We start from the raw sequence: 69,612 nt of genomic DNA, 5'->3' as shown, positions 1-69,612 counted from the left end.
ATTTCATCTCCCGCGTCCCCCTTTATCTCCAAGGCCTGTCATTCCGGCATAGCAGGAAATTAAATTGGCCTGACCTATTATGCTCTCCACAGAGCCAGATTGGTTGCCATCCTGGGCCTCCTGCACTTGGAGGGGATTGCAAATTGATCGTTGGATGATTTGTTACGGTATCTTCTCAAGTATCTACCTTAAGCCCACGGGTCCATCATTCCCCACCCGGGGAATTTGGGGGGGGTTCTAAAAAAGGAACCACCCCCCGCCCCCCCCGGGGCCCGGAGCGGGGGGTTTCCCGGGGCCCGGGTTTGCGTCTTCTGGTCAAGAACGGCTCCGTCAAACGGCCGATCGATAAATGGTATTAGAAACCCAGCCTGCTTTCAGAATAATCTGTTCTCTCTTCCTTCAGACCCTCCCGATCCCAGCCTCCCGGTCTTTAAAGCCCTCCTGAGACTCCACCTCCTCCAGGAAGGCTTCCTCGATCATTCCCACGTCTCGAATGTTACTTCGGTAGCTGCCTTAGCTCCGTTTTTTTCACAGACACCCTTACGCTCCGTGTATACTTCCTATTAATATTATTATTAGTGAATTAGGAGAAAGCTTTGCGACAGGAGGGATTCCGATTGGGCTATGTTTTTACACACAGGGCTCTTCTCAGAATGAGCGCATATAGAGTCAACCTTAGCGCTTCGGTATCATCTCAAACTCCAACCTCGACTTATTTATTCGCGTTCGTTTTTCCATAATGTTCCGATTTCTTTTTCTTCTCCTCCCACTCCTCTCTGTAAAAGTTCTGTCTGCCCGTTTCCCCTTTCAGATCGGAAGCCCATCGAGGGCAGGGACCGTAGCTTAAATTGCAGTCATTCCCTCCCAAGCGCTCAGCGCAGCGCTCTGCACGCAGTAGGCACCCAGAACAGTGCCCGGCATGCAGTCGGTGCCCCAGACAGTCCTCGACATACATTAGCCGCCCAGTGCAACACTCCTCCCCCGATTAACATCGTTCTGGACCCCATGGGTGCTCTATACAGTGCTCTGGGATGCTCAGGACAGTGCTCTGTACCCACAGTAGGTGGGCAATACATAGTGTGGCTCAGTGGCAAGAGCCCGGGCTTGGGAGCCCGAGGTCATGGGGTCGAATCCCAGCTGGGCCACTCGTCAGCCGTGTGACTGTGGGCGAGTCACTTCACTTCTCTGTGCCTCAGTGACCTCATCTGGAAAATGGGGATTAAGACTGTGAGCCTCCAAGTGGGACAACCTGATGACCCTGTATCCACCCCAGCGCTTGGAAGAGTGCTCTGCACGTAGTAAGCGCTTAACAAATACCAACATCATTATTATTATTATAGTCCTGACTAATCAGTTACTCCAGGTTGACTCTCCCCCTCCCTGTCCTTGATCTCCACCCTCAACAGAGCTGATCACAATTGACCATTTTTTTTTTTCCTCTAAAGAGGGAAGTTGGAAAAAAAAAAAATCCCAACCTTTAAATGTTTTGCCCTTTTAGTTTCCTCTCTGGGGAGCTGTTCCTCTGCCTCTATTCACGGAACGTTGTCTTCAAGAGCCCTTCTCTTTTGTTGGTTTTAATTAAAAAATGCTTTAGCATCTCGCCTTGCACATCTCCCGCACCTGCAGCCCCTCTGTTGCTTTGACTTTCCTGATTTTGACCCTAGAAAGTCGGGCCATTCCGCTGCGAGATGAACCAGACTTGGAGTTTGCAAGGGAGAGGTTTAGGGTCTTGAAATCACCTGCCCGGAGGTGGTGACTAAGAGCCACGCTGCTCTCCAGGAGAGATTCATTCATCGAATCGTATTTATTGAGCGCTTACTGTGTGCGAAGCGCTGTACCCAGTGTTCCAACACTACGCTAAGCTCTGTACCGAGAGAGAGAGAGCGCTCTATAAGCCAGACCGCCGCTCTCCCCACCTTCAAAGCCTGAATGATTGTGGTATTTGTTAAGCGCTTACTATGTGCTAAGCACCTGGGTAGGGAATAATAATAATGTCGGTATCTGTTAAGCGCTTACTATGTGCCGAGCACTGTTCTAAGCGCTGGGGTAGATACAAGGTCATCAGGTTGTCCCACGTGGGGCTCACAGTCTTCATCTGTTGCCCAGTTGTATACTTCAAGCGCTTAGTACAGTGCTCTGCACATAGTAAGCGCTCAATAAATATTATTGAATGAATCCCCATTTTTCAGGTGAGGTCACTGAGGCTCAGAGAAGTTAAGTGGCTTGACCAAGGTCCCACAGCGGACAATGGCAGAGGGGGAATTAGAACCCAAGACCTCTGATTCTCAAGCCCGGGCTCTTGCCACTAATGATGATGGAATTTGTTAAGCGCTTATTATGTGCCAAGCACTGCTCTAAGCGCTGGGGTAGATAGAAGGTCATCAGGTTGTCCCAAGTGGGGCTCCGAGTCTTCATCCCCATTTTCCAGATGAGGTCACCGAGGCCCAGAGAAGTGACTCACCCGAGGTCACACTGCTTCTCAGGTACAACAGGTCCCACATGGGGCTCACAGTCTAAGTAGGAGGGAGAACAGGCATTGGATCCCTAATTCGCAGATGAAGAAACTGAGGCCCACTGAAGGGAAGTGACTTGCCCAGGGTCACACGCCAGACAGATGCCTTGGTGGCTAGAGCCCGGGCCTGGGAGTCAGAAGGACCTGGGTTCTAATCCCCACTCTTCATTCATTCTTCATTCATTCCGTCGTATTTATTGAGCACTTACTGTGTGGAGAGCATCGTATGAAGCACTTGGGAGAGGGTGATACGGCAATATAATGATAATGTTGGTATTTGTTAAGCGCCTACTATGTGCCGAGCACCGTTCTAAGCGCTGGGGGAGATACAGGGTCATCAGATTGTCCCACGTGAGACTCACAGTTAATCCCCATTTTACAGATGAGGTAACTGAGGCACAGAGAAGCTAAGTGACGTGCCCACGGTCACGCAGCTGGCAGGTGGTAGAGCCGGGATTCGAACCCATGACCTCTGGACACGTTCCCTGCCCACTGCAGTCTAGAGGGGGAGGCGGACATGACTAGAAATAAATAAATGACACATGTGGACGGAAGTGGTGTGGGGCTGAGAGGGGAGACGAATAAAGGGAGCAAGTCAGGGCGACGCAGAAGGGATTGGGAGAAGAGGAAAGGAGGGGCTTCATTAGGGAAGGCCTCTTGGAGGAGGCGTGCCTTCAATAAGGCACAGGATTAATAAGTGCTTAATAAATGCATACCTAGCCCACAGCACATATGTAGACATCTGTCACCGATTTGTCCATTCCAAGCGCTTAGTACAGTGCCCTGCACATAGTGAGTGCTCCATAAATACTATTGAATGAATCTGTGTCTCTATCTGTTGCCAACTGTCCATTCCAAGCGCTTAGTACAGTGCTCTGCACATAGTAAGCGCTCAATAAATACTATTGAACGAATAAATTATCTATTAATATGTGTTTATCAATGTCTGTCTCCCCCTCTAGACCCTGAGCTCATGGTGGGCAGGGACTGCGTCTGTTTACTTCTGTCCCCGAGGGCTCCGAACAGCGCTTTGCACACCGTAAGCGCTCAATAAATTCGACTGAAGGAAAGAGGGAATGGATAATCTCATTACCATCCCGGACAGCTGGGTCCTCTCTCTCGCTCTCTCCGTCTCTCCCCTCTTCTCTCTTTCTGTGTCTCCCCCGCCCCCCCGACTACTGTTCATCCTCAGCCCTGGCACAGACTGGCAGATGGGGTTACCGGAGTTCCCCAGCCCGCCGCCTCGCTCGCTTTCTGAATTTTTAAGGAAGGTTTCTGCTTGGTTTTCATCAAAGATTCATCAGGCCCAGGGACAGCGGCTGCCTGCAGCCTAAGGGGACAACGGAGCCTGCCCCAGGCAACGGGGACGTGGAGGAGGAGGAAGAGGCAGGAGAGGACAAGGAGAAGAAGGAGGAGGAGGAAGAGGCAGGAGAGGACAAGGAGAAGAAGGAGGAGGAGGAGGGAGAAGGCGGTGCAGAGCGGGCGACGGCCGCAACATCTGTCCGCGTGGCTTAGTGGACGGGGCCCGGGCCTGGGAGTCAGAAGCTCGTGGGTTTCAATCCTGCCTCTGCCACTTGTCTGCTGTGTGACCTTGGATGAGTCACTTCGCTTCTGTGGGCCTCAGTTCCCTCATCTGCAAAATGGGGATTGAGACCGTGAGCCCCACGTGGGACAGGGACCGTATCCACATCGTAAGCGCTCAATAAATACTGTTGAGTGAATGAATCCAACCTGATTTGCTTGTGCCCACCCCAGCGCTTAGTCCGGTCCCTGGCACTTAACAAATATAATAATAATCATTTATTATGCATCTGGGGACCTGGGTTTGGGGCTGTAGGTATTCCAGTTCTCTTGGCTGTGCACGTATTCGGCATGGCCGGTAGAAGCGGCGTGGTCTAGTGGTTAGAGTCCGGGTCCGGGAGTCAGAAAGACCTGGGTTCCAACCCGGGCTCCGCCACCTGTCTGCTGTGTGACCTCGGGCAAGTCGCTCCGCTCCTCCGGGCCTCGGTCACCTCGTCTGGAAAATGGGGGATTAAACGCGCGAGCCGTAGGTGAGACGGGGACCGTGACCGACCCCGTTAGCTTGCATCTGCCGTGGCGCTTGGTACGGAGTCTGGCACATTGTCAGCGCTTAACAGATACCTTTAAAAAAAACCACAACCCAAAATAAAAAAGGAGTGACAGGGTGGAAGAGACAGTGGTGACTGGGGAAGCCTCAGTGAAGAGATTGAGGTCCGCGATTGATTAATTCATTCTTATGTATTGAACATCCTACTGGGTGCAAAGCATTCCACTAAGCGCTGGAAAAGCGTTTGGATGAGAGTTAGACCGGATCCTCAAGGAGTAGGGGAATGGGTTGCAGGTGTCTCTAATTAAGGGCGTTTTTTCCAGATCCTCTTAACGATGGGCACCTGCCAATGCCCTGCTCCTTAATAGCCTTCTGCTGCTTCCTTCTCTAACCCTACAGTCTTTCCGCTAAGTGCCCTCCAATGGGGCAAGTGGCACTGCCCCTTTAAAGCCCAGAGGCGTCTGGGCTTTTTGCTCGCCCATTTAAGGCCTACGTGGGCAGTAGTTCTTGTAACCCGTGGAGAGGAGACAGAACGTACCCCTCTGGGGGTGGGTGAGTAAGGGTTGCCATGCCCTCTGGTTGTTTTTTTTTTATTATTATTTTGTTTAATTGCAGAAGTTGATGCTTTTTTAATTGGGGGGGGAGTTGATGAATGTGGGGGGTGTGGGAATTATTTTTGGCTTGTGTGATTTGCGTTGTTGCTTTTGAAGGGCAATTTAAGACTGGGCTAATTGATGTTGACTAAATGGGTGATAACAGGGCTTGAGGTGGAGCGGTTTTATAGGGGTGGCTCAGAAATGTTTGATGAGCCTGGTTTATTGGTGGCGAGGGGGTCTAGGTTGGGGTTACTTGTTAAATTCATTGATTAGGGGGAGAGAAGGGGTGGAGGAATGGACCGGTCTCAAGGACTTAAAATTGAGGGTGGGATGGGCAAATACTGGGATAATTGAATTAGGGGTGGTGGGACTTTGGAGATTGTTCTCACCCAAGCACTTCCAGTGCTCAAATACAGTTTTAAAAACGAATACTGATTTGGGTCGATGATTGATATATGATTGGGATAAGTGGGATTTACTGCATTCACTTCTGTGGGTGGGGTTGGGAATGTGGGGGGCACAAGGGCTGGGCAGTACAATGTCAACTGCATTAATATCGTGTGGGTTGTGGAGTTAAAAAGGGTTCTGGGAGAGGGTTGAGGGGGGGTCGGGGGGGACAATGTGTGATACATTGATGTGTCCGTACTGCTTATTTGATGAAGGTATTAGTGCTTACTATGTGATAAGCATTACGCCAAGTGTTGGGACAGGTAGAAGATAAAGAGGCTGGACACTGTGTGGGTTTAAGGAGCTTTGTGTCCCCGCTTCTGATGCGGCTAAAATACTTTGCCCCCAGAGGTGCAAGGCACGGGTTTGGCTGGCCGGAGAGGTTTGGTGTCCGGGCCGAGAAGTGTCCGACTGGGACAAGAAAGCATCTTTGGAGAGGAGGCGGCCGAGGGCTTGTGCTGCTGTGAAATCGGTCTTGGGTTCATTCAATTGCATTTACTGAGCGCTTACTGTGTGCAGAGCACTGTACTAAGCACTTGTGGGGGGTTGACTAGGGATCTGGGTCTAAAAATGAGGGTTGACAAGGGATGGGAAACGACGGGATGCATGGGGGTGCATGCTGTGTGTCTCTGTGTGTCTCTGTGTGTCTCTGTGTGTCTCTGTGTGTCTCTGTGTGTCTCTGTGTGTCTCTGTGTGTCTCTGTGTGTCTCTGTGTGTCTCTGTGATGGCTCTTTCTTCCTTCTCTTCCTGCCATCCCCCCCCTTTAGCTTGTATTTCCATTCAACCACAAAGGCACCGAGGCCGGTGCCCTTTGGCCATCTCAACGTGCCACCCTGCACCCCCCAAAGGCCGAGAGGTTGAGGCTCCCCCCCCACCCCCATCTCTGCAGAGGGGGTGCACATCCAGTCCCCCCCCGGCCACTGGAAACCTCCATCATCACGCGTCCAGCATCCTCCTCGGCTTCAGCGACGACGTGGGGATGGGAACGTCAGATTGTAAGTCCCCAGGGGGCAGGAACCGAGACCCGCCGACGGGAGGGGTGGGGGGCGGCACCGTCACGTGCCCCTCGAGGCCTCTTCAACTGGAAGCCCTTCGAGGGCAGGATGGTGTCTGGGGCCTCCCCGATTCCTCTACCTCCCCCAAGAGCCCAGCAGTGAGTTGGAGTTCAATAGAGACGCCGGTGTGCCGTGGACTGTAAACCTGTCGGAGTCGGGGAATGCGTCTGTTTTCTGTCTTCCCCCGAGCGCTTGCTACAGTGCTCTGCACATAGTAAGCACTGAGTAAATATAACTAAATGAAGTAGGGATCTTTTAGCAATTCATCTCTCTCCTTCCGGTCTGCTTAGTTCAATAAGTTCGAATAGCGTGCAGTGAACACTATTATTGGCTTAAAAGCGATACCACCACCCTCTGCTCTTCCGTGGACTAATTTATTCCGTTATTTTTTATCTACGCCTACTGCCGGTTCAAGTTTACCGGGGGTTCAGCGTGCGCCATTTCACGTACCGACTATCTGCCGTTCCGCCTGTGTGTACCTCGATCTGTAAGTTTCTTAAGAGCGGGGACCGTATGTGCTGTATAGTGTTGAACTCTGTTCCAAAGTCAATGCTTCCCGCTCTAGACAGCAAGCGTGCTGCGGCAAGGCAAGGTGCCTGTTAAAGGGTTATACTGTACTCTCCCACGCGCTTAGTACGGTGTTCTGCGCAAGGTAAACATACAATAAATAGGACTGACGTAGATTGTAAGCTCCCAGGGGGCAGGGGCTGTGTCTCTTAAACCCAATTTGCCAAAAAGGGTGCTGAATAGGGTGTGGTCTTGCTCAAGTCGGACCAAATTTGGGGTCACCTTCCCCCTTAGGCTCTATGGGGGTCGGGGGGTGGCAGGGGAGAAAGACCAGACTGGCACTGGGTAAGTGGGCAGGGACTTGGCTTCATAAGGAGCCAAGCTTCTTTCTGCCCCCCCCGGAGAAGCCTTCCAGATGATCCTGCGCTGAGGTGAGACCCTGAGGAATCGGGTGGGAGGGAGGGGGACTGCAGGTGTTAAGACACGGTGGGGGAAACCCAGATTTGGCGGGGTGACCCAGCCAGGACCTCCCCTGCAGGGCCTGCGAGTGGCGGCCGCTCTGTCCTTTCTCTGCCTATCTCTGCCTCGGAGGGGTCTCCCCTCTCTCTTCCTTGTGTGAGTGAGCCTGCAGGGGACAGTCCAGCTGAGGGGTGGGCGGAGGGGTGGCCAGAGCGAGATTGCCCCGACACCTGACCGGGTCTATCTCCTAGGGCCGCGGAAGGAGCCTGAGGCCCAGATGCAGCGGGGGAGACCCGGCCCCCTCGTCCATCTCGGTCTAGTGGAGGACACCTTGGAGCGGACAGGACGGAGAGTGGTGAGTGTGGGGCTCTCTTTCTCGGGCAAGTGGGAGGAATCATGGAATCAGTGGTATGTATTGAGCACTATATTGAGAGAATATAGTCAAGGGCTCCTTATCCCCCGTAAACACAAAATCTACCTCGTCCTTAGAGCCCACAGAGCAGTGAGTGAGACCCACCGAATCAGTAGTGACCCCCGACCGGGCTCCTTACCCACCTTCCAACTTCCTGCTCCCTGGGTGGAGGACTGGGTTCCCCACGCGACAGCCATCTGAGCCCCCTCTCCCCGTGGCGGGTCGGGACGCCCCCCCATCGGCCAACCAATGGTCACCTCTGTCCCCAGGAAGCCGCGGCGCGGACCCGGACAGGACCAGCAGGCCCCGCGGACGGTGGAGGATCGACTAACCGACCGCCCCCTCACTGCGTGCCACGGGCACTGCGCCGGCCCCACGGCGAGGGAGCCGGTTGGCACCGGTCTCCTGCCACCTGGCCGCCCCCTAAATGTATCCCCTCCCCACCGGACAATGCCATTTCCTTTGGGGGACAAGGGTCAAACCCCGCATCGTGGGTGCCACAAAAGTCTAGCAACTCCAGGAGGTGATGGAGGTTGTGTGTGTGTGGTGTGAGATCGAGGGCCGGGGCCAGAGCAGGGGTGAGAGGCAGCGGGTGGAGGGGTCGCCCCTCTTTGAGCGGGGAGACGGGTCCTCGAAACGGGGGCCCGGAGCTCTGGACGGGCGTTCGACACACGGACCTTTCGGCGGGCGTGAGCGACGGCTGGGGCCCTTAATTCTATAGACAGTGCGTCCCGCCTCGCCGTCTGGTCCGTTGAGTTCCCTGCCCATCTCCTGGCTTCAAGAGTAGAGACCCTTTCCTGCCCAAGGGGGGGGTGCCCCTGGGGGAGCGGGGTTTAGAGACAGGAGAAGTCAGGGGTGTGCTTGTGTGCGTGTCTCCCGTGTGTTATCCAGCCCTCCTGGAGGAGCAGAATGAGGGGTGGGGAAGCCGAGTAGCAAATCCTCCAGTGGGAAGATGCAAAGGGATCCCACCCCCTACCAAAGGAAGTGGCGCAGTCCGATTCCTGTCCCTCCCTGGGCTCTGTAAGGCCAAATGTATCAATCTGGAATAAAACGTAGACTTTTTTTTCATCACTATCAAGTCTCCTCGAGCTGCCGGCCCCACACTAAGGCTGAGTCGGGGGCACCGGCTTCTGTAGTCAAAGCGGGAGCGATGCCAGCGGTTTCTGACCGGTAGATTGACCACCTAACACTCTCACTCCTCCCTCCCACCCCGCCGATCTCATTCCAGCAGTCTTCTTCAGCCCCCTTAACCTGCCTCGGTTCTTGAGAGTTTAAACAAGACGGGGGAGTGATGTGGCACTCTTCTCCTCCCCTCTCCTCCCCTCCCTACCCAGCTTGAAGGTGCCTAGAAGAAGGGTCTAGAATAGCCTGGCTCCCAGTGTCCGTAGAGCCAGGCAGTGCCCTGGCCCAAGGCTGGCAGGCTGGGCTAGGGCCAGGAGACGAGGAGGGAGCAGCACAGGTTGGAGGCGGGCAAGGGGTCAGGGTAGGGGTGGGCATGGATTTAGGCTGAGGATTGCTACGGGTTCCATTATTCAATCATTGAGTCAGTCATAGTTGAGTGACTTAATGGTATTAAGCGCTTACTCCGTGCCAAGCACTGGGGTGGATACAAGATCATCAGGTTGGACACGGTTATGTCCCATACGGGGCTCACGATCTCAATGCCCATTTTACAGATTTAAGTACTTAGACGTAGGAACATCCCTCAATCTCTCTGGATCTCTGCTTTCCCCTCTTCCTCCCCGCTTTTCTACCAACTGTGGTATTAAGTACTTAGTGCCAGGTACTGTACTAAGCACTGGGGCAGATACAAGCCAGTCACATTGAACACGGTCCACGTCCCCGCACGGGGCTCACGGTCTTAATCCCCATTTTACGGATGAGGGAACTGAGGCGTAGAGGAGGGACGGGACTTGCCCAAGCTCACACGACAGACGAGTGGCAGAGCCAAGATTAGAACCCGGCTCCTCTGGACCTCCCAGCCCACGCTCTATCCACCAGCCAAGACTGCTTCTTAGTTGCCCATCCCCTTCACAGGGGGAGGAGAAGGGAGAGGAGGCTGGGAGTTAATTCCCCGTGGTCAGAACATCACGGTACATTCTTGGAGTTGTCGGGGGGGGGGGGGGGGGGGGGAGTGAAAGTATGTGTGGGAGAAAGCAGGTTAAATAAAATGCTGGTATTAAGTGCTCACCATCTGCTACGTGCAGCGGTACTAATGACTGTGAGTTTTGTTAAATACTGTGTTCTAAACACTGGGGTAGATATAAGATGACCAGGTCCCACAGGGGGCTCACGGGCTAGGAGGGAAAACAGATTTTTTTTATCCCCACTTTTGTAGAGGAGGGAACCGAAGCTCAGAAAATAATGATGGCATTTGTGAAGCACTTACTATGTGCAAAGCACTGTTCTAAGCACTGGGAGGGATACAAGGTGATCAGGTTGTCCCATGCGGGGTTGGCGGTCTTAATCCCCATTTCACAGATGAGGTAACTGAGGCACAGTGAAGTGAATTGCCCACAGTCACACAGCTGACAAGCGGCAGAGCTGGGATTAGAACCCGTGACCTCAGAGTCCCAAGCCCTTGCTCTTTCCACTGAGCCATACTGCTTCTCCATTCCAGAAAAGTGAATTGCCCCACCTCACGGGGCAGGCATGTGGCAGAACACGGGTTAGAACCCGGGTCCTCTGCCTCCCAAACGTCTAGTCTTTTTTGCAAAGACTACTATCAAGGCCAGAAATAAACCCTGGGCTCTAGTCCTGGCTCTCCCACTTGTCTGCTGTGTGAGCTTGGGCAAGTCCTTTCACTTTGGGCCTCAGTTACCTCATCTGTAAAGTGGGGATTAAGACTGAGTCCCAGGTGGGATAAGGACTGTGCCCACCCCGATTAGCTTGTATCATCTCCCCCCCCGCAGGACTTAGTACAGGGCTTGACCCAGAGTAGGTGCTTAATAAATACCATTCTACTCTCCCAAGCAGTCAATACAGTGCTTTACACACTAAGCGCTCAAATTAGACTGAATAAAATCAGCACACCCGCCCCCTCCAAGGACAATAATGAGGGTAAAACCGTAGCTTCAGTAAGGAGGCCCGGAGCAAAGGACTTGGAGACAAGCAAGCACCCCTTCCCTTCTAGACTGTGGGCAGGGAATGTCTTTATTGGACTCTGCCCGCATTAAGCGCTCAATAAATATCGATTTCTAATCCCATCTCTGCCGCGTGCTTATATTGTGACTTGGAGCAAGTAACTTCCCTCCCCCAGAATAGGAATTCGAGGCTACTTCTTCCTCCCCTTTAAACTGAGATCGGGATCGGGTCCAATTTGCTAATCTTGTATCTAGCCCGGTGCTTGGCCCAGAGTTAGTGGGGTGTTTTTTTTTCCTAATCTGCCAATTAGAACAAGTGGGGTGGCGGCGGCGGCAGCAGCAGGAGGGATTCTAGGCAGACACAAAGGGAGCTGGGTCCTGCAGAGCTGCAGGCAAGCCAGTGTATGCCACAGGATGCCTGGTAAATATTTGGAGACTTGTTTTCAAATGTAGTTTTAAAAAAAGTAGAGTGAGTAATATTTGCAGAAGCTTTGTGGGAAAGTGTTTGGGAATGCGTCCAGCTAATTAAAAACCTTCCAACTCTCACTCCTACTCACTGCGAGGGGGGAGAGAGTCTCTTCCCTCCCCCCCCCTCCTTTTTTTACTCTTTTTATGGTTTTGGTTAAGCACTTACTCTGTGTCAAGCACTGGGCTCGTACTAAGAAAGTTGGACATCGTGTCCCAAACGGGGCTCACGGTCTGAGGGAGGATAGGTATCCCCATTTTACAGGTGAGGAAAGTGAGGCTCAAACATTGTGATTTGCCCAAATTCACCCAGCAAGCTGTGGGCAGAGTTGGGATTAGAACCCAGGTCCCTCTGATTGCCAGCCCTGTGTTCTTTTTCTATTCAGTCATGCTGCTTTTCTCCTCTTCTCCCCCACCCTCCATCCTTTTCCTTTTTCCTCTTGCCTTTCTCCTTCCATGTGAACGGGTAGGGCTACTGGGGCCCCTAAAAGTTAATCATTTTGGAAGGAAAGAGCAGGCACTGTGTGTAAAACACTGTGCTAGCCCCTTGGCCAACTATCCCAGTCCCACAGGCTTCCCTACCCTTTAGGAATTTAGCAGCTATCGAACAAATGATTTACAGAGAGTGGGAGCCGGAAAAAGGAGTCACAGCTGTGTTGAATGTTGGGGCTGAGCCCTGATGAAAAACCCCTGGGGGAGGAAGGAGCCAGTGTAACAGCCTTCAGCGGGACCTAGGGGAAGGCGCACGTGTCTGGCAGTCAGAGGCTGTGGGTTCTAATCCCGGCTCTGGTGGGTGACCTTGGACCAGTCACTTCACTCCTCTGGCCCTTAGTTCCCTCATCTGTAAAATGGGGATTAAGACTGAGCCCCATGTAGGACAGAGACTAGGTCCAACATAAATAAAAAAAAAATAAATGTCGGTATTTAACTGCTTACTGTGGGTCGAGCACTGTTCTAAGCACTGGGTTAGATACAAGGTAGGATGTCTCAGGTAAGGCTCACAGTCTTCATCCCCATTTTACAGATGAGGGAACTGAAGCCTAGGGAAGGGAAGTGACTTGCCCAAGGTCACACAGCTGACAAGTGGCGGAGAGGGGATTAGAACCCACGACCTCTGACTCCCAAGCCCGAGCTCATGCCACTGAGCCCCGCTGCTTCTCTACATCTTTACCTTATATCTACGCCCATGCTTAGGACAGTGCTTCACCAATCCCCCGCCTCGTTATTATTATTAGCGGCTGATGTCCTGGGAGGGCTGAGGACCGATAGAAAGACACCTGGCAGTCGGTCAGGTGGATGGCGTGAGCGCTTTGGGCAGAGCACTGTACGAAGCACCGCGGAGAGTACGACGGAACAAGGAACAGACACGTTACCTGTCCCCAGTCTTGAGGGGGAGGCAGCTATTAATGTAAATAAACAACAGCGCCGGGGACTCAGCAAAACCGGGGGGTAATCGTGGAGGGCTGCGGGGAGGAGGTGACCCCTCAGAAGGTGTTGCGCTTCTGGAACCGGTAACCGCTCTGGGTGCAAAACATGCCACCTCTAGGGAGTAGGGCCCAGAATGGGGCGTGGGGGGAAAGGTACCCATCTGGCCTCTGCGAGCTACTCCCCCCATTCATTCAGTCATTTACTGAGCGCCTACTGTCTGCAAAGCACTGTACTGAACAGGTGGGAGAGTACAGTAGAACAGACACATTCCCTGCCCACAGTGAGCTCCCAGTCTAGCGGGAGAGAGAGCTGTCGATATAAATAAATTACATATGTCTGTACGTATGGGCCGGGGGGATGAGAGGGAGGATGAATGAAAGAGTGGCGCAGCCGGGAGTGGGAGAAAAGGAGAGGAGGGCCTAGGGCCTTCCAGAAAGGTTTGGAAAGGGGGGAGAGCAGCTCTTCCCGTCCAATCCTCGGACAACGGACCAAGATGAGGCTGGGGGCGTCCCCCATAACACCCCCCCAAAAGCTGGACTCTGTGCCTGGCGGGGCAAGTAGTTTCCCAGTTTCCCTGGAGAGCAGGCCTTGGCCTTCGCGGTGACCCTGGTCCGCCCACGTGCACGCGTCCATCCCCATCCTACCCCTTCCCACGTCGGGCCTGCCCACGCCCCCGCGCTCTCCGGACCTCGCCCCCGGGCAGCGGGAGATTGAGCTGATCCCTCCCTGTCAAGCTCCGTGTCTTCCTCCTGCAGAGTGAGGGAGCTTCTGGGCAATAATAATAATAATGACTCTGGCATTCGTTAAGCACTTCCTACGTGCCAGGCACTGGCACAGATAACATTTGTCCAGCGCTGGCGAAGCGCCAAGCACCGTCCTCAGCACGGGGGCGGATACCGGGTGCTCAGGTTGGGCACAGTCGCTGTCCCGCGGGGGGCTCCCGGTCTAAACCCAACGTTTTACAGAGGAGGGAACCGAGGCTCGGAGAGGTGACTCATCCGAGGTCCTACGTCGGACCGGTAGCGGGACTGGGATTAGTACCCGGGTCCTTCCGACTCCCAGGCCGGGGCTCTACCCCTTGGGCCACGCTGCTTCTCTTCAGAAGGCAGTGAGGATCAGGCCGGGCGGACCCCGTGATCCGGCTCCCCCCGCGGGGGTCTCCGGTGCTCCGGATCTCCTGCACGTGTCTTTTGTCCCCGGCTGCCGCCGGGCCACGACTCCGCCAGGCCGGGCTCCAGAAATGAATCACTTCTGGCTAAGCCCGGCCCCGGACATTCCCATTAAACGGTGGATTTTTGACCTCGGTTGCGTCATTTTACATTAGAATAACGTCATCCGTCTTCCCCGGGCGCCCGCGAGGAAATTGTCCCCGTGCCCATCCGGGGCACGAGCCCCATGGACCCGCCCTCCCCACCCCGATGGGCGCCGCTCACTACCGAGGATCTTAAAATTAATATTTGCGGTATTTGTGCTTACTCTGTGCCCAGCACTGAAGTAGATAAAAGATCATAATTATGGTATTTAAGTGCTTACTGTGTAGCAGGCACCGTTCTAAGCGCCGGGGTGGCTACAGGTCCGTCGGGTTGGACGCAGTCCCTGTCCCTTGTGGGACCCACCGTCTCAATCCCCATTTCACAGATGGGTTCTAATGCCGGCTCTGCCGCTTGTCGGCTGGGTGACCTTAGGCAAGTCACTTGACTTCCCTGTGCCTCGGTGACCTCCTCTGTAAAATGGGAATTAAGACGGCCAGCCCTACGTGGGACAACCCGATGACCTGGCATCTCCCCCAGTGCTTAGAACAGTGCTCGGCACATAGTAAGCGCTCAACAAATACCGACGTTATTATTATTAGTGACCGAGTTGCCCCGTGCCCCGTCCCCGGCGACGTGAACTCGATTCGATCCCTTTCGGACGTTGGCAGCCGATTAGACCGTGAGCCCGTCAAACGGCAGGGACCGTCTCTATCTGTCGCCGACCTGTTCGTTCCGAGCGCTCAGTACGGTGCTCTGCACATAGTAAGCGCTCAATAAATACTATTGATCGAATGAATGAATGAATATGGGGGATTGGGGGTAGAGGGTCGGCGGGACGAGGTGGCCGTCCCCGAACCCTTTGAGGAGACGTCTTCACCTCAACCCACCGCCACGTTGGCTAACGACGGCTACGTGGAGCAAGGAATAACAACTCGGGTCGCTCATTACCATTTAGCCGCAAGGGCTGGTGGCCGAGAGAACTCTCTCTCCTCCCCCTCCCCGTGTGTCTTCTCCCCCTCCCCATCTCTCGCTCCCCTCCCACTGTCTCCGGCTCTCCTGCGCATGCGACTCACTGCAGTTTCGGCCAAAAAGACGAGCCCGGCAATTAATGCCACCTTAAGCGCGCCCCCGAAGGTGGCCGGTGGCCAACCCCCGGGGACGGAGGCGAGGCTGGCCACCCGGGAGTCCCCAGTTCAGATCCTCCCGGTTCTCAGTACCGAGCGCCGGGGGACCCTCGGCTGGGGAGGCGGCTGGAGGAGGAGGGGACGCGGTTCGGGGGGGGGACAGGGGAGGGAGTGGATTTAGGGGTCACAGGGCAGGGCTGCCCACCCCTCTGTGGCCAGGTGGTAATGGAGCGACTTTCCTGTATCGGGGATCCCTTTAAGATGGGGGGAAAATGTGGATTTTCCTCGGCTACCCTTTAGCCTCTTCCTTACCCTTGGCTTCCTCTAGCCGACGGCTCCGTTGCCCCTGTGGCTCTAAGGGAAGTCCAGTGCTCTGCACACAGTAAGCACCCGATAAATACAACTGAATGAAGGAGCCAAGTCCATAAATCAACCCTTCGGCCACCCACTCTCCTCCTTATTCCTTCTACCGTATTTATGGAGCGCTTACCGGGCGCCAAGCCGCGTACTAAGCACTTGGGAGAGCGCAGCGTGCTCTGTCGGCTAGAGCGGGGGCCCGGGAGTCAGAAGGTCGTGGGTTCAAATGCCGGCACATTTCTCCGCTGCGTGACCTTGGGCGAGTCACGTCACTTCTCTGGGCCTCAGTTCCCTCATCTGTAGAATGGGGATTAAGACTGTGAGCCCTGTGTGGAACAGGGACTGCGTCCAACCCAATTTTCCTCTCTCTCTTCCCCGCCCAGAGTTTAGTACAGTGCCTGGCACATAGTAATCATCTAACAAAAACCGCTGAAGAAAAAAAAGGTCAGGGTCACTACATTCTCTGGAGTCTATAAGCTCGTTGTGGGAAGGGAATGTGTCTGTTGATTGTCGCGTTGTCCTCTCCCAAGCGCTTAGCACAGTGCTCTGCACACAGTAAGCGTGGTGGGCTGGGAATGTGTGTTTATTGTTCCACTGGACTCTCCCAAGCGCTCAGTACAGTCAGCACTCGATAAGAACGACTGGCCGACTTGGGGGGCATAAAAGTGCTCCCTGCAGGAGATGCCCCCTGCCCCATCCCCACCTTCTGGATGTTACTTTGGGGTGACCGTTCCGGAATGTGATAGCAGGAGGACGGAGCGAGGCAGGATTCATTCCGTCCTATTTATTGAACGCTTGTGGGAGCACTGTACTAGTCGCTTGGGAGAGTACAATATACCAGACCCCACTTTTCCTCATCGCCCACTCCCTTCTGCATCACCCTGACTGCCTCTTTTTGCTCTTCCCCCCTCCCCGGCCCCCACCACTTATGTCCCTAACTGTCATCGTCTTTGATGTCTGTCTTCCCCCCCCCCCCCCAGACTGTAAGCTCGTTGTGGGCAGGGACTGTCACTGTTGCGTTGAACTTTCCCAAGCGCTTAGTACAGTGCTGTGTACCCAGTAAGCGCTCAATGAATACGACCGAAGGAACGAACCAACGATCAACAGACCCAATCCCGATCAACAGGGCTAGAGGGAGAGACAGACGGGAAGAGAAATAAGTTAGAGATGTGGACGTGTTGAGAGCTCACCTCCTCCAAGAGGCCTTCCCAGACCGAGCTTCCCCTTTTCCCTCTGCTCCCTCTCCGCTCCCCCTTCACCTCCCCTCAGCTAAGCCCCCTTTCCCTCCCCTCAGCACTGTGCTCATTTATCTATATTTTTATTACCCTATTTATTTTGTTAATGAGGTGTCCACCCCCTTGATTCTATTTATCATGATTAAGTTGTCTTGTTTTTGTCCATCTGTCTCCCCCGATTAGACCGTAAGCCCGTCGGTGGGCAGGGATGGTCTCTATCTGTTGCCGAATTGTCCATTCCAAGCGCTTAGTACAGTGCTCTGCCCATAGTAAGCGCTCAATAAATACTCTTGAATGAATGAATGAATGACACGGGGGCTTAATCAGGGAAGGCCTCTGGGAGGAGATGGGCCTGCGATGTGGCTTTGAAGGGCGGGGGAGAGTCATGGTCCGTCGGATCGGAGGAGGGAGGGCTTCCAGGCCAGGGGCAGGACGGGAGGTTGGCAGCGAGAAACAGAATGGGTTCAGCCCGGGCCTGGGAGGCAGAAGATCCTGGGTTCTAATCCTGACTCCCCCACTTGTCTGCTGGGTGGCCTTGGACAAGTCACTTCGCTTCGAAGAGCAGCGTGGCTTAGTGGAAAGAGCCCGGGCTTCACTTCTCGGTGCCTCATCTGTAAAATGGGATGAAGGCTGTGAGCCCCACGTGGGACAACCTGATGACCCTGGATCTGCCACAGTGCTTAGAACGGGGCTCGGCACATAGCGCTTAACAGCTACCAACATTAAGATCGTGGGTTCTAATTCTGCCTCTGTCACTTGTCTGCTGTGTGGCCTTGGACAAGTCACTTCTAAGAGAGAAGCAGCGTGGCTCAGTGGAGAGAGCCCGGGCTTAGGAGTCAGAGGTCGTGGGTTCTAATCCCGCTTCTGCCACTTGTCAGCTGTGTGACTTTGGGCGAGTCACCTCACTTCTCTAGGCCTCAGTTCCCTCATCGGGAAAATGGGGATGAAGACCGGGAGCCCCACGTGGGACAACCTGATGACCTTGTATCTACCCCAACACTTGGCACGTAGTAAGCGCTTAACAAATACCAACATTATTATTATTATTATTATCCTCTGGGCCTCAGTTCCCTCATCTATTAATGGAGACTGTGAGGCCCACGTGGGACAGGGCCCTGTGTCCAACCCGATTGGCTCGTCCGCCCCAGCGCTCAGTACAGTGCCTGACCCATAGTAAGCGCTTAACAAATACTGGACCTTATGAGTATTTCCTCCTGCCTCCCCCAGCATCCCCTGCTGTGCTGGACGCCCCCACCCCCAGTCCGGGGGACGACGACAGTGTTTAGATTATGAGCCCGATGTTGGGCGGGGATGGTCTCTGTTGTTGAATTGGCCATTCCAAGGGTTTAGCACGGTGTTCTGCACATAGTAAGCCCTCAATAAAAAAAAAAAAAAAACACGAATGAATGAATGAATGAATGAATGAATGAATGAATGAATGAATGAATGAATGAATGAGGGGCGCCCTCCCCTCCCCCCACCGCGGCAGCCCCGCCGAGACGCCGCCGCGGCGCCTCCGCCAGGCGCATGCGCGCTACCCCAGCCCGGCGGGGGGGGGGGGAAGGGGGGAATGCGGCCTCAGGCCGGCGGGGGGAGGGGTGTGCGCATGCGTGTTGGGGGGCGAGCGCGCGAGAGAGCGCGCGCGCGCGCCGGGGGCCACGCGGGGAGGGAGCTGCGCGCGCGCCGAGGGCGAGGGCCGCGCGCCGGCGCCACGTGACCCAAAGGGGCGGGAAGGGGCGGGAAGGGGCGGCCCCGCTGCCAGTGGGCGCCCAGACGCCCGCCCCGCCGGCCGCAGCCCCTGCGAGTCCCGCACCCCGGGCGCTTTTTATTCCCTTTTTCCTTTGCTTCCTCCTTCTCTGCTTGTCCTCCCACCCGGGGCCGACGACCCCCCCCCTCCCTCCCCCCACCCCCATTTTTTCCTCGCGCCTCCCCCGGCCAAGCGGAGGGAGCTCCCGACCCATCGCACCCCGCTGGAAAAGTTCAAGGATCGTGCCTTTTCCCGGAAGGCAGCCTCCCTCTTTGCAGAAGGGGGGAAGAAGAAGAAGAAACCCACCTCCCCCCATCTACAAAAACAAAAAAGAAAGGGGAAAAAAAGGCAGAAAAAGCATCGAGAAAGCCCGGCGCGGGGGGGCGAGGGGGCCTCCTTGGCACCCGGCTGCAGCCGGTCCTGCGGGGAAGCCCAGTGGTTAGGCCCCGAACCGAAGTCCTGCCAAGGCGCGGAGGACGAGAAGGAAAAGGAAGGAGCCGGGAGACGGAGCCCCCCCCCCGGGACTCCCCAAAAAAGCCTTTTCTACCTCCCATTCCCCACCCCTTCCTCGCCCGCCCCCTGCCCCCAGCCGGGGTGGGAGGCCGGAGCCGGACGCCCCCCTTTCCTCCTCCTCCGACGACAAACTTTTCCTTCTCTCCGGACGGATTAAAGTTGCCTTGCTGGTTGCTTTTGATTTGCTTTTTCTCTTTTTGGGGGGGCGGGCAGGAGCCGGGCCGGGCCGGGGGGGGCTCTTTGGAGCCCGAGAGGCCGCTGGAGCCGGCCGAGCCCTCGGGGGATTTTGCCGTGGCCATCGCTGAATTCGCATCATTTTTGAAGCGGGGGAGGGGGCCGCTGCTGTGGGCTTTTTCCCCCCGCTCCCACCCTCGGAGGAACGTGCGTCTTGCAAGCAGCCGCCCCCCGAATTGGGGGTCGCGGGGGGGGGGGGCTTTGCAGGTGCGGACCCCTGGACTTGCACGTGCCTCGCTGACCTCCCCCCCCCCCATCCCGGGGGAAGCCGCTACCGTTTGGACTCGGGGGAGCACGGGGGAGCCCCCCGCCCAGCTTTCCTCGCCACGACCCGGAGCCCCCCCCCCCACTCCTCGAGGGCGTAGTAGACGTCTTGGCTGGTCCCGGGCGGCTCTCCATCTGCAGCCCCCCACCCCCATCTCTCACACACATACACACACACACACACACACACACACACCCGCTCACAGGCTTTCCAGTTGGCCGGCAGGGCGGGGTAGGGGGCGACTGAGGGTCCAGCAGAGGCGGGGCATCTCAGGACAGCCCCCCGCCCCCACCCTCCCGGAGGAGTTATAAGGGGGTCGCCCCCCGCCCGCCCCCCGCCCGCCCCGGACGAGCAGAGGACGAGGGATGGGGACGGGCCCGGGCCGGGCCTGACCCCCGGGACCCCCCCCTCCGCCCTCCCCATCCCCCCCCCCAGGACCCTCCCCGGGCCCGGGTCGCCCCCCGACCATGGCCCCCCGGACGCCGGGAAGCCGGTCCTTCTCTCTGCTGTGCTGCTGCGCTCTGGCCACGCTGCTCGCCCACGGTGAGTGCTCGCCCACCCCCCCCCCCCGGGGACCCCCACACACCCCACGGGGACCCCTCCTGCAGCAGCAGGCACAGACCACCACCCACCCATCCCTCCATCCCTCCCTCCCTCCATCCCTCCCTCCATCCTTCCATCCATCCACTCCCTGACCCCGTTTGGGGCGGGGGGCTTTGGGGACCCTCCCTCCCCGCTCCCCCTCCCTGGGTCCCCTTCCCCGGAGGCTGGGGCAGGGAGGGGCCGCCTTCCATCCCTCGGGGGTGTCCCCGGGGTGGGGGTGCGAAAGAGGGGGGTCTCCCTGCCTCCCCCTGCGTCCTACAGTCCGGGAGAAAGGGGGAAAAAAATGAGGAATGAGAGGGAGGCGGTGGCGCTGCTGTTGATGGAGGAGGAGGAAGAGGACCAGGACCGGTCCATCCTCAGCTGCGTTCAAATCCTGGCCGGGCGGGGGTCCCGGACCGTCGCCAGGAGCCCCCCAGACCCCGAGGGGCAGGCCGGCGGATGGTTAGCGTCCAGTCCCGGGGTCCCTCCCTCCCTCCCTCCCTCCCTCCCGACCCCCCTCCCGTCCCCTCTCGGGGGTGGCGGGGGCGGCGGAGAGTGGCACGGCCCCCTCCCACCCCCAGCTCGGGGCCGGACGGGTGGGGAGGGGGGCTTTTTGCAGCCCTCGCCCTGGACCGGGGTTCAGAGGCTTCTTTGGGGGGGGAGGTGAAGGCCAGCTGGGAGTGGGGAACTCCCCAGCCCCTCTTCCCCCAGCAGAGAGAGCCCCCCGACCCTCCCTCTGGCCCCTTCCCCAGTGGGGCCCGTGCGCTAGCGGGTCACCGACCCCAGGACGGGAGCCCCATCCGATCCTCCTCCTTCCCTTTGCCCTCTGACCCTCCCGCTCGGGAGCCCTCCACGGCGAGGAGCCGGGGGTCCGGGCCCGACGAGGAGGGGGCCGGGCCCGGTCGGTTCCCACCGGCTGCCGCGGGGTCTCCGACCACAGCTGCGACAGTTGCATCTCCTCCCCCGGCCCGAGGGACCCCCGGGTTTCGACCCCGTGGGTGGTGGGGGACGGGTTGCGGACCCCGGCCCGGTCCTCCACGGTGGGAGCGGGGCAGGGTCGACCGGTGGAGAGAGAGACCCCCGACCCCGGGCACGCCCCAACCCTCGACGCGCCGTGGGGATCGGCCCTCGTCCCCTCTGTGTGCCTCGGTTTCCCCGTCCGCGGGGCGCGGGTGAGACCGGCGGGTTGCGAGAGCCGGTGAGGAAAGGGCTCGGCACGAGGCCCGCGGCCCAGCCCTCTCCTGGCACCCGGGCGCTGCCCGGCGGTCAGCCGGCACCAGGGGCTGGCGGGGAGGGCAGCTTTCTGCTGGATCCTTCTCCCTCTGCTCCGCCCTCCTCTTTTTTCGAAGTGGCATTCGTTAAGCGCTCGCTACGTGCCAGGCGCCGTGCTGATGGCCGGGGTGGGTACGAGCCAACGGGCTCGGCCGCGGTCCCTTCCCCGCGTGGGGCTCGCGAGGGTCTTGACCCCCGTTTTACGGATGAGGGGACCCGGGGCCGGAGAAGTGACTTGCCCAAGGTCACCCAGAGCCGGGATCGAGTCCGCCGGCTGTAGCGTACTCCTCCGAGCGCTCAGTGCGGCGCTCTGCGGACACCGAGCGTTCGACCGGCACCGCTGGTTGAGAAGCAGGGAGGCGAGGGGGGAATCTGGACTGCGAGCTCCTCGCGGGCGGGCGGGCGGCCTGTCCACCGACTCTCTTATGTTGTCCTGTTGTTCTCTCCCAAGCGTTTAGCACGGTGCTGTGCGCACAGTACGCGCTCAGTAAATACTATCGATTGGAGGGGCGGTGGAAAGAGTAGGCGACGGGACCCCAGGAGACCGGGATTCGAGTCCCGGCTCTGCCGCTGACCGGCTGTGTGACCTTGGGTGGATCGCTTCTCCTCTCTGGGCCTCATCTGTAAATATCTGTAGTTGTAATTATTTATACTGATGCTGTTGAGGCCCGTCTACTTGTTTTATTTTGTCGTCTGCCTCCCGCCTTCTAGACTGAGCCCGTTGCGGGGAAGGGATGGTCTCTATCTTGGCCCAGTTGGACTTTCCAAGCGCTCGGTACAGTGCTCTGCACCTAGTAAGCGCTCAGTAAATACTATTGAATGACTGAATGAACGATGAGGTACCCCTTCTCTCTCCCTGCTAGACTGTCAACCCCAAGTGCCTTGTTTGACTTCACCAGTGATATGGTGAGTGTGTTGCACGGAGTAGATACCGTCGCTGTCATTATTATGAGAGGGAAGGGGCCCCCGGGTTAGTCGGAGATTAACGTACGTTTCCCGGTTTATTTTAATGGCGTTTAAGCGCTTACTACGTGCCAGGCACTGTACTAAGCACTAGGGTAGATGGGAGCCAATCAGGTTGGAAGCGGTCCCTGTCCCACATGGGGCTCACATTCTTCACCCCCATTTTACAGATGAGGCAGTTGGAGCACAGAGAGGTGAAGCGACTTGCCCAAGGCGACACAGCGGAAGAGCGGCGGTCCTGGGATTAGAACCCGGGTCCTTCTGACTCCCAGGCCCGGGCTCTAGCCACTAGGCCACCTGCTTCTCCGATTCCCACCCTCTGCCCCTTTCGCCTGCCCCATCCGGGGTGAGGCCGGGGGCCGGGGTTCAGAGATGCCAGGGCTCCCATCTTGTGACAGTACAGAGAAGCAGAGTGGCCTAGTGGCTAGAGGCCGGGCCTGGGAGTCAGAGGACCTGGGTTCTAATCCCGCCTCCCCCGCTTGTCTCCTGTGTGACCTTGGGTGAGTCACTTCACTTCTCTGGGCCTCAGTTCCTCATCTGTAAAATGGGGATGAAGCCCGAGAGCCCCAGGCGGGACAGGGACTGGGTCCAACCTGACTAGCTTGAATCTACCCCAGCGCTCGGAACAGTGCTTGGCCCGTAGTAAGCGCCTAGCAAGTACCACGATTATTATTATTCTCTTCCCATTCTATCGCGGTATGATTATTACGGTATTTGTTAAGCGCTCACCATGTGCCAGGCACCGTACTAAGCGCAGGGGTGGAGACAAGCGAAGCTCCCAAGCGCTTAGGACAGTGCTCCGTACCCAGTAGGCGCTCAGTAGGTAGCGCGCAAAGGGGCCGACTGCTTGTTATCTTGTAATCTCCCCCAGGCCTGGGCACAGTGCTTACCACATAGGAAGCCCTTGAAGTGATGATAACGATGACGAGGATGATGATGATGACGATAATTGCGGTGTTGGTTCGGAGACGGGGGACGGTTAAGGCTCGCCCCCCACCCCCCTAAATCGAGAGGAGATAAACAGGGTGTAGATAGGGAAACGTACTTCTCGTTCTTTTTATAGAAACGGAAACTCGGGGTAGATTTGGGGACTGAGATAAGCGCTCAAGGGAGGGCCGAACCCGTAAGGGCATTTACGAGCCGCTTTTCCGCTCCCTCCGCCGAGCCCCGCGTGGCTTCAGAGACGCCGTGGTTCTGGTTCTCCCCGCCGGTTACGGGAGGAGAGTTATGATTGGAATTACCGAGGGTATCCGATAAGCTCTCGCTACGTACTGGGCGCCGGGGTAGACCGGACGCGGTCCCTAGCCCACGTGGGGCCTGCGGTCGAAGCGGGAGGGAGAGCAGGTATTTACTCGTCCTCAACCGTCGTGGGGCAGGGATTGTCTCAATCTGTTGCCGAATTGTACTTGCATTCATTCGTTCAACCGGTCGTATTTATTGAGCGCTGACTGCGTGCAGATCGCTGTGCTAAGCGCTTGGGAGAGTCCAGTGGGGCAGTGAACAGACACGTCCCCCGCCCACAGCGAGCTTACGGCCCAGAGGAGGGGTATTGGATCCCCGCGTCACGGATGGGGACGCCGTAGGCCCGGAGAGGTTAAGCGACTCGCTCGAGGTCACACGGTAGGTCACTGGTGGAGGTGAGACTAGAACCCAGGTGTCCTGACACCTGGTCTCCTGCTCTTTCCATCAGGCTCTGGTAGCAGTGGGATTTATCGAAGGCCGGGGCGCAACGCGCTGCCCTAAGCGCTTGGGAGAGTTCCCTGCCCACAAGAAGTACTCTAAGGCGGAAAGAGAGAGAGCACGGCCCTGGGGGGGGGGGGGGGGCAGAAGACCCGGGTTCTAATCCCGCCTCCGCCGCCTGCCTGCTGAGTCACCGTGACCAACCGCTTCCCTTTTCGGTGCCGCTGTTTCCTCGACTGTAAAATGGGGTTTCCGATTCCCGCCCTCGCCGTTCCCCCCTCGGACCGGTGGGCCGGGGGCCGGGTCTAGTTCTCATCCTCGGGTAGGATACCCAGCCCTGCCCCGTTCTGGACCCACTAAAAATATCAACTGTGGGAGTTTGCGAACCGCTTTGTTCTCAGCACCGTTCGAAGCACAGAGATAAATACAAGGTAATCAGGTTGCCCGGCCGGGGCTCGCGGTCTTAGTCCCCATTTTACAGACGAGGTGACCGAGGCCCAGCGAAGTGACTCGCCCGAGGTCACGCGGCAGACAGGTGGCGGGGCCGGGATCAGGACGGGTTCCGACCTCCGACGCCCAGGCCCGCGCCGCTTCCCCGGGCGGGCCGGGGGGTGGGTGCGTCCCCCGGGACCGGAGAGGGTCGGGCTGGCGGCTGGACAAGCTGGGGGTGCCCACCCCGCCTCCCCAGCGCCGTGGTCCGGGGCCGAGGCAGATCTGCCAGCCGGGTGCCCGGGCCGGGGCCGGAGCGTGGGAACCTGGAGGGATCGGGCAGGAGAAGGGCCCGGGCGCTTGGGGCAGGACGTTTCGCCCACGTCCTGGGGCGTGAAGGCGGCAGGCTTGGGACGTGGGGACCGGCCGGGGTGTGGGAGGGTCCGTGCCGGGTCACCGGGGAGAGTCAGGCATCCGTTGGTTCATTCAGTGGTATCGACTGAGCGCTTACTGTGGGCGGAGCACTGTACTAAGCGCTTGGAAAGCACACTATAGCAATCGAGAGAGATAGTCCCTGCCCACAGCGGGTTCAAAGCGTGGAGGAGAGAGTGAGGAGTGCGGGCCGGCCCGTGGCGGGTCACCGGAGGAAGAGCGAGGGCCGTTGGCCGGTCCACCCTGACCCCGCGGGGGTCCAGGAGGGCATCCAGCCCACGGTTGATGCCAACGTCGCCACGGCGGCGCCGGGATCGGAGTCTCGCGCGGGTTCTTCGGGCCGGGAGCTCCTTCAGCTCCCGGCTTCTCCTGGCACCGGTCGCCGCCAGATCTGTCGCGACGGGGGGAGGGGGTTGAGGGGACCCTCCGGGCCGGTGGGCACGGATCCGGCCGGGGGGTGCCGGGCGGCGGCCGCCCCCTCCTCCCGGAAATCGGTCTCCCGGGGTCTTCTCTGCGGCCAGCGCCCCAGCGGGGAGGAGGGGCGGACAAGGATCCGTCCTGGCCGCCGGGTCACCTTGGGCAAACCCCTGCCTTCCTGGTAACGATAATGATGGTGGTATTTGTTAAGCGCTTACTATGTGCCAGGCACGGTACTGAGCACCGGGGCGGTTACCAGCTAAGCGGGTTGGACACAGTCCCCTGTCCCGCGTGGGGCTCACGTTTGACAGATGAGGGAACTGAGGCCCAGAGAAGTGAAGTGACTTGGCCAGGGTCACACACAGCAGGCAAGTGGGGGAGCCGGGATTGGAATCCAACCTCTGGTTTCGATTCTTCTCCCGGGCCCCTCCGGGAGATCACAGGGAGGGTGAGGGGGCACGAGACAGGTGGGCGTAGCCCCACGCCGAGGGGTCGGCGGCCGCGGGGCTGCCCTTTGACCCCGCCCTCACGCCCAGCCCCGGTCCCGTCTCAGGACGCCCCCCACGGCCCCCCTCCAGCCCGGGTGCCGGGGCGAAGAGGGCGAGAGGACGCCGGGGGGGGGGGGCAGGGGCTCCCTCCCCGGGACCCCTCGACCCCAGGCTGCTCCCCTGAGGTTGGGTGGGGAGGGCCCAGCCCCTCACACCCGCAATTGGTGCATTTCTATTCTCCTCTGCCTCCCCTCGAGACCTTAAACTCGTTGTGGGCGGGGAGCGTGTCCGTTTATCGTTGTTTTCTGTACTCTCTGAGGCGCTCAGTACAGTGCTCTGCCCGTAGGAAGCACGACCGACCGACCGGATGACCCGCGCCGGCTCCACGCCCAGCCCGGAAGCTCGGTGGCCGGGTTCATTTGGGCTGCAGAGTTTTGGGGGGTTGGTGGGGAGGGGTCTGCCTTCATGGGGCGGGGGGGGGGGGGTCCGAGCTGGGGACCTGGTCGCGCTCACACTCACACCCCCATTCTTTCTGCCTCCCTACCTGTCTGTTTCCTGTTTATCTTGGTCTGTTTTATCTGTCTTTCTCTTTATCTCTTTCTCTATCTGTCTCTCTGCGTCCATTTGTCTGTCTCTGTGTCTCTCTGTCCCCGTCTGCCTCTGCCTGTCTGTCTCCCTCTTTCTCCATCTCTGTCTCTCTCTGTCTTTGTTCCTCTGACTGTCTCTGTCTTTTCGTCTTTTTTTCTTCTTCTCTCTCAGCCCGTCTCCCTCTTTTTCCGTCTCTGTTTCCCTATGTCTCTCTGTTTCTCCGCCTCCGTGATAATAATGATGATGATGGTATTTAAGCGCTTTCTCCGCGCCGAGCACCGTTCTAAATTCCGGGGTTGATAAAAGGTCAGCAGGTTGTCCCCCGTGGGGCTCCCGGTCTTCACCCCCGTTTTCCAGCTGAGGTCACCGAGGCCCCGAGAAGTGAAGCGACCGGCCCAAAGTCACACAGCTGCCGAGCGGCGGAGCCGGGATTAGAACCCACGACTCCCGAGCCCGGGCTCTTTCCGCTGAGCCACGCTGCTTCTCTGCATCTCGCTTTCTCCACTTCCATCTCTGTTCTTCCATCTCTAGCTCTGTTTCTCCATCTCCCTCGCTCTGTTTCTCCGTCTCTCTCTTTCTCCGCCTCTCTCCGTAGGCCTCAGTTTCTCTCTCTCTAGGTCACTCTTCCCAAGTGCTGGCAAGCAGGGCCGGAGTGAGAGCCCCCCGCCCCCGTTGACCCCCTTCCCCGGGGGGAGTTTAGGGGGAGAGGTAGACCCCCCCCCTCCCGCCACCGGTGCCCCAGCTGGCTCCCGGGGAAAGGAGGAGTGGGGGTATGTCCGGGGGACGGGGGTGGTCGTCCGGGGCCCCTGTCAATCACTGATATATACTGAGCGCTCCTTACTCTGTTCAGTACATTGCACTGAACAGCGGACTCAGGACCGAGCAGCTCCCTGGAAGGAGAGAGACAGAGATTAGGATCCAGGCCTTTCCCTTTTAATAATAAGTAATAATCATTGTGGTATTTGTTAAGCGCTTACTATGTTCCAGGCAGCGTTCTGGGCGCCGGGGTGGATACAGGCAAATCGGGTTGGACGTCCCACGTGGGGCTCACCGCCTCCATCCCCATTTGCCGGATGAGGGAACCGAGGCCCGGAGAAGCGAAGTGACCTGCCCGAGGTCACCCAGAAGAGCCGGGATTAGAACCCACGACCTTCTGACTCCCAGACCCGTGCTCTTTCCAGGACGCCGTGCCGCTTTTCCCTTTTCTTTCCTCTTTTCCCTTCCCTTCCCTCTCCTCGGGTTTAATTGGGACTCAATTAGGTGGATAATTGTTAGAAATGTGCGCTTCCGTTCGTTCGCCGGCCTCGGCCGAAGGGGGTGGTCGAGTCCCGCGTCGCAGACGGGGGAGCCCGGCTCTCCTCTCCCCTCCCGCGCCCGCGAGGCTCGAACCCAAGGCCCGGGTGACCAGTCCGCGGCCCCCATGCCAACCGCCTGTCCCGCGTTCTGCTCACCTCCTTCCTTGGGTCGGGGGGGGGGGGGGGGGGCCCGGCATCCCGTGGCCCGGTGGGAAAAGCCCGGACTTGGGAACCACGGGACCTGAGTTCTAATCCCAGCTCTGCCTCTTGCCTCCTGTTTATTTGGGTCTTTTTTTTTAAATGGCCTTTGAGCGCTTACTACGCGCCGGGCACTGTACTGAGCACTGGGGCGGATACGAGCTAATCAAGTTGGCCACAGTCCCCGCCCCGTAGAGGACACGCAGACTCTTCATTCCCATTTTACGGTTGAGGAGACCGAGGCCCGGAGGTGTGAAGTGACTTGTCCAAGGTCACGCAGAGCAGGCAAGCGATAGAGCCGGGATTAGAGCCCATCTGACTCCGGGCCCGGTCTCTACTCACTGGGCCACGCTGCTTCTCAGTCGGTCTAAATCATTCAGGTCAGATCATCGCTTTCAAGTAGCGAGCACCGCCAGGGTGCGGAGAGCCGTGCCGGGCGTCTGCTGGGTGTAGAGCAGGGTGCTGAGCGTCCGCAGGGTGCGGAGCGCTGTGCTGGACGTCTGCTGGGTGCAGAGAACCGAACAGGGCGTCTGCGGGGTTATGGACCGCTGTGCTAGGTGTCTGCCGGGTGCGGAGCGCTACGCTGGGCATCCCCCGGTTGCGGAGCGCCGTGCTGAGCACCTGCAGGGTATGGAGCACGGTGCTGGGCGTCTGCTGGGCGCAGAACACTGTGCTGGGCATCTCTAGGGTGCGGAGCACCGTGCTGAGCGCCCGCTGGGTGCTGAGTACCTGCCGGGCGCAGGGCGCTGTGCTGGGCGTCTGCCGGGTGCCGAGCACTGTGCCGAGCGTCTGCTGGGTGCACAGCGCCGAGCTGGGCGTCTGCTGGGTTCAGAACCCTTTGCTAGGTGTCTGCTCGCTGCAGAGCGCTGTGCTGAGCGTCCGCTCAGCACTCTCCCTAATCCCCACCTGCCCCCCCCCGGCCCCTGACACCCGGCCCCGGCCCCCCGAGGAGGGGGTCACCTCTCCCACCCCTTCAGAATCAGATTCCACATTGGTCAGCCCCTTCGTTCATTCGTTCGGTAGTATTTATTGAGCACTCAGTATGTACAGAGCACTGTACTAAGCGCTTGGAATAGACAATTCGGCAACAGATAGAGACGGTCCCTGGCCACTGATGGGTTTACAGTCTAATCTCCGTCTAAATCCCTTGACCGGACCCCACCCCTAAAACTGTCCCACCCGCCCTTGCCCCCCAACTCCCTGAGCACGACCCCGGCCATCCCACACGAAGCAGCGCGGCCTCGCGACTAGAGCCCGGGTCTGGGAGTCGGAAGGTCACGGGTTCTAATCCCGGCCCTGCCTCTTGTCTGCCGGGTGACCTCGGGCGAGTCACTTCGCTTCTCTGGGCCTCGGTTCCCTCATCTGGAAAATAGGGATGGAGACGGCGAACCCCACGGGGGACAGGGACTGGGTCCAACCTGATTAGGTCGTATCCACCCCGGCGCTTAGAACAGTGCCTGACACATAGTAAGCGCTTAACAAATACCGTCATCGTCGTGGTTTCTATTATCATTATGTTTCGTGACCCAAAAGACCTGCAGCCGTACACGCGTGTTTTCTCTCTCCCCATCTGTGTCTTCCGTCGAGACCGGCTCGTTCTCCATCTCTCACCTTCTCCCTCTGGGTCAGGCCGACCGTGGGGCCGGGGTAGGCCGCGGTGGGCCCTCCTCAGTTTCCCTCCCCCCCCCACCCTAGAGAAGCAGCGTGGCTCTGTGGAAAGAGCCCGGGCTTGGGAGTCGGAGGTCATGGGTTCGAATCCCGGCTCTGCCGCTCGTCAGCTGTGCGACCGTGGGCGAGTCTCTTCACTTCTCTGGGCCTCGGCGACCTCATCTGTAAAATGGGGATGAAGACCGTGAGCCTCACGCGGGCCAACCCGATGACCCTGTATCTCCCCCAGCGCTTAGAACGGCGCTCTGCGCCTAGTAGGCGCTTAACAAATAGCGTTATTATCATCACCCTCTTCTTCCACCCCCCTCACACCCGTCTCAAACGGCGGCCGGCGGCGGGACTGGCCAGCGGCGCAGACGTCTTTCGGCCTGCGGGCCGGGCGGGACCTGAAGGACGGAGGAGCGGGGGTGGGAGTCATCGACGGGCCCGGGCTCCCGCCTGACACGGCCCTCGGGCGGCGGGTGGGGTGCCCAGGAGGGGCGGGCGGGCGGCGGGCCCACCCGTCGTCCGCCCACCCTGGTCGGCCTCCGCGGAATTCCCCGGGGCCACCTCCGACCCCTCCGACCTCTCGGCGTCCCCGAGGCAGCTGCCCACCGCCCTCGTTCCCAGAATTCCCATCCCCCCTCTCCTCGCCGTGCCCTCCAAACGCTTACCGTGCGATCGGCATCCGTACCTTCCCGCTCCGCACGCAGCGGGCGCCCCGCACAGTGCTCTGACGGTCAGCGGGCGCCCGGCACGGTGCTCTCCGCTCAGTGGGGAGGGGCTGGGACGATTCCATGGAGCGATGGCTGTGGTTAGAAGGGCCCGGGGGTAGGGGGGAGGAAAGGAATCCCAAGAACCCAGATCGTCTGAATTTTCTGGAAGCTGGAGGAAGCCCCGTAATGTTAATGGGCTCCTCCTTCCCCGAGTCTCCCCCGAAGCCCCTCCGCTGCAGCTGGGGGCCTCGCCCCCGAGCCCCCCAGGAGCCCCTTCCCCCCATCAGAGTGGCCGGCCCGGGGACGATATTTAAAACGTCCCCTTTCCCCCCGATCCGTTCCGCTCCGCCGTGCCCCGTTTCCTCACAGCTAAATTTACCTCAGGCCCGCCCGGACCGGCTGTTTTTCCTCCCCCTGACTCCCCCTGCGCTCATAATAATAGCAATAATAATGCCAATAACTCGGATCTGTTAAGCGCTTGGTATGCGCCGGGCACCGTACTGAGCACCGGGGTGGATACCAGCAAATCGAGTTGGTCCCACGTGGGGCTCGCGGTCTCGGTCCCCGTGTCCCGGATGAGGGAACCGAGGCCCAGAGAAGCGAAGCGGCTCGCCCCGAGTCACGCAGCGGACAGATGGCGGAGCCGGGATTAGAACCCATGACTTGTGCCCCCCGGCCTGCGCTCTGGCCACTAGGCCGTGCCGCTTCTCTCGGAAGCCGTCCATCCCCCCGCCCCCTTGCTCTCTTCCTCCAGCCCGGCCCGCGCGCTCCGTTCCTCTGATGCCTACCCTCTCGCCGGGCCTCCGTCTCGTCCGTCTCACCTCCACCTCCCGCCTCGAATCCCGCAGACGATTCCTCTTCCCCTCTTCAAAGCCCGACTGAAGGCCCACCTCCTCCCAGAGGCCTTCCCAGACTAGGCCCCGCTTTTCCTCACCTCCCACTCCCTTCGTTCCTCCCCTCGACATCGACAATCCAGCCGCGGAGGGCCTGGGGAGGGCAAAGGATCCGTTCATCCATTCGATCGTATTTTTTGAGCGCTTACTGTGTGCAGAGCACTGTACTGAGCGCTTGGAAAGTACGATTCGGCAACAAAAGGAGGAGGCCAGACAGTGACGGCCGGGCGGTAGGCAGGGGGCGGCTAGGGAGGAGGGGGCGGCGGGGAAGGGTTAATGATGAGAATAATCGTCATGATGGTATTTGTTGATAATAATGATGATGATTATGGTATTCTTAAGCGCTTACTATGTCCCGAGCGCTGTTGTAAGCGCCGGGTAGATACAAGTTAATCAACTTGGACCCAGTCCCTGTCCCACGTGGGCCTCGCAGTCTTCATCCCCATCGAGAGCCCGGGCTTTGGGAGTCAGAGGTCATGGGTTCAAATCCCCGCTCAGCCACTTGTCAGCTGTGTGACTGTGGGCGAGTCACTTCAACTTCTCTGTGCCTCAGTTACCTCATCTGTAAAATGGGGATTAACCGTGAGCCTCACGTGGGACGACCAGATGACCCCGTATCTGCCCCAGCGCTTAGAACAGTGCCCTGCACATAGTGAGCGCTTAACAAATACCAAAACTTTTACGGGTGAGGCACCTGATGACGACGGTATTTGTTAAGCAGCGTGGCTCAGTGGAAAGAGCCTGGGCTTCGGAGTCAGAGGTCATGGGTTCGACTTCCGGCTCTGCCGCTCGGCAGCTGTGTGACCGTGGGCGAGTCACTTCACCTCTCTGGGCCTCGGTTACCTCATCTGTAAAATGGGGATTAACTGCGAGCCTCACGTGGGACGACCCGATGACCCTGTGTCTCCCCCAGCGCTTAGAACGGCGCTCTGCACATAGTAAGCGCTTAACAAATACCAATATTATTATATTATTATTAAGCGCTTACTACGTGCCAAGCCCTGTTCTAAGCGCTGGGATAGATTCACTTCCCTGGGCCTCAGTTCCCTCATCTGTAAACTGGGGGTGAAGACCGGGAGCCCCGTGTGGGACCACCTGATGACCCTGTATCTCCCGCGGCGCTTAGAACAGTGCTCGGCACACAGTAGGCGCTTAACAAATGCCAACATTATTACTGTTGATCCCCAAATCTGGACCGACGCTAGAGGGGGGGAAGGCGTGAGGGGGTGACGACGCCTTCCGCTAAACGCTGTCCTGCCGCTGATTCCGGTTTCCCTCCCCCCCCCGGGGTCCCCCACCCCGCCCCCCAGGGGTTTCGTCCCCCGGTTTTGGGGGGTGGCCGGTTTCCGCTCGGGCCCCGGGGGCGGTGGGTGGCCCGGAGGACAGCCCGGGGAGGATGACGGGAACGTCGGATTCAGAGTTCTGTAGTTCGCAGCGCGGCCCCGGGGGCAGGAGACCCGGGTTCTAATCCCGGCTCCGTCACTCGTCTGCCGGGCGACCTCGGGCGAGTCGCCTCTCTTCGCCTCCGTCGCCTCATCTCACGCGGCCCCCTCCCTCGAGGGGTCTGCAGTCGAGCAGAAGCCCGCGCCGCCGTCCGTCGGGGGCATCTGGCGAAGGCCCGCCGGGGGCGAGGCGCCGTACTGATCGCCCGGGGGCGTGAGGTGGGGACGGCGCCGGGGCTCGGGGGCTTCGGGGCGGGCGGCGGCGGCGGGGACGGGGTGTGAAGGAGATGTTTTCGTTGGAGTAGGGTTGCTTGGGAGCAGAGGTCTGCCTGCCCTGGATGTTGGCGTGGAGGAGGGTGGCGGGGGCGGGGTGCGCGCGCGCGTGATGATGATGATTGCCGTATCGGTTAAGTGCTCGACGTATGCCAACCCTACCGAACTCCAAGCGGAGTCCCAGATGATCGCTCGGCCCGTCGTATTCATTAAGAGAAGACAAGAGGCGTTCCGTCCCCGGGCCGTTGGACGGAACCTCCCGATGGTTCACTGTGCGCAGAACCCCGTCCCAAGCGCTTGGCGGAGCACGACTGCGCCGGTTAGCGGACCCGTGCCTTTGCCGGGAGCGTACGGCCTTGACGGATAAGGGACCGGGCCCGGAGGGGTGAAGTGACCCGCCCGAGGTCAGGCAGCAGGCCGGCGGAAGCAGCGTGGCTCCGCGGGAAGAGCCCGGGCTTGGGAGTCGGAGGTCATGGGTTCGAATCCCGGCTCTGCCCCCCGGCAGCTGTGCGACCGTGGGCGGGTCACCTCACTTCTCTGGGCCTCAGTCACCTCATCTGGAAAATGGGGATGAAGACTGTGAGCCTCACGTGGGACAACCCGATTCCCCTGTATCCACCCCAGCGCTTAGAACGGTGCTCTGCACATAGTGAGCGCTTAACAGATACCGACATCATCATCATTCTCTGCGCCCCGGTTCCCTCATCTGTAAAATGGGGATGGAGACTGTGAGCCCCGTGTGGGGGCAGGGACTGGGTCCAACCCGATTAGCTTGTTTCTACCCCGGCGCTTAGAACAGTGCCTGGCCCGTAGTAATCGCTTAATCGGTACCCTGATTGTTATTATCGTTATTAGGCCACACCGCTTCTCGACGTGTGCGTCGATGACGCTAATCGCCCCGGAGCGTTCGGACGGCTTTGATTTTTCCGGAAAACGCTTTCGCCTCGGTAATCTCTTTTAATCCTCCCAACAGACGTCCCCGGGAGGAAGGGATCGCTCTCCCATTAAGCGGCCGGGGAGGCCCAGGGAGGTCAAGCCTTTTGCCCGAGGTCACACGGCGGGCCGGGGCTTCCGGACCGGGCCGGTCCCGCTTCCCGGCCGGCGGTCGCCGGTCTTGGCGGTCGGGGGGCGGCGGGCGCCTCGTGGGGAGGGGGACGCTCGGCGTCCCCCGCCGGGGCCGGGCCTACCGTGGTCCCGCGGGTGACCGCTCCGCCCTGGCGGCTCCGCCCCAGGCCTCGGGGGGCTTCCCTCGGGCCCGGGGCGCAACGGACCCCGATGCCAGTGGTGGGCTGGTGCCCGTGTGCCACCAGAACCCCGGAAGGAGCGCTCCGGATCCCGCCCCAGGCCGCCGGGTTTCTCCCGAGCCCGGCCCGCCCCCTCCCACCCAGCTGAGCCGCGGAGGTCGCCCCCTCTTCCTCTCCTCCCCCTCCCCCCCCATACCTCTGCCCCCTGAGAGTGACTCGGTTTGGAGGAGGTGATTTTCCAGGGTATCTTCTCGCAGAAGATCTCAAAGCGCCTGCTTCTCACGTCCTCCACCCCGCCGTGGGGGCGGGGAGTCGACCCCCTCCCGCCCCCAGAACGGACCCCCTCCCAAGCATCCACTGCGGGGGGCCGTTCCCGCGGGCCCGCCGCCCTCCAAACGCCCGGGGCGCTAATGAGGATTTTTTTTTTTTAATTTGCAAACGATTAGTTTCAATCTGAGAGTGATTAGCGGGAGAGACACGGGCATCGGAGCTTCCTCCGAGCTGCGGGCAGAGGGGAGAGTCGGGGGGACGCGGGGTGGTCCCGGCCGGGTCAGCGGGGGAGAGTCGACGTTGAAAGATGGTCCATCCCCGAACGCGTGTGTGTGTCCAGTTGGGTGACCGGCACGGGTCTTCCACGCGTCCCGGGGGCCCCGCCCGTGGACCGGGGTTCGAGACGGAAGCCGACCCTCCCCGTCACGCCGTTGTCTTCGTTTTCCCACTTCACCTTCTCGTCATTCCCGTTTTATCCTCACGCCGTCCCCGGGAGCCCGAGAGAAGCGGTTATTTCTACCCCAAACGGCTCGGCCTAGGGGGTAGAGCCCGGGCCTGGGAGTCGGAAGGACCTGGGTTCTAATCCCGGCTCCGCCGCTCGTCTGCTCCGCGACGTTGGGCAGGCCGCTTCACTTCTCTGGGCCTCGGCGGCCTCGGCCGTAAAATGGGGATGAAGACCGAGAGCCCTTCGGGGGACGACCTGATTACCACGTATCCCCCCCCCCCCCCCGCCAGTGCTTAGAACAGCGCTTGGCACGTAGTAAGCGCTTGACGGACACCATCGTTATTATTGTTAAAATGGGGATTAAGACTGCGAGCCCCACGTGGGACAGGGACCGTGTCCAACCCGATTAGCTGGTATCCATCCCAGCGCTCAGTACGGTGTCCGGCGCACAGTAAGCGCTTAACGAATACCGTAGACGACGACAGCGGCAGAAATGGCAGACAGGTTGATCGAGTTTATCCTAGAATTGGAGCTTCAAGAGAAGCAGCGTGGCGTAGCGGAAGGTGGCCGGGCTTGGGAGTCAGAGGTCCCGGGTTCTAATGCCGGCTCCTCCACTTATCGGCTGCGTCTCTTTGGGCAAGTCGCTTCGCTTCTCCGGGCCTCAGGTACCTCATCTGTAAAATGGGGAGGAAGACCGTGAGCCCCACGGGGGACGACCCGCTGACCTCGTATCTCCCCCAGCGCTGGGAGCGGTGCTTGGCAGATAGTCAGCGCTCAACAGATACCATCATCGCCAAGAGTCCGGCTTCACGTTGCTGCCTCGGACTGTTGGTTTCGTAATTCGGCGTCGATTTGCTCTCCGCCGTTTCGTTCCCCGCGTCCGTTTACCCCTATTTACGCGGCGAGCTCGGTTCCGTTATTTCCTGCGGGGGAATTTTTCTCTGTTTAGCTCTTTCCCTCAATACTCCTGTTATCAAGAAACCAATTAAGGGAGCCCTTATTGGGTTGGAGCGGTCCAATATTCAATTACTTATTTCTCATCCGTTCCGTCTTGTCCTCGTTCCTCCGTCTCGCCGTCGTTGACGCCTGCCTGTCTTCCCCCCCCCCCCCCCCACCCCCGGCAGACTGGAAACTCCCCGAGGGCGGAGACGCTGAGAATAAGAACTGTGGTGTTCCTTAAACCCTCCCCGTGTGCCAGACGCTCTGCTGAGCGCCGGGGCGGCTCCGAGCAAACCGGGCTGGACGCGGTCTCTGTCCCGCGTGGAGCTCACGGTCTCGTAGTAATGATAATGACGGCATTTGATAAGCGCTCGCTATGGGCCAAGCACCGTTTTAAGCGCAGGGGTCGATACAAGGTGACGAAGTTGGCCCCCGTGGGGCTCCCAGTCTTCATCCCCATTTGACAGATGAGGTCACTGAGGCCCAGAGAAGCGAAGGGACTTGCCCAAGGCCACCCAGCAGACGAGGGCGGAGCCGGGATTAGAACCCACGACCCCCCGACTCCCAGGCCCGGGCTCTATCCCCTACCTCACGCCGCTTCTCCGTGGAGGCGGAGGGACCCGGCACAAAGAGCAACACCCCCTGAGAGTCAACGGCCCGCTGCCTGCCTTGGGCAAGTCGCTTCACCTCTCCGGGCCTCGGTCTCTTTATCCGTAAGTGGAGGTTTCCTGCTCCCACCACCCCCTTAGACTTGTGTGCCCTGTGTGAGCCCGGGTCTAGAGAAGCAGCGTGGCTCAGTGGAAAGAGCCCGGGCTTGGGAGTCGGAGGTCATGGGTTCGAATCCCGGCTCTGCCACTTGTCAGCTGGGTGACTGTGGGCGAGTCACTTCACTTCTCTCTGCCTCAGTGACCTCATCTTTTACAGATGAGGCTCACATGGGACAACCTGATGACCCTGTATCTCTCCCAGCGCTTAGAACGGTGCTCTGCCCATAGTAAGCGCTTAATAAATGCCAACATTATTATTATTATTATTATTATTATTAATCCCGGCTGCGCCGCTTGCCAGCCGTGCGAATTTGGGCGAGTCGCTTCACTTCTCTGGGTCTCAGTGACCTCATCTACCGGGATGGAGACTGTGAGCCCCACATGGGACAACCTCATGACCTTGTATCCCCCCCCCCCAGCGCTTAGTACGGTGCTAGGCCCATAGTAAGCGCTTAGCAAATGCCATCATCCTCATGATTATTATTATTACTATCCACCCCAGCTCTCAGGACAGTGTCTGGCCCGTAGTAAGGACTTATCGAAGGCCGGGATGATGATGATCATTCATTCATTCAGTAGTATTTATTGAGCGCTTACTAGGTGCAGAGCACTGTACTAAGCGCTTGGAATGATGATGATGATGATAAGGGAGTGGGAGAAAAGGAAAGGAGGGCGTAATCAGGGAAGGCCTCTTGGAGGAGATGGGCCCTCGACAAGGCTACGAAGGCGGGAGGAGAGCGATGATCTGCCAGATATGAGGAAGGAGGGCGTCCGGGGACAGAGGCGGGATGCGGACGAGGGGTCAGCGCGTGGCTCCGTGGCAAGAGCCCGGGCTTGGGAGTCAGAGGTCGTGGGTTCCGATCCCGGCTCCGCCGCTTGTCAGCTGGGTGACTTTGGGCGAGTCGCTCCACTTCTCTGGACCTCAGTTCCCTCATCTGTCACATGGGGACGAAGACTGTGAGCCCCACGGGGGACCACCTGATCACCTTGTATCCTCCCCAGCGCTTAGAACGGTGCTTTGCACATAGCGAGCGCTTAACAGACGCCATCATCAGCGTTATGATTTTTACCGGTCACCGTGCAGGGACGGGAGGAGGCAGGGAAGCCGCTTCGGCCCGGTGCCCGGGGGAGGCCCCCTTGGAGGGGCACCATCGGCCCCGTGGGGGCCCCGGGGGCGGCGGTCGGGCCTTGTCACCGCCGGCCCGCTCAGGGGAGCCCGGGGTCTCCTTGGGGGGCGGGCACCATCCGCCCCGCGATCCCCGGGGGGCATCCATCCCCGTAGTCCGCCCTGCGGTGCCCGGGCATCTCTCCGGGGAGGGGGCCGTCCTCCCCGAGGTGCCCGGGGAGGGGGGCGAGGGCGGCGGCCGACGGGCGGGGGTCTCCTGTCGTTGCAGCCGTCGGAGCCGAGGAGGGGCCGTCGTCGTCGCGGTCGTCCCCGCCCGTGCTGCCCGTGAGCTACCGGCTGTCTCGCACGCGTCTGGCCTTCTTCCTGCGCGAGAGCCGGCCGGGCCCGGCGGCCAACGGCAGCGGGGGCGGCGGGGGCGGCCCCCTGCAGCGCGCCGAGCCCTTCGTCGTCTTCCAGACCAAGGAGCTGCCCGTACTCAACGCCTCCCTGGGCCCGTTCAGCACCAGCCGCGTGCTGCCCCGCGAGCTGCTGCAGCCGCCCAGCCCGCTGGACGTGCCCGGGCAGCTGACCGTCAACTGGAAGGTCCGCGCCTTCATCGTGCGCCTCCGCGTGCCCGCCACCCAGCCCGTGGCCCAGGTCAGAGCCCACCGGGGTGGGGGCGGGGGCCCGGCGGAGCCCGAAGGACCCGGGTTCTGATTCCGCCAGCGCTCCTCTGGGCCTCATCCATCGATCCTATCCTATTTATTCCTTCAGTCGGTCATTCGGTCGTATTTATCGAGCGCTTACTCTGCGCCGAGCAGTTTTCTCATCTCCCGAGCGGGACCACCCGATCGCCTTATCTCTATTCCGGCTCTCAGAACGGCGCTTGGCACGTAGTAAGCGCTTAGCCATCGTCGCCGTTATTAGAAAAGGGAGCACGTCAGGGCGATGCGGAGGGGAGTGGGAGGTGAGGAAAAGGGGGGCTTCGTCTGGGAAGGCCTCTTGGAGGAGGCGGGCCTCCGATAAGGCTCTGAAGGCAGGGGGGTGGGGAGTCATCGGGTCGGTCGGCTCCGTACGTCACGATAATCACGGTATCCGTGAGGCGTTCACTGGGCGCCAGGCCCCGGCGCGGTTTGGTGGCTTGGGAGTCAGAGGACGTGGGTTCCGATCTCAGGTCTGCCGGGTGACCTGGGGCGAGCCACTTCACTTCGCTGGGTCTCAGCGACCTCATCTGGAAAATGGGAATGAAGACCGGGAGCCCCACGGGGGCCAACCCGTTGACCTGGTCTCTACCCCGGCGCTCGGAACAGTGCGTGGCACCTAGTAAACGCTGAACAAATACCATCGTCGTCATCGTTATCGTTATTATTATTATTATCATTATCATCGTTATTATTATCATATGAGGAGGGAGGGTGTTCCGGGCCAGGGGGCGACGGCGGGACAGGCGAGAAGGCGGCCCAGTGAGGAGGCGATGATTGTCGTATATCTCATTTATTCATTCTGTGTGCGGAGCTCTGTGCTAAGCGCTTGGAAAGGACAATTCGGTAGCAAAGAGGGGCAATTACTACCCGAGAAGGGGCTCACATTCTCTAATTATGGAATTATAACAATAACGATGATGGTATTTGTCCAGCGTTTACTAGGTGCCAAGCACTGTTCTGAGCGCTGGGAAGGGGATACAAGGTGATCAGGTTGTCCCACGTGGGGCTCCCGGTCTTCATCCCCATTTCCCAAGGCCTTTCCCGTCCGACGTGACTATTAGTTATGGGCCGGGCGTGGGGGTCGGAGGACGTGGGTTCTAATCCCGCCCCTCCCCCCCCCCCCGCCCCGCTGGGTGACCTCGGACAAGTCACTTGGCTTCTCTGCGCCTCAGTGACCTCATCTGGAAAATGGGGATGAAGACCGGGAGCCCCTCGTGGGACCGCCCGGTGACCCTGAATCTCCCCCAGCGTCTAGAACGGTGCTCCACCCGTAGTAAGCGCTTAAAGAAGTACCAACGTGATTCTCCTCCTTATTCCGGTCTAGGTGCTGTTCTACGTGGCCGGCCGGGACTGGGACGACTTCCGGGGGACGGAGCGGCTGCCCTGCGTGCGGCTTCACGCCTTCCGCCAGGCGCGCGAGGTCCAGGGCTCGTGCCGCCTGGGCGGGGGCCTGGCTTCCTGTCTGGTGCAGGCCCCGCTGCCCGCCACCTGGTTCGGCCCCGCCGCCCGGCCCGCCCGGCGCAGGCGGCGGCCCCAGGGGCCGGAGCCCGGGTCGGAGGGGCCGGGGCCGGGCCCGCAGGCGGAGCTCTACTACACGCTGCACGCGCCCGGCGGGGCGGGCGAGTGCGCGGGCGCGGGGCCCGCGCGGGCCGAGGGGCCCCCGACGCGTCCTCTGCTGCGCGTGGGCAGCATCAGCCTGGTGCGGCCGCCGCCCGCGCCCGCGCAGGAGGACCACCGCCTCGACGGCAACGTCTTCGTCCGCCTGCCCGTCGGGCCCCTCAGGCCCGGACGCCTCCTCAGCGTCCTCCTCTGCCTCCTCCCCAACGCCACCGTCGACCGCTTCACCCTCAGGCGAGCGCCGCCCCGCCGGCCCGCCGGCCCGCCCCTCCTTTGCGCCGCCCCACCACGGGCCCACAGCCTAGAAGGGGGAAGGCAGACAGCGAAACAAGTAGACGGGCCTCGATACCGTCGACACAGAGCCACAGGATCGTAGTTGTTGAGCGCTTACGGTGTGCGGAGCACTGGGCTAAGCGCTTGGAATGTCCGACTGGGCGACGGGGAGAGACCATCCCTGCCCCACCACGGGCCTACAGTCTACGAGGAGGGAAACGGACAACTTAAGAGATAGACAGGCCTCGGTACCGTCGACGTCGATAAACGGAATCGTATTTAGTGAGCGCCGGCTGTGTGCGGAGCACTGGGCCGAGCGCTTGGAACGTCCAGCTGGGCGACGGGGGGGGGGGGGGGGGGCCATCCCTGCCCGACCAAGGGCTCACGGTCTAGAAAGGGGGAGGCAGACAACAAAACAAGTAGACGGGCATCGATAGCATTTGAAATAGATAAACAGGATTACGGATGTATACACGTCATTAATTAAAATAGAGCATTCATTCGGTGGTATTTATTGAGCACGTACCGTGTGCAGAGCACTGTACTGAGCACTTGGAATGTACATTTCAACAGCGGATAGAGACGATCCTTGCCCGACGACGGGCTCTCAGTCTAGAAGGGGGAAGACAGACAACGAAACGAAGCAAGTACAGAGGCCTCCATAGCATCAGAATAGATGAGTCGAATCATAGATATCTATACATCATTAGTAAAATAAATGGAGTAGTAAATAATATATACAAATAGGCACAGGGGCCGTGGGGAGGGGAAGGTGGGGAGAGCAGAGGGAGGGAGTCGGGGCGATGGGGAGGGGAGGAGCGGAGGGAAAGGGAGGGCTGAGTGTGGGAAGGCCTCCCGGAGGAGGTGAGCTCTCGGAGGGCTTCCAAGAGGGGAAGAGAGCGAGTTTGGCGCAGGTGAGGGGGGAGGGCCTTCCGGGACCGCGGGAGGACGCGGGCCGGGGGTCGACGGCGGGACGGGCGAGGACGGGGGCCGGCGAGGAGGCGGGCGGCGGAGGAGCGGAGCGTGCGGGCTGGGCGGGGGAAGGCCGTCGGGGACGGGCGGGCGGCGGGGCCGGTGCCACCCCGGTTTTCCCTCCCCGGCGCGGACCAGGGTGAAGGCCAAGAAGGGGGTGACCCTCCTCCACACCAAGTCGAGGAGCCCGCAGTGGCTGGTGAACTCTGAGCTCCTCCCCGGCGGGAAGCACTCCACCGCCACCGTCGACGTCTCCAGGGTCGACGACCCCACCCTCAGGTGTGGCCCCCCGCCCCCCCCCCCCCCCGGGCCCGCTCCCGTCACCGCGCCGTGGCCCGGGATCGGGTCCGTGTCCCGTCGTCCCCGCCCGAGCGCTTAGCACGGCGCCGCGCCCACGGCCAGCGCCCGCTAAATACCCCCGGATGGATCAGAAGCGGCGTGGGGCGGCGGCTAGAGCCCGGGCCCGCGAGTCAGAAGGTCCTAATGATCATTTCGGTATCGGTGGAGCGCTCACCGCGTGCCAACCGCTGTTCTGAGCACGGGGAGAGATGCGAGGTTGATCGGGTTGCCCCACGTGGCGCTCACGGTCTTCATCCCCCTTTTCCAGATGAGGTCACTGAGGCCCAGAGGAGCGAAGCGGCTCGCCCGAAGTCACCCAGCCGATGAGTGGCGGAGTCGGGATTAGAACCCACGACCTCCGACTCCCAAGCCCGGGCTCTTCCCGCTGAACCGCGCTGCTTCTCTAGGTCCTGAGTTCTAGTCCCAGCCCCGTCACTTCTCTCCTCTTTGGCCTCGGGCAAGCCACTTCCCTGCCCTGGGCCTCAGTTCCCTCCCCTGGAAAATGGGGACGGAGACCGTGAGCCCCGCGTGGGGCGGGGACCGCGTCCCGTCCGATTTGCTTGGATCCACCCCGGCGCTTGGCACGGGGCCCGGCACCTAGCAAGCGCTCAACAGATACCACAGATTATCATCATTCTGACGACCGAATGAACGTATGGGTGGATCGGGAGAAGCAGCACGGCCTGGTGGCCAGAGCCCGGACCCGAGTTCTAATCCCCGCCCCGTCTGCCGTGTGGCCTCGGGCAAGTCACTTCACTTCTCCGGGCCTCGGTTCCCTCGTCTGCAAAACGGGGATGGAGACGGCGAGCCCCGCGTGGGACGGGGTCCCGCCCGAGGTTCTTGGATCCACCCCGCCTAGCGCATAGTAGGCGCTTAACAAATCCCACGGCGCTCATTAGCTTTACCAGCCTCGTGAGGCTCGGGGCGGGCGAGGCATTTAAAGCGATGACCGTCACCTTTTCAGAGAAGAACCCGATGGAACATTAATGGCACGAAAAGTATGAATGACTGGCGGATTCCTCCCGCCCTCGCCCTCCCCACCCTTCGCCCCGCGGCGAGATTCCGGCATGAGAAAGATTTCATTTTTCTTGGCATCTAAGGGGCGGCCGGGCCTCAGCTGCTGCTGACAGCTGGACGGGGGGGGGGGAGGAGAACACGGGCCTCGGCCCGCGGCGCCGCCGGCGCTCCGCTGCGCGCGAGGACACCCTTCGTTCACTCAGTCGTATTGATTGAGCGCTTCCTCTGTGCAGAGCTCTGTACTGAGCGCGTGGGAGAGGGCGGTACAGCCGTCAACAGTCATTATTCATTCAACCGTATTCACCGAGCGCTTACCGTGTGCAGAGCGCTGTACCGAGCGCGTGGGAGAGGACGGTACGACCGTCAACAGTCATTCGTTCCTTCAGTCGTATTCATCGAGCGCTTACCGTGTGCAGAGCGCTGAACCGAGCGCGTGGGAGGTGACAATACGACAATATCACAGACACATTCCTCGCCACCCCACGATGAGCTTACGTGGATCAGTTGGTCGTATTTATTGAGCGCTCACCGTGTGCAGAGGACTGTATACTAAATGCTCGGGAGAGCACGGCGGGATTAGCAGAGACGTTCCCCGCCCGCAACGGGCTCACGGTCTCGGGGGGGGCCAGACATTAATGGGAATAAATAAATCATTTATGATGTATAGTTTACAGATCTGCACCGAAGTGCTGAGAAGTTAAGGGTCGAGTGAATGTCATGGTGTAGTGGGTAGAGCCCAGGCAGTCAGAAGGTCCCGGGTTCTAATGCCGCTCCGCCACTCAGCTCCTGGGTGACCTCGGGCAAGTCGCTTCACTTCTCTGCACCTCAGTGACCTCATCTGTCAAATGGGGATGGAGACGGCGAGCCCCATGTGAGACGGAGACTGCGTCCAACCCGATTAGCTTGTATCCACCCTAGCGCTTAGTCCGGTGCCTGGCACATAGTAAGCGCTTAACAAATACCGTCACTATTATTATTAATTTTATCATTAAAATGTCCAAAGATTGAAGTGCGTAGATGATGCAGACGGCAGAGTGAGTCAGGAAATAATAATAATAATAATAATGACGATGGTCAGAGAAGCGGCGTGGCTCAGTGGAAAGAGCCCGGGCTTGGGAGTCAGAGGTCATGGGTTCTGATCCCGGCTCCCCCTCTTGTCGGCTGTGTGACCTTGGGCAAGTCGCTTCACTTCTCCGGGCCTCAGTGACCTCATCTGGGAAATGGGGATGAAGCCCGTGAGCCCCAAGTGGGACCCCTTGATGACCTCGGATCTTTCCCGGCGCTAAGAACGGTGCTTGGCACATAGCGAGCGCTTATTATTATCTGTTCAGCGCCGTGTGCCCGGTGCCGTACTAAGCGCCGGGAGGGGTGCCCGCGGATTCAGTTGGAAAGTGTGGGGAAAAGAGGGCTTATTCGGGGAAGGCCTCTTGGAGGGGATGGGACTTGAGCAGGGCCCCGAAGGTGGAGAGAGCGGGGGCTCTGGCCACTCGGGCCGGGAAGGCCGGGGGGAAGGGGGTCGGCGGCGAGATGGACGGCGTCGGGGCCCAGTGAGGGAGCTAGAAGGGTGGGCCGCGCGGGCCGGGCCGGGGCAGGAGGGGAGCGAGGTGGGAGGTAGGAGGGGGTCGGGGGTCCGGGGTCCGGGCGGAGGCCGAGCGGGTGCGCCGCCCCGGGCAGGGCGGACCCGGCGGCCCACGAGGTCCTGCAGCTGGACTTCGAGATGGAGAACTTCACCAGCCAGTCGGTGAAGCGGCGCATTCTGTGGCACGTGGACTACCGGGCCCGCGGCCCGCCCCCCGACCCCGACAAGGTGGTGACCGAGCTGACCGTCGTCCAGAGGGACATCCAGGCCATCCTGCCCCTCGCCATGGTGAGGGCCGGCACCCGCCCGCGCGCGCCCCTCCCGGCACCTCTCGCGGGCACCCGCGCACACGGGCGCGCCGTGCTCCCTCGCGCTGCACGCGCACACGCTGCCCTTCGCATCCCCCTGCCCCCCGCCGCTCCCCCGTACGTTGCACACCCTCCCCGTGGCATCTCGGACACCCACACGTCGAGCGCCCGAACGTTGGAGAGGCGGCACGGCTTAGCGGATGAAGCGGGGGGCTGGGGGTGGTCAGAGGGTCCCGGGTTCTGCTGGCGGGCACCGGGCAGGGAACCGGGCACGGCGGGCGGAGGGAACGGTGGGGTCCCGGGCGGCCTCGGGCGCTGACCCGTCTTCCCCAGGACACGGAGATCATCAACACGGCCATCCTGACCGGGAGGACGGTGGCCATTCCGGTCAAGGTCATCGCCGTCGAGGTGAGCGGCGGCGTGGTGGACGTCTCGGCCCTGGTGGAGTGCGAGTCGAACAACGAAGACATCATCAAGGTGGGCGGCGGGGCCGGGGAGGGGATGGGGCTCATCTTCCCGCCCCGCCCTGGGGGCTCCGGGGACGGGGAGACGTCGATAGCCCGGGTCGAGAGCCGGGCGGAAGGGAGGCCTATCCAGGCCCAACCGGTCACTGGGGAAACCCCTCGAGGGCAAGGATCGAACCGTATACTCTCCTCTGGGCCCGCGCGATCCGTCCGTCGATCCGCGGGATTTAATGGGCGCCCGTTGGGTGCGTTTTGTAGAAAAACGATGCGGGCAGCAGAGCGAGGTCTGGACCGGAGTGGGGAGGGACGGGAGGCGGGGAGGTCGGCGAGGGGGCCGCTAGAGTCATCCAGGAGGGGGACGAGTGGTCGTATTACAGTTTGGTGGCGGTCCGGGTGGAGAGGACAGGGCGGACTTTAGCCATCTCGTAAGGTGGCACCGACAGGATTTAGTGAGGGACTGAATACGTGGCATTCGGTGCGATGCTGTGCAGTCAGGCCGTCGGTCGTATTTATCGAGCGCTTTTTGCGTGCAGAGCACTTACTGAGTAGCTGGGAGAGTACGGTAGAACAATAGAACGGGCACATTCCCGGCCTACGGCGAGCTTACCGTCTAGAGGGGGAGACAGGTATTAATGGAAATAAATAAATGACGGAGATGGACATAAGTGGTGTGGGGCTGGGAGGGGGGGGGATGGATAAAGGGAGCGGGTCGGGTCGCCGCCGAAGGGAGTGGGGGTAGAGGAAAGGAAGGCTTAGTCAGGGAAGGCTCCTCGGAGGAGACGGGCCTTCCGTAAGACTTGGAAGCGGCTCCTTTGGCTCCCTGGAAACCACCCGCCCCAAAAGATCCCGGGGCATCCCAAGCCCATCCCTCCCCGCCGGGTGCCCCAGGGGGCAAAGGGGGTTTGGGGGGAACCCCCGCCGAACCAAGGGTTCGGTGGGGAGATTGAACCCTCTCCCCGCCGCCTCGGGGCGGAGGCGAGAGCCCCGGGGGTCTCCTCCTCGGTTCCCGCCTCGGTGGGCACGGTCCCCCCCCCACCCCGGCCCTGACCCCTCGCTGCCGCCCAGGTGTCCAGCAGCTGCGACTACGTCTTCGTCAGCGGGAAGGAGTCCCGCGGCTCCATGAACGCGCGGGTCACCTTCCGCTACGACACGTGGACCGCCCCGCTGGAGATGACCGTGTGGGTGCCCAAGCTGCCCCTTCTCATCCAGCTCTCGGACGCCCACCTCAGCCAAGTGAGAGGCTGGCGGGTGCCCGTCCTGCCCGACAGGAGGTATGTCCCGGCCTCAGCCCGCCTTCCTCTCGGGGAGGCCGGCCCGCTAGCGAGTCCCCCGGGATCCTCCGCCCCGGGCCCGATCCCAACGGGTCGGGCCTTACGTGCCGACTGGGCCTTGGTCCGGGGAGGGCCCGGAATCGGGGGGGGGATTCCCCTCCCCGCTTTAGGGGAACGGAAGCCGCTCGGCCAGAGGACCTGGAAAAGTGGGGCGACGGGGTGGGGCGCGGGGGGGGGGAAGGCCGACCCCGTGGAAAGCGCGGGGAGTCGGGAAAACCGGGCTCCGATCCCAGCTCTGCCGCCAGCCTGCTTTGTGGACCTCGGGGACGTCACAACCACTCCGGCCCTCGCTTTCCTCACCTGCAAAATGGGGATTCAATTCCTTTTCTCCTTTCCCCTGATGCTCCAGGGACCGTGTCTGATTGTGTTAGTACAGCGCTTGGCAATTGACAGACACAATTCCTAATATTGTTATTACTTAGCTCTGCTGGGATTTCTCCTCCTCTCCATTCCCCTCAAAGATGGAGCAAGAATAAGATGAGACGGTTGGTTCCGGAGCACTTTGGGGGCACGTACATGTCGTGTACCCTGACCGTGCACCCGTGGGCCGGGGTGGGAGAGAAGGGAGCCGGGCAGGGCGTGGATGCCTTTGCCTCTTGGTTCTGAAGACCCTAAACCTCTTCCTAATAATAGCAATGATAATAACCGTGGCGTCTGTTAAGCGCTTACTGTGTGCCAGGGCACCGTACTAAGCACCGGGGTGGATACAAACCAAAAAGGATGGACCCAATCCCCGTCCCACGTGGGCCTCGTAGTCTCCATCCCCAGTTTCCAGATGAGGGAAGTGAGGCCCGGAGAAGTGAAGCGACCTGCCCGAGGCCACGTAGCGGACAAAGTGGCGGAGCTGGGATTAGAACCCGTGACCTTCTGACTCCCAAACCCGGGCTGTGGCCGCTAGGCCGTGCTGCCTCCCCACCTAAGGGCTCGTTTGTCCTACGAGATAGGAGACTCGCGGATAAGGAAGCCCAGGTTCAGAGAGGTCGGGGGCTCGCCCGACGTCACACAGCCAGTCAACAGCCAAGGAAGCCCATTCAGTCGTATTCATTGAGCGCTTACTGTGCGCAGAGCACTGTGCTAAAGGCTGTACTGAGCCCAGGGTCGCAGAGGCGGGGGGCGCTCGCCCAGCATCACCCGGCCAGTCAGCACCGAAGGAAACCCAGGGCCAGAGAGGTCGGGGACTCGCCCGATGTCCCAAGGCCAGTCAGCAGCTGAAGAAGCTCGGGGTCAGAGAGGTCGGGGACCCGCCCGGCGTCACGCAGCCGGTCGGCCGTGGAGCCCCGGTCCCTCCCCGGCTGGATTTGGGGTCCCCGCCCCTCCCCTGAGGCCCGGTCCTCCCTCTCCGTCCCCCCCAGATCGGCGCGGGAGAGCGAGGACGTGGCGGAGGAGGAGGAAGAGGAGGGCGGTGGCGCGGAGCGTCGTCCGAGCCGTGGCTGCACCCTGCAGTACCAGCACTCCACCCTGCAGGTCTTCACCCAGTTCCACACCACGTCCCCCGACGGGCCCGAGGGACCCGGGGGACCCGGGGCGCCCCAGGGCCCGGGCGTCACCATGCTGGGCCCCGACTGGCTGGTGGAGGTCACCGACCTGGTGGGCGACTTCATGAAGGTGGACGACCCCCGGGTGGCGCAGATGGTGGACGGCAGCACGCTGGCCGGACGGGAGCCGGGGGTCACCCTCTTCAAGGTCAGGGGCGACCCTCCTCCCCGGCCCCGCCCCCGCCTCCTCTCTGCTCTCCGAGGGGTCCGGCGGGGGGGGTGGGCAGTGGGGGGGAAGATGGGGGAAGGGAGGGGGAGAGAAGTTGAGAAAAGGGGAGGGGGTGGGGGAGAGAAGGGGAGAAAAGGGGACAGCGGTTGGGGAGAGGACGGGAAGCGGGGAGGGTAGAAGGAGAGGAGGGGGGGGGAAAGGAGAAGGGGAAAGGGAAGGGGAAGAGGGAGGGAGGAAAGGGGAAGGGGAAAGGGGGAGGGGGCGTAGAGAAGGGGAAAAGGGGAAGGGAAAGAAGGAAGGGGAGAGAAGGGGAGGGGAAGAAGGGAGGGGAAGGGAAAAGGAGAGGGGGAAGGAGGAAAAGGGGAAGGGGCGAAGGGGAAGAAGGAAGGGGAGATAAGGGAAAAGGGAAGGGGGGGGAAGAAGGGGAAAAGGAGAAGGGAAGGGGGAGGGGGAGAGAAGGGGGGAAGGGGAAGAAGGAAGGGAAGAGAAGGGGAAGAAGGAGGGGAAGGGAAAAGAGAAAAGGAGAGGGGGAAGGAGGAAAAGGGGAAGGGGCGAAGGGGAAGAAGGAAGGGGAAGGAAGGGGAGGGAAGGGGAAGAGGGAGGGGGAAAAGGGGAGGGGAAGAGAAGGGGGAAAAGGGGAAGGGGGGGGGAAGGGGAGAGAGGGGAGGAAGAGGGAGGGGAAAGGGGGCTGGGGGGAGAAGAAGATAGAAGGGGGGAGTGGGGGAGAGGGGTTGTGGGGAAGACGGTGGTGATAATAATAATAACGTTGCTATTTGTTAAGCGCTTACTATGCGCAGAGCACCGTTCTAAGCGCCGGGGTAGACACAGGGGAGTCAGGGAGGGGGCAGTAGAGGAGGAGGGAAGGACCCCAGGAGGCTCTGGCTGAGGACCCTCCTGCCGCCCCCCCGCCCCCGCCGGCAGGTGGTGTCCCCGCTGATGGAGGCGGTGCTGGGGGAGACGCTGGTGACGGTGTCGGACGAGAAGGTGAGCGTCACCGAGATGAAGGCGCAGGTGGTGTCCAGCCTGTCCCTGTCGCTCCACCCCAGCCCCGGCAGCAGCCACACCATCCTGGCCAAGACGGCCGCCCAGCAGACCCTCAGCTTCGTCAAGCAGGTGAAGGAGCCCGGCGGGCCCCCCCCCCCCAACCCCAACCCCAACCCTTTTCCAAAGAACGTCCGTTAAGCGCTCGCTGTGCGGCAGGCCCCGTACCGAGCCCCGGAGTGGATGCCGGTCATTCACGTTGGAATTCAGCAGCCCGAATCCCCGTTTTACAGATGAGGGGACCGAGGCCCGGGGAAGCCAGGTGACCGGCCCGAGGTCACGCAGCTGACGAGTGGCAGAGCTGGGATTAGAACCCAGGTCTCCCGATTCCCAGGCCCGGGCTCTGTGTACTAGGTCACACCGCTCTTCTCTAACGGGGTGCCCGTTGGGAGGGTGGGGGGAAAAGGGGAAGCGTTATCTAAGTCGCTGGGAGTTGCGGTCCCGGCCCTCCTGATCATCCGTCTCCCCTGGGCCATCGGTGAGAGAGGGGTGGGGGCTGGGGGAGAGAGAGCGCTCAGCACGGTGTCCCGTATACGGTGAGCGCTCAGTAGATCCCGTCGACGGGTCGGATGGTTTGGAGCGGGCCGGGAGGTGGAGGTCGGCGTGGGAAGGACCGACGTCCCGAGGGACGGGCGGGAGCCCTCTCCTCCGTCCCCCAAAAGGCCAGGACGAGGGGAAGGGGTCCGGAATTGCAGCAGGAGGGCTTGGGGTTAGGCCTCCATCGGTCGATCGTATTTACTGAGCGCGTAGCGTGCGCAGGGCACTGAACTAAGTACTTGGGGGTGTCCAGTCGAACGGAGCAGGTAGACACGTTCTCTGCCCCCGGGGAGCTTAATGTCCGGAGGGGGAGGCGGGCTTTAAATATAAATAGATAAATTGCGGGTAGGGGCGTACGGGCCGTGGGGCTGAGCGGGTGGGGGGAAGGGAGCGGGAGAAGAGGAAACGAGGGCTTAGTCCCCACCCCGGGACGAAGCAGAGTGCCTAGCACATAGTAAGCGCTTAACAAATACCATTTAAAAAAAAAAAGTGGGCCCGGGAGAATTGGGAATTCTCAGGAAGGGACGTAAGGGCTGTGGAGCTGGGGGGGGGGGAAGGAAGCCGATCCAAGAGCCAGGGCGACGCAGAAGGGAGCGGGAGAAGAGGAAATGAGGGCTCGGTCCCTACCCCGGGATGAAGTAGAGTGCCTAGCACGTAGTAAGCGCTTAAGAGACACCATTAAAAAACGACGGGCCCGGGAGAATTGGGAATTCTCGGGTAGGGACGGAAGGACTGCGGGGCTGAAGGAGGCGAGGAAAACAGGGAGCCAATCCAAGAGCAAGAGCGACGCTGAAGGGAGAGGGAGAAGAGGACACGAGGGCTTAGTCCCCACCCCGGGACGAAGTAGAGTGCCTAGCACGTAGCAAGCGCTGAACGAATGCCATTTTTTCAAAAAAAGTGGGCCCGGGAGAATCGGGAATTCTCAGGGAGGGACGTGAGGGCTGCGGGACTGAGGGAGGGGGGAGAACGGGGAGCCAATCCAAGCGCAAGGGCGACGCAGAAGGGAGCGGGAGAAGAGGAAAGGAGGGCTCGGACGGGGATGACCCGAGGGAGGACTTCCCGAGGCCGAGGGACGGGGCGAGGCCCGGCGGGGGGCCGGCGGGGGGTCGGGCCCGCGGGCCCCCCGTGACCTGCGTGTCGGTGGCTCCCTCCCCCTCCCTCCCCCTCCCCCCCACAGGAGGCCCTCCTGAGCCTGTGGCTGTCCTTCAGCGACGGCAGCACGGCCCCGCTGTCCCTGTACAGCCCCAAGGACTACGCGCTGCTGGTCAGCAGCCTGGACGAGAGGGTGGCCACGGTGGCCCAGGCCCGGGCCTTCCCGCTGGTGGTGGCCGAGGCGGAGGGGGCCGGGGACCTGCTGCGGGCCGAGCTGACCATCGGCGAGAGCTGCCAGAAGACGCGGCGCAAGAGCGTGCTGGCCACCGCCCGGGCGGCCGTCCGCGTCCACTTCGGCCCGGACGGGGACGAGGCCGAGGACGAGGGCCCGGGACCCGCCACGGCCGGGCCGGGGCCGCCCGCCGCCACGGCCCCGGCCCCGGCCCCGGAGGACGCGCCCACGGCGCCCCCGGGCTCGGCGCCCGCCGGCCGGGGCCTGTCGGACCTGGAGATCGGCATGTACGCCCTGCTGGGCGTCTTCTGCCTGGCCATCCTGGTCTTCCTCATCAAACTGCGTCGTTCTTCGTGCTCAAGTACCGCCACAAACGCGTCCCCGCCGAGGGCCAGGCCAGCATGGACCACTCCCACCACTGGGTCTTCCTGGGCAACGGGCAGCCCCTGCGGGCCCGGGGCGACCTCTCCCCGCAGCCCGGCGGGCCCGGGGCCCCGCCGGAGGCCGCGCCCGCCCGCTGCCGCCCCGGCGACCGGCCCAGCGGCGGCAGCTCGCCCACCAGCGTCCAGAGCCAGGCCCACGGCCGGGGGGACGGCTCCTCGGGGGGCTCGGCCCGGGAGCAGGCCGAGGACCCCGTCAACTCGCCCACGTCCAAGCGCAAGCGGGTCAAGTTCACCACCTTCGCCACGCTGCCCTCGGAGGAGCCCGCCTACAACTCGGTGCCCGCCGGGGACGAGGAGGACCCGGAGTGGGGGGCGCCGGGGGGCCCGCGGGACGACGGGCACGGCCGCGGGTGCCGCGTCGAAGACGTCGCTTAGGCCCCCGGTTGGGGGGCGCGGCGCGGAGGGAGACCCCCCTCCCGGCCCCCCGCCCCCCGCGACCTCGCTCGCCGCTTCGCCCGCTCCCGGCGGGACCCCCCCCCGCGCCCGGAGCTTGGCCGGACCGGGCGCCGTCGCCCGCCGCGGGCGCGGCCGGCGGGGACGGGGAGGGAGGAGAGGGCCGCCCGCCGTCCCCTCCCCGCCCGCGGAGGCGCGGGCGGGCGGACGGGGGAGTCCGGGCCGCCGGCACGTGCCCGCCGGCCCCGCTGCACAATGACTTTCCTCAAACCTACATTCAGGGATTCCGGCGTGGGGAGACCGGCCGATGCCGTCCGTGCGCCGTGACCCCGGCGCCCCGGGCGGGGACGGGGGCGGGTGGGTGGTGCCCCCCGGCTTCCCGGGGCCGCGGCATCGGGGAGGAGGTCGCTCCCCTGGCTCTCGTCCCCCCGCTTCGCCCGCTGCCTCCGCTGCCCGCACCGGGCCCGGCCTCCGGGTGGCCAGGCGCGACGCGGAGAGCGGGATCGGGGGGGCGGAACGGGGGTGGCACCTCGGCGGGCTACAGCGGGTAGGGCCCGGGCCCTCGGCGCCAAGTCGCGAAGGACCTCCCTCCCCCTCCCGGAGGCTCCGTCGGGGGGCCGGTGACCACGCACGGATCCGCTCGGGCGCAAGGCGGGGGCGGAGGAGAGGGCACCCGGCGCCCCCACCCGCCTCCACGCCAGCTTCCCGCTCACCCCGGAGCTTCCCCCGCACCCCCGGGCCTCGGCGCCCCGGGGCCTCTTGCCCGCTTCCTCTCCGGCCCAACGCCAGCAGCTTCACCGAGGCCCGGGGACCCCGCGGGCCCCTCCCCAGTACAGACCTCTCGGGGGGAGGGGACGCCGGGGCACCCGGAAAGAGTCCGATCGGAGGGGGTCGCGTACGGCGGTACCTGGGGGTGCCGCGGGTCCCGGGGCGGCGCGGCGGGTTCCCCCGAGGAAGGGCCGGGCCGGGACTCTCTCCACCACTGTGTCCACTTTTTCTGAAATAAAGAAAGGGGAGAGGCCCAAACGAGCGAGCCTGGAAGGACGGGCCTGGCGTCGGCGTGGAGTCCGGTCGGTTCGGGGGAAGCAGGCCCGAGGGAGACGGGCCGGAGCGGAGCACGCCGGGCCTCTCGCCGGACGGGTCGCGGTATGGGCGGGGGCTCTCTCTGAATAGGTCGAGGGGGCTGCCCGAACGGGCCGGGGGGGGCTCCCTCGGGGCAGGCCGGGGTCTCTTCGGACAGGTCGCAGACGAGGTGGACCGGGCGGGGCCTCCGGCTGGACATTTGGGGGCCTCTCTCTCTCTGGACGGGACCCGCTTCCGGCTCGGACCCAAGGAGGTGCCCGGCAGAAGGCGGAGGGCCAAGGTCGAGGCTGTGAAGCAGGAGGCCCGATTCGACCCCCGACCTCCCCGTCCAACCCCATTAGCTCCCATCTACCCCACTGCTTAGTACAGTGCCCGGCACACAGTAAGCGCTTCACGGATCCCTTATCTGCCGCCCGGCCCGGGGCAAGTCACTTGATTTCTCCGGACCTCAGTTCCCTCCTCTGGAAAATGGGGACGGAGACTGGGAGCCCCACGGGGGACGGGGACTGACGTACGTCCAACCCGATGAGCGTGTATCTACCCCAGCGCTTAGAACGGTGCTTGGCACATAGTCAGCGCCTAACGAGTACCATTATGATTAGCGTCGTTAAGTCACTCGATTTCTCTGTGCCTCATCCGGAAAATGGGGATTAAGACCGTGAGCCCCAAGCGGGTCAGGGGCTTTCCAACCAACCCGACTTGCTTGGATTCACCCCAGCGGTTAGGACAGGGCACGTGGTACGGTGCTTGGCACGTGGTAAGCGCCTAACGGGTACCATTATGAATATCGTCGTTAAGTCACTCGATTTCTCTGTGCCTCATCCGGAAAATGGGGATTAAGACCGTGAGCCCCAAGCGGGACGGGGCTCTTCAACCCGACTTGCTTGGATTCACCCCAGCGGTTAGGACGGGACGTGGTAAGCCCTCGACAAACCCCAATTATTAGTATTATCAGTATCATTTAATGCCATCGGAGTCGGGATGAGGCTCCAGGGATGAACCCCCCGGCGCCGCCTGCCAGAGAAGCCGGAGGATCCAGGAGGGGTGAGCCCCTTCGGGCCCGGAGGTAAGGAGACGGGCGCGATCCTGGTGACGGGGGCGGTTTCCACGGCGACGCCGGTGGCGTCGGCAGCGATGGTGACAGCACCGGGAATGACGGTGACGATTAACGGGAAGCACGGTGACAACCAGTCACCTCCACCCTCACCCTCCCTCCCCGTCGACCCCCGTCGTCGTCCAGGGCGGAGGGGGTACGACCTTCCCGCCGGTCGGCGGCCAGGGGATCTGCTCCGAACCTGACGTCCATCTCTCCGTCGACCGCGAGTATTTACTGAGCACCTCTCGTGTGGGAGCTCTGCAAGCAAGGTACGCGGGAGAGTGCAGGGGGGTCAGTAGTAGACGCCACGGCTGCCTTCCAGGAGTCTCCGGTCGAACAGACGGACGCCAAATTACAGGAAGCAAGAGTTCTTACTGAACGCTAACAGAGCACGGTGCTAGGGCTTGGGAGAGAATCGTACCGGAGAGGCGGAAGCCACATTCCCCGCTCCGTCAGGCGATCGGTCGGATTTACCGATCTTTAGCGTGTGCGGAGCGGTGTACTGAGTGGTCGGGAGAGGACGATATCGCGGGCGGTAGATAGGCTCCCCGCTCGCAGCGAGCTTGCGGTCTAGAGGGGGAGACGGGCCACATAAATATGTCACTTCTCCGGGCCTCGGTCCCCTCATCCGTAAAATGGGGATGTAGGCCGTGAGCCCCACGTGCGACAGGGACCGTGTCCAACCCCATTTGCTTGTATCCGCCCCAGCGCTTAGGACAGCGACTGGCACTTAGTAAGCACTGAACAAATGTAATGATTGATTCGATCGTATTTATTGAGCGCTTACTGTGTGCCGGGCGCTGTACTAAGCACTCGGGAGAGGACAGTAGAACAGTGTAAGAGACGCATTCCCCGCCCACAGCGAGCTGATGGACAAGAGGGGGAGACTCGTGGGCAGGGAACGCGTCTGTCGTACTGTACTCTCCCGAGTGCTTAGTACAGTGCTCTGCACACAGTAAGCGCCGCTCGATAAATACGACCGGATGAATTGTTATTATGGTATTTGGGGTGGATTTGGGCCCCGGGGTGGATACAAGCAAATCGGACTGGACCCAGTCCCTTGTCCCCCGTGGGGCTCACCATCTCCATCCCCATTTTCCAGACGAGTTAACCGAGGCTCGGGGAAATGAAGTGACCGGCCCAAGGTCACACGGCAGACAGCGCAGAGTGGGGATTGGAACCCATGACCTTCTGACTCCCGGGCCTGGGCTCTTTCCACTGTGCCTTGCTGCTTCTCTAGGAATGAATGAACGAACGGGTGAATGGATGGGTGGATGGATGAATGGAGGGATGGGTGGGTGAATCAATGAATGGATGGGTGGATGAATGAATGGATGGGTGGGTGAATGAATGAATGGATGGGTGAATGAATGAATGGATGGGTGGATGAATGGATGAATGGGTGGGTGAATGAATGAATGGATGGGTGTATGAATGAATGGATGGGTGGATGAATGAATGGATGGATGGATGGGTGGGTGAATGAATGATGGATGGGTGGGTGAATGAATGAATGAGTGCAAAGGACCTGAATAGAAAGGACTATACAGGCAGGCTGCCGGGAGGCGGCGCTCTGGGGCGGGCCGGCTGCCGCCTGCCGATTGGCCCCCCGCGAGGCGCTCCTCGACGTCCCATTGGCTGCAAGCGGCCGGGGGCGGGGCCGGCCGCGCGTGCACCCCCCACGTGCCCCGCGCGCCTGTCCACGTGCCCCGCGCGCCTGTCCACGTGCCCCGCGCGCCGAGCACGTGCCCCGCGCGCCTGTCCACGTGTCCCGCGCAGCTCACCTAGCGCAGGTACCAGCCCTTCAGCTCCCCGGGGGAGGGGACGGGACTGTAGTGGGTGCCTACTGCTCCTAGCGTGCTGTAGTGGACGCCTGCTTGGGGTGGGGCTCTGTAATGGGCGCCTATTTGGGGTAGGGCGCTGTAGGGGGCACCTCCTTGGAATGGGGTGGCGCAGCGGGCTCCTGCTTGGGACGAGACGCTGTATTGGGCGCCTCCTTGGAGCGGGACGCTGTATGAGCGCCTACTGCGGGGGCGGCGGGGGCTGTACTGGGCGCCCAGCGTGGGCGGGCCCCTGTAGGGAGCATCTGAGTAAATCATAGAGAGGTAAAAGCGCGGAGGGCGCCTTGGCGGCCCGCACGGCTTAACTGGGTGAGGACGGGGGACGAAATCAATCGGTGCTACTTACTGAACGCTCACCGGGGGCGGAACGCTGTGCTCAAAGCTTGGCCCAATGCAATCAGCCGAGGGGGGTGAGGTTTGGGCCCTGGGTTTGGGGGGGCGGCCTCTCGGGACCCCCCCCAAGACTGGCAGCTCCTTCAGAGCAGGGGATGCATCCTTTCGTTGTTGTAGTGACCTCTCCCAAGCGCTTAGTACATCCCCGCATTTGCTCAGACGTATTTACTGAGCGCTTACCATGTGCGAAGCGCTGCAGTAAGCGCTTCGGAGAGTACAGAAGAACAATCAACCGATAATAGTAATAATAATGTTGGTATCTGCTAAGCGCTGACTCTGCAGAGCACTGTTCTAAGCGCCGGGGGAGAGACAGGGGAATCAGGTTGTCCCACGTGAGGCTCGCAGCCTTCATCCCCATTTTACAGATGAGGGAACTGAGGCCCAGAGATAGAATCCATCTCCCCCCCAGCAAAGCCCACTGGGGACGTTGGCTCTGCGGCAGGAGGGAGCGAGGGCAGAGGTGGAGCCTGGGTTTGGGCAGTTTGTTGATTTTTTTTTAATTGTGAGGAGCAGCGAGGAGGCGACGATGATGATGATGGTATTTGTTAAGCGCTCACTACGTGCAAAGCACTGTTCTGAGCGCTGGGGGGGGGGGGATACGAGATGATCAGGTTGTCCCACGTGGGGCTCCCCATTTTACAGATGAGGTCACTGAGGCGAGGAGAAGTGAGGTGACCTGCCCAAAGTCACCCAGCAGACAAGTGGCGGAGCCGGGATTAGAACCCATGACCTCGGACTCCCCAGCCCGGGCTCTTTGCACTGAGCCGCGCTGCTTATGTGATCGGGTGACTGTGGGCAAGTCACTTCACTTCTCTGTGCCTCGGTTACCTCATCTGTAAAATGGGGGTGAACTGTGAGCCTCACGTGGGGCAGCCCGTTGACCCCGTATCTCCCCCAGCGCTTAGAACGGTGCTCTGCACGTAGTAAGCGCTTAACAGATACCAACGTTATTATCAGTGGGAAGCGTCGCTGGGGCGGGGAAGGGGTCGAGGAGAAAACCGAAGCGCAGAGCGGTAAAGTGACTTAGCCAAGGTCTCACGCCGGACAGACGGGATGAGGAGGGGAAGGCGGAAGAAGGAAAAGGGCGACAGAGGACCCGGGGTGGAAAACGCGAGAGGCGGCGCAGCCGGGTAGCTGGAACCCGGGGCCCTCTCGCCCAAAAGCCCCCTCTCGCTTCCTCCGCTTGTCCTCTGGGTGACCTTGGACAGGTCACTTCCCTGCTCAGGGCCTCGTTTCCCTCCTCTGTAAAAGAGGGACTCATCCCGCCGGCCCCAGGTGGGACGGGGACCGCGTCCGGCCCCACCGGCCCGGCGACGAGGCCCAGAGAGGGGAGTCGGTCGGGAGTGGGGATCGGATGGGAGAGGGGCCGGCCGGAGGCCGGGGGGACCGCCCCGGGGCCGGCGGAAAGCCGGACCCCGCGACGGCGGATTCCGCGAGGCGCCGGGTACGGGAACCGTTTATCTCCAGAAATAATTTGCTCCCCGAAGCTCCCTGAGCGGGTTTTCCCTTGACGCGAAAAGCTTTTAAAAACATTTGCCGTGTAAACGCGCGGCCGGAAAAATACCCAGACCGTCGCAGCCGAAGGAGCCGGCGGCCCGCCTCCCGGATCAATTAGGCAGGCGGGCTAATTAGCCGGGAAACCGCAACTGGGAGAGCGTGGGAGCGGGATGGGGATGGGACGGGGTGGGGGTGGGGCTGCTGGAGAAAATCCCGGGCCCCGGTCTGGGGCCGAGGCCCGAACCTCGCCACCTTCCTCCCCTCGGCAACCCGCACCCCGTCACCGGGGTCATCCGGAGAAATTAAGCGACTTGGCCAAGGTCACCCAGCCAGCGGATCGGCCCGGCGGGGATTAGAACCCGGGCCCGGGCTCCTTCCGGCCCGCCCCACCGCTTCGCACCTCTCTCCCGCCCCTCCCTCCCCGCAGGAGAGCGAGGAGGCCCGTCTGGGCTTCCCCGGGTCAGGGATCCGCCTGAGCCGAGCCCTCGTCACTCTCCAGTCGGGAAGAGAAGCCGGGCTTCCCCGCCGCCTCCGCCCTGACAGAGACGTCCTCCATCTTCAGAGATGTCACCCCGAGAGAGACGGGGAAGAGAAAAAAAGAGACGTGTCCTTCGTCTCCGGAGACGAGACGCTGAAAATCGCTGTCGGCGAGGAACGTGCCTGCCGACTCGCTCGCGGCGTCCTCTCTCTTCTTATGGCATCTGTTGAGCGTTCAGTATGAGGGCGGGCACCGTTCTAAGCGCTGGGGTGAGTGAAGTGGGTTGGACACGGTCCCTGTCCCGCATGAGCCTCGCAGTCGGAGCGGAAGGGAGACGAGGAGCAGCGTGGCGGAGCGGCCGGAGCCCGGGCCCGGGAGTCGGAAGGTCCGGGGTTCTGACCCCGGCTCTGCTGCTGTGTGACCCTGGGCGAGTCTCTGCGCTTCTCCGGGCCTCAGTTGCCTCCTCTGGAAAACGGGTCCGTGAGCCCCACGCGGGACGGGGACCGGGTCCCGCCGGATTTGCTGGTATCCACCCCGGCGCTTAGTAATAATAGCGGTGGCATTTGGTGAGCGCTCACTGTGTGCCAAGCACTATTCTAGGCGCCGGGGTGGATCCAGGGTAATCGGGTTGTCCCCCGTGGGGCTCACGGTCTTCATCCCCGTCTGCCAGGTGAGGTCACCGAGGCACAGAGAAGCGAAGCGGCTGGCCCGAGGCCGCACGGCGGACAGGTGGCGGAGCCGGGATTAGAACCCGCATCCTCCGACTCCCAGGCCCGGGCTCTTCCCGCTGGGCCGCGCCGCGGCCGGGGAATGGGACTGTTTATTGCTGTACTGGCCTCTCATTCATTCGATCGTATCTTTTGAGCTCGTACTAATAATAATAATAATAATAATGTTGGTATTTGTTAAGCGCTCACTATGTGCCGAGCACTGTTCTAAGCGCTGCGGTAGACACAGGGGAATCAGGTCGTCCCACGTGGGGCTCCCAGTCTTAATCCCCATTTTACAGATGAGGGAACTGAGGCCCAGAGAAGTGAAGCGACTCGCCCAAGGTCACCCGGCCGACGAGTGGCAGAGCTGGGATTCGAACTCATGAGCCCTGACTCCAAAGCCCGTGCTCTTTCCGCCGAGCCACGCTGCTTCTACTGTGTGCAGAGCACCGTACCGAGCGCTTGGAAAGGACAATTCAGCAATCAAGAGAGACGATCCCTGCCCGCACCGGGCTTACGGTCTAGAAGGGGGGAGACAGCGAAACAAGTAAACGTGCATCGATATAAATAAATAGAATTATAGATATATACACACATCAAAACAAGTAAACGGGCATTGATGTAAGTAGAATTATAGATATGCACATAGATGCACAGGTGGTGAGGGAGCAGGGAGAGCAGAGGGAGCCAGTCGGAGGGGGCGGAGGAAAGGGAGGGGCTCAGTTTCCCAAGCGTTTAACACGCTGCTCTGCACCCCTAGGCGCTCAGTAAGTAGGACTGAATGAAGAGCGCCGCTCAGGACATTTTCCCACTGCGGCAGGCACAGCGGCCCGCCCGGCCGTCGCTCGGTACGGTGTTTCTTAAGCCTCCGGTCCTACTTGCGGCCCGCCTGCCGAGCGGCCTCGGCCTTCCCGCTTCGCTGGGCCCCAGCGACCCCCTCCGGAAAAGGGGGATCGAGAGCGCGAGCCGGGGGGGCGGGCAGGGACCGTGTCCAACCTCATTAACTCGTCTTTTCCCCGGCGCTTAGGCCGGGGGCCGGCACGTAGGGAGCGCTTCACGGATCCCGTCGCCGTGAAAGGAATCGGGCCGCCTCTCCGCCGGGGGCGGGGGAATCCGGGAGGGCTTCCCGGAGGAGGTGGCGTTTTTAGGAGGGGCCGGAAAGGGGGGTGGGCCTGGAAGGGAGGGCATAGCAGAGAGGCCGTGGCCGGTGGGGTTGAGGGGAGGGGGCTCGCCTGTCCCAGGCTCCAGTTCCACCTCGCGTGAAGTTTGCAGAGAGATGGGCAAGGAAAAATCCACATCCCAAATTTTCCCTTCCCGCCATCTCCTCGGCTCTCCTTGATTTCTCCTCTTGCCTTGGCAGGAGCCTCAATTCCTCTTCCCACTTGCCAAGTCATTAGAACTTCTCATCCCCCGCAGAGAAACCTCTCCGCCAAGAGGCCGCAGGATTAAAACGCGGAGCCCTCCGAATTCCGAGCCCGGAGTTAACCCCCGAACTGCGGCGGGCACTCCGCCGAGCTCCCCTCCGCCCCCCCCCCCCCCCCCGGCACCGGCTCTGCCTCAGTTTCCCGTCCACCCGGCAGGAGAGGTCAGGGAGAGGCGGTTGCCGGGACCGGCGGTGGGCAGAGCCACCTAAGCCCGCCCCGGGTCGGCAGCGCCTCGTCTCCCTCGGGGGACGAGCCGGGTCGCCACGGGGGTCTCGGAGAGGAACCCGCGGCCCCCCTCTCGGAGACGCGGCCCGGAAAGAGCCCGGCGCCCGGGTTCCGATCCCGGCTCCCCTACTTGTCGGCTGGGTGACCTTGAGCAAGTCGCTTCACTTCTCTGGGCCTCAGTGACCTCATCTGGAAAACGGGGATGGAGACTTTGAGCCCCCAGATGACCTCGTATCTGCCCCAGGGCTCAGAACGGTGCTTGGCATATGGTAGGCGCTTAAATACCATCGTCGTCATTTATTAAGCGCTTACCGTGGGCGGAGCACCGTACTAAACGCCTGGAAAAGAACTGTACGACGATAAACAGTGACAGTCCCCGTCCACGGCGAGTTCCCGGTGGAACCCCGAGAGAGACGTGGACTCTGTCCGTGACTTGCTCTTTTTATTAATAATAATAACGGTGGTATTTGTTAAGCGCTTACTATGTGCCAAGCACTCTTCCGAGCCCTGGGGGAGATACACGGTAATAAGGTTGTCCCACGTGGGGCTCACAGTCTTCCTCCCCATCTGACAGATGAGGGAACTGAGGCACGGAGAGGTGAAGTGACTTGGCCAAAGTCCCGCACGGTCCTTATCCCCATTTGACGGATGAGGACCAAGCTGATGAGCTTGTATCTACCCCGGCGCTTAGCACAGCGCCTGCCGCGTAGTGCGTAACAGACCCCAGAAAAGAGTCCCGACGCCCTTGATCTTCCATTGCTTTCCGGGGCAGGTTTCATGAACTTGACATTTCTATTCCATCTTCCTTCCGGGACCCATCTGGCTCAATCCGGGCGGGAGGGGGAGCTTGGCGTTCTCCCGGCCGATGCGGGCAGTGACTTTTATAATAATAATAATAATAATGTCGGTATTTGTTAAGCGCTTACTATGCGCAGAGCACCGTTCTAAGCGCCGGGGGAGATACGGGGTCATCGGGTTGTCCCTCGTGAGGCTCCCAGTCTCAATCCCCATTTTCCAGATGAGGGAACTGAGGCACAGAGAAGTTGTGACTTGCCCACGGTCACGCAGCTGACGAGTGGCGGCATCAAATTCCATCTTGAGAATTTGGGGGAGAAATGACGGAGGGGGGAAGAGTTGGGGGGCAGGGGGGCTCTCGTCCCCTCTCCCCGGGAACCGAAGGGCACCGGCTTCCGGGCGTGGGTTCTAATCCCGGCCCCTCCGCTGGTCAAATGGGGGTGAAGACTGTGGGACGGGGATCGGGTCCGACCCGATTAACTTGTAGCTGACCCCGGCGCTCAGTACGGAACCTGGGGCGTAGTAAGCGCTTAACAGATACCATATTTAAAAAAAAAAAAGAGCTGGGGAGAGGGTGACAGCGTGGCTTAGCGGAAAGAGCCCGGTTTTGGGAGTCAGAGGAAGTGGGTCCCGATCCCGGCACCGCCACTTGTCCGCTGTGTGACCTCGGGTAAGTCACTTCACTTCTCTGGGCCTCAATTACTGGAGATCAAAAGCGTGAGCCCCAGGTGGGACACCCCGATTACCCTGCATCTCCCCCAGTGCTTAGAACGGTGCTTGGCACATAGTAAGCGCTTAACGAATACCATTATTGTTATTATTATTATTATTGCTTCTCTTTGTAGGGTGACCCACCAACCCGAATCCCCCCTTCAACGCCTTCAGCGGCCCGTCGCGGGCAGGGCAGGCGACTGTTTACCGTCCGTTGCCCTCTCCCGAGTGCTCAGTCCGGGGTTCCGCCCACGGCACGCGCTCAGTAAGTACGATCGAACGAAGGAACGAGCGGGCCGCCCTTCCCCAGGGGGCCCTCGGAAGGCGAGCTCCCTTTCCCGGGCGTCTAGCATTCGGAGATGGAAAACCGCATTCATCCACCGCGAGGACGTGCCCCAAAAGTCAAGAAATCTTCATTTATCGTTCCCCCGGCAACCGTAACCCGGCAACGCGGCCCCGGGGGTCCGGGGCGGCGGCGGTCTCTCCCGGCGCTTTATAGGACGATAACCGGGCGGCCGGCTCCGAGGGAGGGCCCTGCGGTTTGGACGCCACCGGCGCTCGCCCGGTCCTTCCCTCCCGGGGGACGGTCCCCGCGTCCTCGCTCCCCGGCCGTCTTTGGACGATAACCGTGGTGTTTAAGTCCTTACTGGGCGCCTGGCACTGTGCCGAGCGCCGGGGTGGAGAGGCGCGGACCAGGTTGGACGCGGGCCCCGTCCGGCTCGCGGTCTTCGTGCCCCTTTCGCAGATGAGGGAACCGAGGCGCGGAGAAGTGAAGCCCCTCGCCCAGAGTCACCCGGCGGACACGTGGCGGAGCAGGGATGAGAACCCGGGTCCGTTTTTTTTTTTTTTTGGATGGTCTTCGCTAAGCCTTTGCTGGGTGTCCAGCACTATAATTCTTAATTATAATTTAAGCGTTGACTATCTGTCAAGTGCCGTACTGAGCGCTGGGGTAGATAGAAGCCGATCGGGTTGGACACGGTCCCCGTCCCACCCGGGGCTCCCAGTCTTAACCCCCGTTTTACAGCCGAGGGAACCGAGGCCCGGAGAAGCGAAGTGACTCGCCCAAGGTCACCCAGCAGACGAGCGGCGGAGCCGGGATGAGAACCCGGGCCCTTCTGACTCCCAGCGTAGTCACTCTTGGCATACGGTAAGCGCTTAGCGAGTACCATTATTAAGCCCAGCGCTTAGTACGGTGCTCTGCACGCGGTAAGCGCTCAATAAATACGATTGAACCAACGAAGCCACGCTGCTTCTCACACCGTTGGAGTGAGCGTTCCCTGATTCTGCCTTACGGGGGTCGATCGCCCGCCTCGGAGACCCCCTTCCATCCCCCCCCAGCCTCCAGCTCTTCCCCTTCTGGACCGCAAGCTCCTTGCGGGCAGCTCCTCGTGCCGTCTTGGACTCCCCCGGGCGCTTAGTACGGTGCTCTACACCCAGTAAGCGCTCACTAAATAGCGTCGATGGATTCCACCAATCCCCGGCCCTGGGCCGCCCGCTACGGCGTGGCTCAGTGGAAGGAGCCCGGGCTTGGGAGTCAGAGGTCACGGGTTCTACTCCCGCCTCCGCCGCTCGTCCGCTGGGTGGCTTTGGGCAGATCACTTCTCGGGGCCTCAGTCCCCTCATCCGGAAAATGGGGATGAAGACTGTGAGCCCCACGAGGGACAACCTGATCACCTTGTATCCCTCCCAAGCCCTTAGTACAGTGCTTGACTCATAGTAAGCGCTTAACAAATACCATTCATTCAGTAGTATTTATCGAGCGCTTACTATGTGCAGAGCACTGTACTAAGCGCTTGGGTGGGATGAACAAGTCAATAACAATGTTGGTATTTGTTAAGCGCTTACTATGTGCCGAGCACTGTTCCAAGCGCTGGGGTAGACATAGGGGAATCAGGTCGTCCCACGTGGGGCTCCCAGTCTTCATCCCCATTTTACAGATGAGGGAACTGAGGCCCAGAGAAGTGAAGTGACTCGCCCACAGTCAGCTGACAAGTGGCCGAGCCGGGATTCGAACTCATGACCTCCGAGTCCAAAGCCCGTGCTCTTTCCCCTGAGCCACGCTGCTTCTCTACTCATCATCATTATTATCGCCACCGGCCCGCAGAGTGGCGTCTCCCCCGTCCCCCGCCGGTCTCCCCACGGAGAGCGTCCGGGGACCCGGCGGTGGAGGCGGCAGTCGGAGCCGACTCTAGGCAGAGAACTCATTTACCGCATGAACGACTTTAGCTCAAAAGAAGAAATAAGGCCAATCGTGAGTCCGGCGGGAGCGGGATAATAGGGTAATTTACCCGAGGAGAAGCGGGAGAGGGGAGAGAATCCATGGGGATCATCTTGTCCTCTCTGAACTCACTCCTTCCCTCTTAAGGAGTTGGGCCTTCCTTCTTCCTAAACGTCTCCAGCTTGGAAAGACGGTTTCTCCCCCCCGACGTGAGTCGCCGCGCTTCTCTGGGCCTCGGTTCCCCCGTCTGCAGAATGGGGATGCAATCCCCGTTCTCCCTCCCGCTTAGATCACCAGCCCCGCGTGGGACCCGGTTGTCGCGTATTATGATGACGACGACGACGACGACGATGGTATTTGTAAAGCATCTACCGTGTGCCATCGAGCACTGTTCTAAGCGCTGGGGGTGGATACCAGGTTGTCCCACGTGGGGCTCACAGTCGTAATGCCCATTTTTACAGATGAGGTGACGGAGGCACCGGGAATAATAATAATAACGAGGGCATTTGTTAAGCGCTTACTAGGTGCCGAGCACTGTTCGAGGCGATGGGTTAGATCCGGGGCGATCAGGTTGTCCCGCGTGGGGCTCACGGTCTTCATCCCCGTTTTCCGGATGAGGGAACCGAGGCCCATCGAAGCGACTTGCCCAGAGTCACCCAGGTGACCAGTGGCGGAGCCGGGATTAGAACCCACGACCTCTGACTCCCAAGCCCGGCCTCTTTCCACCGAGCCCCGCCGCTTCTCGAATATACAGAGATAATATCTCTGCATCCACCCCAGGGCTTAGTACAGTGCTTGGCACGTAGTAAGCGTTCAACGAACGCCATCGAGGACGTATCGATCGATAAATAAGTCGCCCTATCACTCGGGGAGCTTCCAGTCGACCGCGCGCAGGGCACCGTACTGAGCGACACAGTCCGTTCGGTAGAAATGAGCCCCACCTCCGGGCTGAGGGTCGGGGGAAGATCTCAGGCTCATTCACCTGTTCCTGGCCTAGAGAATTCAGCCCGCCGTACTTATCGAGCGCTTACCGTGCGCGCAGGACTGCGCTAAGCGCTTGGGAGAGGACATTTTAATTAGACACGTTCCCCGCCCTCAGGGAAGCAGCGTGGCCTGCCGGTTCAGAGCCCGGGCCTGGGAGTCAGAAGGCCCCGGGTTCTAGTCCCGGCTCCGCCGTTGGTTCGTTCAGTCGTGTTTCCCGAGCGCTAACCGTGTGCAGAGCGCCGTACCGAGCGCTTGGAACGTACACGTCGGCAACAGACAGAGACAGTCCCTCCCCAACGACGGGCTCACGGTCTAAAAACGCCGAACCCGGGCAAGTCGCTTCACCGCTCTGGGCCTCGGTCCCCTCATCTGTAAAATGGGGCCGGAGACCGTGTGGGCCGGGGACCGCGTCCACCCGGATCAGCTCGGCTCTCCCCCAGTGCTTAGTACAGCGTACGTAGTAAACGTTTAACCGATGCCGAAACTAAAAATGGTAAAAAAAAAAAAACCGCCTGCATCCCAGCTCCCCTTTGCCGCGGGTTGGATCCCGGGAATCCTGTTTTCCGAAGACTTCCTGCAGGAACTCTGTCCCCCTTAGCGGCCGGACCACGACGAAACGGTTCCGTGAGAGGGCCAGTAAACGGGGAGAGCACCGGAGCAGGAATTACTTCCCGTTACCTGTAGGTAAAAGTTCCTATTTAATGTGTAAATGCACCTTTGCGGTGATTGAATGTGTTTCTAGTTTTATCGCCTTATCCGTTAGGTTGATTCAGGCTGCCGCTTTACGGCTGTAATTTAGTAATAAACCTTAGTTTTAATCTCCCTCTATCCCCGCGGCCGGAATCTGCTCTAGGGAGGGAGTTATTAGCCGGTCGGGCTCTGTCACAAGTCCCGAGGGGCGGCCCCGCTCCCCCCCGGATCCCTCCTGCTGCCCACGGCCCGGTGGAGGACGAGTCCGGGGGTGCCGGCGCCCTAGGGACCCCGAGGGCCCGGGTCTCTATCATTAGAACTGGTGGTAGTAATTAGTAATAATCCCAATAATGGGTTTATTAAGTACTTCCTAGGGGCCAAAGCACGAGCACCGAGAAGCAGCGGGGGGTGGCGAGCGGAAAGAGGCCGGGCCCGGGTCCCGATCGCGGCTCGGCCCTCTCGGCCCCTCCGTGGCCCCGGGCGAGTGGCTTCACTCCCCCGGGCCTCGGCTACCTCATCTGTAAAATGGGGATCAAGAGCGGGAGCCCCACGTGGGACGTGGACTGCGTCCAACCTCGTAGCGGTCCCGGCGCGTAGCGAGCGCTTCACAGAGACTACTGAGAAAAGAAAACGACGGTCGGGGCGGTCACAGCCCCCATTTCACGGCCTAAGAGGGAGGGAGGGCCGTTGACGGGCGAGGAACCCGCGACGCCGAGATTGTCAGCTGTCGTATTTATGGAGGGCCTCTCGTGCGCCGAGCACCGTACCGAGCGCTTGGGAAAGACCCGTGGAGTAGTATAATGAATTCCCTGCCCACATCGAGCTCCCGCCCTAGAGGGGGAAGCTGACGGTCTAGAGAGGCGGAGGGACTCACCCAGGGTCACCCAGCCGGTCAGGTGCGGGGCCGGGACTCGAACCCGCGTCGCCTGGCTCCCGTCCCCGCGTCCCCCGTCCGGGATGGGCGGCGGGCGGGGTGGAGATCGCCTGGGAAGAACCCGGCCGCCGACTCTCTCCTGCTCAACTCTCCAGCGCCGGGCTCTCCGGCCCTGGACCCTCCGGCTCGGGACCGTCCGGCTCCGGTCTCTCCGGCCGCGGACTCTCCGGCTCCGTGCCCCCCGCGGAGAAGATTTACGGGTGTTGGGAGGCCCCGAACGGCCGTCGTGGGGGTGTGGGAGGCTCTTCAGTGCTTTCCGTTTACCAAAACCGTTTAGCGTGACCCTGGCAGAACTGTGCCCGGGAGCCAGCGGGGGCGGGGAGACGCCGTCCTTCCCCCTCTCGCCCCGCCGGGCCCTGAAGGCTACTCGGGTCGGGGGCGTGGAGCTGCGGGAGCCCACGGTCCAAAACTAAAGCGTCAGTGGTCTCCCGCGGCATCCGAGGGGGTGAGGAAGCTGGGGTCGGTCAGTTCCGGCTCTGAGCCTCGGTCTCCCTGTCTGTCAACGGGGACGTGGCCTGTCTCCCTCCGAATTTGGGAAGGGGGCGCGTGAGCTTGAGGCTCGGGCCCCAAAGGGGCAAAACGGCGAAGGGGAGACGGTGCCATTGGCTCCGCTTGGCCCCGGGGGCGTAGGAGGGCATCCAGACCCTCGCCCCATTTCGGGGGGGAGCCAGAGAAGCGACACCTCGATCGGTGGGATTTATCGAACGCTTACTACGTGCGGAGCGCCGTAACAATAACGGTGGTATTTGTTAAGCGCTTACCGTTGCCGGACACCGTACTGAGCGCTGGCGGGGGGGGAACCACAAGCAGATGGGGTTGGACGCGGCCCCCGTGCCGCGTGGCGCTCACCGTCTCGCTCCCCGTCTTACAGGTGAAGAAACGGAGCCCCAGAGAAGCGAAGGCGGCACGGCGGACGAGTGGCAGAGCCGAGATTAGAACCCAGGTCCTCCGGGCCCTCTCCGCCACGCCATGCTGTAGAGAGGATCGGGGAGGCACCCCGGCGAGATGCACCCCGAGACTGTAAATTCGTCGTGGGCGGGGAACGGGTCCGTCTGTTGTTGTACGGTCCTCTCCCAAGCGCTCGGTACAGCGCTCGGCACCCAGTGAGCGCTCGGTAACCAGGACTGACCGATTGACAGGCGCCTGTGCCAACAGGCAGGGTTTTCTCTGCGTGTCCGGGGTCTCGGCCCCCTTGGCGGCTGACCTCGGGCCCCGGAGATTGTGGGACATGCAGTTCTCTGGCCCTTGGGAATGTCGGGAGGCATTTTGTTCGCCCGTTTCTTTTGTGCTATTTGTTAAGCGCTCATTACGTGCCAGGCGCCGTTCTAAGCCCTGGGGTAGATACAACGCGGTCCCTGTCCCCCGTGGAGCTGACGGTCACGACCCCCATTTTCCAGATGAGGGAACCGAGGCCCAGAGAAGCAAAGTGACTTCCCCGAGGTCCCACAGCAGACAGCGGCAGAGCGGAGATTAGAACCCGGTTCCTTCCGGCGCCTGGGCAAAGTGCAGTGACTCGCCCGAGGTCACACAAGAGGCAAGTGGCAGAGCCGGGATTGGAACCCAGGTCCTCCTGACGTCTAGACCTGGGCTTTGTCCTCTAGGCCTTGCTGCCCCTCTAATAAACGATGACGGTATTTGTTAAGCGCTCACCGCGTATCGGGCACCGTACTAAGCGCGGGGGTGGATCCGAGCAGATCGGGTTGGACACGGTCCCCGTCCCACGTGTCGCTCGCGGTCTCCGGCCCCGTTTTCCAGGTGAGGTCGCCGAGGCCCAGAGAAGCGAGGTGACCTGCCCGAGGTCCCACAGCAGACGGCGGCAGAGCGGAGATTAGAACCCAGGTCCTTCCGACGCCCAGACCTGGGCGGAGTGAAGCGACTCGCCCGAGGTCACACAGGAGACTAGTGGCGGAGCCGGGATTAGAACCCGTGACCCTCTGGCTCCCAGACCCGAGCTGTATCCGCGACGCCGTGCCGCTTCTCGGCCAGCTCACTGCGGGCGGGGAATTTCTGCTCATCGCTCTGTTGTCCTCTCGTAGTCCGGTGCTCCGCGCCCCGTCCGCGCTCGATAAAGACCGTCGGCTGACCGCCCCTCTGCCCTGGGGCCCTCCGGCCGCCCGCTCGCCGTAACGATTTTCCCGGCCCCGACTAGGGCGAGCCCGCTGGCTTAGCCACGATCGGGTGTTAATTGACATTAAATCGCCGAATGGGCCCGGGTGGGCCGTCTATAAATAGAGCCGGAGCCGGACGCCGACCGATTAGCGCCGGGATGGGGCCGGAGGTTGGCGGGAGGGAATTCCAACGCCGGGATGGGCTGGCTGACCCCCACCCCGGGCCGGCCGCGGCTCACGGCCCGACTGGACACCGCCCCCCCTCCACCACCCACCTGCGCCCCGACGGCTGATTCGGGCCCGAAAGGGACATCCCGTCCGCCCGTGGCGACGGTATTCGTTAAGGGCCGGCTGTGAGCAGCGGCGAGGCTCAGCGGAAGGAGGCCGGGGCGCGGGAGTCAGAGGTCGTGGGTCGGCCCGGTGACCTGGGGCGAGTCGCTTCGCTTCTCCGGGCCTTGGTTCCCCCCTCCGTAAAATGGGGGCGAAGACCGTGAGCCCCACGTGGGACCACCTGATGACCTCGTATCTACCCCG

General features: G+C 61.1%; 1 protein-coding gene across 1 annotated transcript; it reads left to right on the top strand.

Annotated features, from left to right (window-relative positions):
• Window positions 1-20,223: 20,223 nt before the first annotated feature.
• Window positions 20,224-51,922, top strand: TMEM132E (transmembrane protein 132E). Its single transcript, XM_029081721.2, is given in 11 exon segments — window positions 20,224-20,303; window positions 38,135-38,502; window positions 39,874-40,400; window positions 41,550-41,690; window positions 44,442-44,634; window positions 44,988-45,131; window positions 46,184-46,389; window positions 47,802-48,132; window positions 49,075-49,266; window positions 50,909-51,391; window positions 51,394-51,922. Coding segments are annotated over 11 exon segments (3,141 nt in total). The 5' UTR covers window positions 20,224-20,227; the 3' UTR covers window positions 51,874-51,922.
• Window positions 51,923-69,612: the final 17,690 nt, after the last annotated feature.

This window comes from Ornithorhynchus anatinus, chromosome 17 (assembly GCF_004115215.2).
Source record: "Ornithorhynchus anatinus isolate Pmale09 chromosome 17, mOrnAna1.pri.v4, whole genome shotgun sequence".
In the NCBI taxonomy this organism is placed as follows: Eukaryota; Metazoa; Chordata; class Mammalia; order Monotremata; family Ornithorhynchidae; genus Ornithorhynchus; species Ornithorhynchus anatinus.
This window is presented reverse-complemented; position numbering and strand designations above follow the sequence as displayed.